Source organism: Sabethes cyaneus, chromosome 3 (assembly GCF_943734655.1).
Source record: "Sabethes cyaneus chromosome 3, idSabCyanKW18_F2, whole genome shotgun sequence".
Classification (NCBI taxonomy): Eukaryota; Metazoa; Arthropoda; class Insecta; order Diptera; family Culicidae; genus Sabethes; species Sabethes cyaneus.
Window position 1 is genome coordinate 81,424,267 of NC_071355.1, and position 66,457 is coordinate 81,490,723.

Here is a 66,457-nt window from a genome sequence, read left to right on the forward strand (position 1 = left end):
CATGGTGTTGGTTGGAATTACTCCTAGGAATCACTCAACGTTTCACTAGTCTGGGTTGCAGTGGGGTGTCAATTGATTCGATGATTGTGATTTGACAAGTTGAATTTTTTACTAGCTGTATAACGTTGATTCGACTATTTTCCAAGAGATTTGTTTTTGTATTTTTTATGCAGGGAGAAAATCTTCATAGATAGCACCTTCACGGTGCCGAACAGGATTCACATGGTGCCAACATGCGCCTACCTACTAAAAACTATCCTGCTGCCCGTTCCTGAACCCCTCCCGGAACTACCGTTTGGTTTTACTTCAGGAGGGAGGACGTGCCTAAGCACTCCAACTTATCCGTTGCGTGTGTGGGTTCACACAACACCCTTGTCACTTTATACTGCCACTACCCTTCACCTAGGGCCTGGGCTGCCCAATCAGCTCCTTACTGACCCTAGCTAAGCTATGTCAGGCCCTGTCGTTGCAAACGTTCTAGCCGTTGGAACTCCGTTATCACCTCCGTTGCCGCCCTATCGACGGCACCCCATGCGCGCTGCTCAGCGCACATTCTCTGCACGACGTTGTCGGCGTTGATGTCTTCCCCAACGACCGCCAGCATCACCCGCCGAGTGGTCGTGAAACGCGGGCAGTGAAACATCACATGCTCCGCCGTTTCCTCGACCAAACGGGGCCAAAGGAAAAAGTTTGCCTCACCATGTCTTCTACCGATCCAGGACGATATGATCTGGATCAGCCTATGGGTCCACCTGCCGTGATAGGTGTGATTCCATTCCGCCTGCCAACGCCTAATAGAGTCCAGCCTAACTCTGTCCCTAGCGCCCCTAACGTTCCTCTGCCTATAGCACTCAATATCCTCACCTATAAGTATGCATATGGTAATCATGGCTGCAATAATCCCAATCGCATCCAACGACATGGTACGGTAGCCGCACGCAACGTGCAATGCTAACAGCCTGAACGCTTACTCTCCAAAGCCGGGGCCCATGCTGGTGCACCGTATCGTAGCACCGACATGGCAGCGCTGGCAATCAGGCGTCTCTTACTACTGCTAGGACCGTAGCCGTCCGGCATGATCTTGGACAGCGCAGTAACCGCCGTTGACGCTTTAACACAAGCATAATCCACGTGGCTGGTGAAGTTCAGCCTGTTGACTGCCATAACACCCAGGTACTTCACACTTCGTTTGGAGACAATCACCTGTCCTCCAACGATTATTTTGGCCTCTAAGGCCGACTTTCGGTTACTGATCATCACAGCTTCCGTCTTGTGGTGGGCCAATCGTAGATTGACGCCCGCCATCCAACCCTCTATTGTGCTTATGGCGTCCGATGCCAGAATTTCCACCTCCTCTAGAAACTCGCCTACCACTGTAAGGACGATATCATCGGCGAAGCCAGTGATCTCGACCCCAGAGGGTAGTTCGAGCCTCAGCACCCCATCGTACATGGCATTCCAGAGCGTGGGGCCGAGAATCGAACCCTGTGGAACACCCGCTGTCACTTTGTACTTCTTCGCCCCATCCGCCGTGTCGTACACTAGCGCCCGGTTCTCGAAGTAACTTTTAAGCAACCTGCATAGATGATCTGGTACCCTCATCCTATGCAGCGCTAACGCGATTGCACCCCAGTTAGCGCTGTTAAAGGCGGTTTTGACATCGATTGTGACTATGGCACAATACCTGTCGCCTCGCCTTTTCCGTTTCATAGGCTTCTTGGCACTCTCCACCACGGACTTTATGGCGTCTACAGTGGACTTCCCCTTACGGAAGCCAAACTGCGTGCTTGCCAGTCCGACATCGCTTTCCACCACAGGCGTCAGCCTGTTTAGGATTACCCGCTCTAGCAATTTAGTCAGGACCGGGCGCTTTTTCGTTTTTTAACCCCTGGCAATCACGATGAGTTCCTCATTCGTGACCGGAATGAGGACATCATTCGATTGACCGTACGGGGTCGGAGGTCACCAAACTGGATCGTGTTGCGGAAAGAGCCCTTCCACGATGACTTTCAGCTTTTGGGGGCAGGTTTCCTGCGGCGCAGATGTACCCTTCATCTTTTTCATCACCACCTGACATGCACCGCCCCAGGGGTTTGAATCCGCATCGCGGCATAGCCCCTGAAAACAGGATTTCTTGCTACGCCTAACCTCCTTCTTGAGCGCCGACCTGGCTGCTCTAAGTTCAACCCCCCCGAGCTTCAGCATCTGCATCGGACCGGGCCCTCTGCGCTAGCCTTCTCACTCTGTGGCACCTGCAGCGGAGCTGGACAATGGTATCACTCCACCAGTATACCGAGCGACGACCCTTCATTGGCTGCCCCGTCCTAGGCATAGTGGTATCACATGCCCGTACTAGGACGTTGGTCAGCTCACGAGCACTCAGGTTCGAGCGGATGCTCTCTGCACTGAGTGCTTCAACGAACAGGTCTTTGTCGAAGGACTTCACTTTCCAACTCCTCACTGTCGACTTCAACCCGCGTGGTCGTAGCGTCCGTCGTTCAATCGTGTACCGTATAGCTTGGTGGTCGCTATGCGTGTACTCATCTGACACCCTCCAGCCCATGTTGCCAAGCAACGTTGGGCTGCAGAAGGTGATGTCGATGATCGATTGTTGTACCCCCCTACAAAAGGTACTGACGGATCCCACGTTAGCCAGACTTACATCCAGCTTGGACAGAGCTTCCAGCAAGCTTTGTCCCCTAGGGGTAGTGCGCATGCTACCCCATTCTACAGCCCAAGCATTGAAGTCTCCTCCAATGACAACGGGCTTACGGCCCGTGAGTTCGTCGGTGAGCACGTCTAGCATTAGGTCGAACTGCTCCGGCGACCACCTAGCTGGAGCGTAGCAGCTACAGATGCAGACGCCATCGACCACAACAATCACCACAACAATTGGACGAGACTACCTCCTGGATCGGGTATCTACCCGGCAATCGCTGCCATCCGGACCCTTGTCGATTGCCCAGTTAGTGCCGCCCCGGGGAACCCGGTAGGGATCCGCGATAACGGCAATATCGCACCCCGTTTCGGCTGCCGTTTGCCAAAGCAACTCCTGTGCTGTTTCATAGTGGTCTAGGTTAATTTGTATAACCTGCACCATTATCGTTGCAAAGCTCTCCTATAAGCCGCACACAGTGGGCCACCTGTGGCATGCTTATTTCCCGCTTCGGCTGTGCAGATCAAGCACCTTGGGGGATTGCTACATCCCCTGGCGAAGCGGTCATCTTCGCCGCACCGCCTGCACAGCTTAGACCGATCGGGGGCCTTACACTTGCCTGCCCGATGGCCAAAGCCCATACACCTGAAACAGCGTTCGATACGCCGTTTCGACGCAAGTGTACAGACTGACCAGCCCACCCTAATTTTGCCAGACGCCAACATTTTGATGGCGATTGCCTCTGGCACGTTTAAGGTTGCGGTTTGCATATCTCCATAGGCCTTCCGCAACCGGATGTCTGCGGGTGCCACATCAACATTAAGCTGATCCCGCAGAGCATCCTTCAGGTCAACTGCCGTCGTAATCTCGTCAAGGTTTTTATACTCGACAAGAACACGCTGCGACAGCGCCTTTACCTGGCCCGCTTCGCCCAAGGACTGCTCAACCAGTTGCCTGTAATTCGAGCTCTGGACCGTTGGGTCCTTTTTGAGCTCGAAGAGCATATCCCCGGCCTGGGTTCGGCGGGTCTTCACTACGTTGACCCCTGCAACTTGGGGTCCACCCGAACCTTACGCAGTAGATCAGCGTACGACAGATTACCTGTCAGCTTCACTACTAAGGCGTTGCCCTTATGGACACGCCTTGGCTTTGGCTCTGCAGCCGCAGCCTCGCTCGGTTTTGGCCTAGGCGGTTTACGCCTAACCACCCGCCAGTCGTCTTCCCCGGTCCCGGCAGCACCGTCCGGGACCGCCTCCGCGCGCTCGCTGGTAGAGGCGCGATCCAAGGTCCGCTGCCTCCGCTGCCGCTGCGCAAGCGGCGTACGCGCCTGACTAGGCATGGCCACAGCCTTGGCGGCTATGACCCGAGCTTCGGCGATTTCGCATCGCTGCAGAAGCTCCTGCCTCTCCACCTCGGCAGCTATGACGGTAGAGAGGAGGCTCACCGCCAGCTTTATAATGTCGAGGTGGACATTTGACCTTGAGTTGATGAACGAGTACAACTCGTCCACCAACCTTTTGGCTTCCTCCAGCTTGCTACTGGCTGGAGGAAGCCCAACTCCCGCCTCAAGAGGATGCACACCGTCCTCCGCTGACATTTTCCTTCCGCTGTCACCCGTCTTCTTGGCTGAGCTAGCAGCGGTAGCCACCGGCGTTCTAACTGGGGTGTTAGACTTTGGTGAAGTCAACTTTCTTTTCGGTATCGCCCCCGTTTTCGGGGGGCTTCCCTGTTTGGGCTGTGCCCCCGATTTCGGCGGGCTTCCCTTCTTGGGTTGCGCCCCCGGTAACGGGGGGCTACTTGTCTTTGCCGGCGGTGATCTCGCCAGCTTACTACTTTTGGCAAAGGTATCATCTTTGCCTCCAGTAGCACCCGCTTTCGTATCCTCAGTACAAATTTTTAAAAATTTATCCATACTTATGGGTCCCAACTCTAGGCCGCTATCTCCACTCGTATTGTGTAGTCGCCTTAACGATCCCATGGTGATCTATGCAAGCAGTGAGGCCATGGTTAGGAACACTCCCCCCTACCCTTCATGGGGGCAGAGATGTCAGCATCCGATCAGCGGTAGTCAGGAATGTATCATCTGAGCCTACACCACCGCACTTTGACGTGAGTGACGAGCTTTGAACGTACTTAGAGACCAGCCACGGTTTTAACGGGACGGAAGACAGCTGTAGCATTTGCCTAATCGCCGTTTCGGGAAGGTACCACTCTTCCTTACCTAAGGTAGTATAATAGCACAGCCACCAGCCCTATAGCGCCGAATCCAAACGTTCCCCCCCCGTCCAGTACACCATAATTAGGATCTTCCTGGAACCGATCCTAATTTGCCCACGGCACTCCTGACCCGGCTTTTTCGTTTAAAGTCCTGAGCTGTAACAGGACACTACGGCGTCCGCAGCTGGCTTATAGGAGTTGAGCCCCGCTCGCCTCTTTACAGCACTGCGCCACGCTACCCGCAAGAACAATTTGCCCCCCTTTCCCTGTTAGCACACAACTGAGGGTGTAACCAAAGACTGGTATTTGGTCGACCCTGGGCCCAATTGCGTCCCGGCCGGCACCGCGCGGAGGTAGGGATAAGAGTTCCTGCTCCCATCTTATTGGCTATACGGAGTCGCGCAAAGTCAAATGCGACTTTGTTCGGCACCTTAACCTCGCTGGGTTAGAGCCTTAACCGGCCGACTCCCGGTGGACTTTTACGGACATGAATGGTGAACGTCAAAGGCAGCTGAAAATTCCGAAATTAATACTTGGTGGCAAAACAGAACCACGAGCGGCTCTAATGCAGTGTTTGCGCATCCCTAGGGAAATCCCAAAAAAAAACTAGAATATAGATATCTAAGTTGATGGTGTTGGTTAAAATTACTCCTAGGAATTACTTAACGTTTCACTAGTCTGGGTTGCAGTGGGGTGTCAATTGATTCGATGATTGTGATTTGACAAGTTGAAATTTTTACTAGCTGTATAACGTTGATTCCACTATTTTCCAAGAGATGGCTACATCGATAAATGCTGGTCTTAACCAGCTGTCGAAATTGGTAGGTAGTTCGAACATGTTACACTGTAAGTTGGGCATTTTCAGCATAGCGAAAACACCACATTAGTGTGTTTGTGTACTTTATTTATTCTTTTTATTATAAAAACAATTCATCAGCCAAATTTTCGCCATTTTCAACAAAATATTGATTTTAGTGGAAGAGAAAATTTGTTCGAAGATTCCGAATTGGAGACAGATATATATATATTTTTGATGTAACCTCGCGCCAAGTGCAAGAATTGGCCGAATCATCGGGAGTGACAAAACAAACCATTTCTAAATAGTTCAACTCTGAAGGAAAAAATCAATAACAATAATAATACAAACGGAGCATCGCACTTACACCTATGTTATGTTGCATGCCACATGGGCCATATGTATTGCAACGTAAAAAAATGTTTCAAAACATAAGTAAAGGGATGTGCAGTTTTTTGCGGTTACGCTGGGTCATTAAGCCATTATGAATATAATAGTTTTTATTTGCTTTTATTGTGTAAATTTTATGGAAGAAGTAAGCCAACTGTTGTATTCATACGGCTTATTGTGTATCTAATTTAGTGACTACCAATATTCTTTCTTTTATTTAAAGCTGCTTTTGTCAGTTTCTGGTAAAACCTAAAAAATATTAATAAAATCCGATTTTGACATAATTTAGAACAATTAAGAACTAATTTATTTTTATCTGTCACAAAACTGTTTTCGTTTACCCGCTTGCCGAAAGTACAGTGTATGCACATGTATGTTGACGGCTCGGTGTGATACGAACCACGTTAAACATGTGCAGGCAACATTTTTTCCGTATCGTTTTCGTTTTGTTACATCAACATGTTACCTGCTGGTTGCTCTTACAACAGTAACTGACAGCAAAGTGTCAGTCCCGTTTAATCATCATCAGTCCGATCCAAGTGCTCTTTGACAGCGGAAGTTGTTTTGCTCGCTCCGCAGGCGATTTTTTTATGTTTTAAGATTATTAGATATGCAATCCAAACAACGACAGCAAGAGGAATTTTAATAGTGCGATTTAGTTGCTGGCAAAAAGCACCGTGCAGATAGTCCCACCAGTCAATTTGCTGTTGAATTTCTTGAAGAGCAGTGCAATGTTTGGTCGCGTTGAATTATTTATTAATAGCTTGATTATGCTTATGCTTCGACGGCCTCATCAGTGTTCTGTCTTGATTCATTAGATGGGCTTCCTTTGACGAAGCTGTTGTAGTGATTATAAGTGAAATGGTTCGGTGAAAAAATGTCGGTGAAACCGAAGAATGGTAAACGATTAGGTTTCGGCTGATAAGAATAGCTTTGGGTGACGAATTTATGGTACCGTATTGATAGAATCGGAAAACGGATAGCTGTCGTTCGGGCTCACCCAGTTTTATCTATATCTATTCGGGTGTTGGTTCTAATGGAAAAGTGTGTCTGAAGGCAGTGATTTTGGCTTCCTATTGGCCGAAGACGGAAACCTGACCCGAGAAGAACAAGTGATAAAGTGATTAATTAGTTGCTTGGAAGAGTGTAAACTATCGGTACCCGCAACGAACGGATACATTTCGGACAAATTGAAACGCAAACAGGATGGATTTGGCAAATCTCTTTCTCTTTTGTCTGATGTCCTGCGTGATTGGCGCCGTGCTGATGCTGCTGATTCAGTACTACGCTTTTGTGCGGTACTTTCACCTGCCGGAGCTGAGCGACGAACAAGAGCAGTTCCGAAAGTCAGCCTTCAGCGAACCCTACGTGCTACCGGATGTAAGTACTGATGGAAAAGAAAAGTTTACTTTAAACTTTTATCCTTTGTTGTAATCACTCGTCTTATTTACTGCTTTTCTTTTATGTGCATATGCTTTCAATGGCAGTAGGTACCTATTCTGTTACCACGAATATAGGCAAATACTGAACGATACTTAAGTAACAATCAATCGATCTGAGTGAAAATTTCTTAGTACATACGCGGCAAGATTCTGGGTGATAAAACATACTCTATCAAGTGTTTCGATGAACGATAATCTTCGCTAAAAATATGTGCGCAAAGTCTCTCCAAATCAGAACATCATAAGACTAGTACATAAGGTACTACATTCCACTTTCGGAACTTATTTACAGCCTTCCGAACCTGCGACGTCTGACTTGTTAGACTAGAACTGTATCACGAAGTCAATTGAGAAACACGTCTTGCGTCAAACAATCCAACCAAATTGCCGGAATCGTTCGCATATTAGTATATCTGCATTTGGTCGACTGGATGCAGACCGTCTTAGGAAAGATCCTAAAAAGAGTATTTGACTGTGTGAGATAATTGGCGAGGCTCGAAATTACTTACTTTCTTACACAGAAGCTGTGTCCATTCAACCTGTTCCACTCTAGCAATACAGATAGAAAGTAGTTACAGTGACTGATATATAACTAATACAAGTCACTGAGCTCGGTTATCGTTTGACCTTCCAAGTTCCAACGACGTGCTTAATCCAACGCAGCCGGCCGGTTTTTGCAGCATGAACGATGCGAGGTTTTCCTAACAACTAGCTCAACTAGCTCGATTCGCATGATTTGTTCTTGACACCAATGTTGCAAATCGAGTGAGAAGCAAACGATGTCCTCCCGTATGCGAGCGAATGTTTGAAGTACAGTATCCAACACTTACTTCACTGACGCAAGCGTACGACACATAACCACTGGTGCTGGGTGCTTACATTCTGCAAACAGAACACTCGCGACCATACAGCCTTGTGGTATCGTTCTGCACAGCCCACTCACGAAACCAACGGCTCGCTTATGGGGACATAATTGATCGTAATTTACTTATATATTATAACAGAACTACATTATTTTAATCACACTGTATCTATTTGAATTAGAATTTATAAACTTTTTAGATCTTATAAATTAATGCTAAAACCAATCGCGCTATAAGCGTGACTAGTTTACATTGTATGCCGCTTATTTGTTCACCTAGTGGGACATAAGTCGAGCAGTTGAGAGCGGTATATCTAGCAACCAACGAGATAGTGATCCAGAGCAGATCGTAACCCAACCCTTATGCCTGGTTGCCAACATCCGCCGTCTCGTAAGGATGAGTAACGGAGTCGTCCTTACCATTTCCATCTACATAATGGAACTTTTTTGGCTTCGCAGTCGTAGTAAGTTTCCATCTACTTCTAAACCGCCAGCTAGGAAACGGGACGTCGATACATACTGTCCGATATCTGGACCACAGCCTGTCGGATTCTTCTATTTTGTCCAGCAATCACCTCAAGGACTTTTCCCCAAATCCATGCATTTCTTTTTAACAAGTCAATTACAACAACCAGATCGTTGGGCGGAGGAGTGGATGGAAGGCGTAGTCTGTCCCATCTACAAAAAGGGCGACCGGCTAGACTGCTGTAACTACCGCCGCATTACGCTGGTCAACGCCGCCTACAAGGTGCTCTCCCAGATTCTGTTGCGTCGTCTATCCCCAATAGCAAGAGAATTCGTAGGGCAGTCTCAGGCGGGCTTTATGGGGGCCCGTGCTACTACGGATCAAATTTTTACTCTCCGACAAATCCTTCAGAAATGTCGAGAGTACAACGTGCCCACGCATCATATTTTCGTGGATTTCAGAGCAGCATACGATACCGATGAACGCGAACAGCTATGGCAGATAATGCACGAGTACGGTTTTCCGGACAAACTGACGCGGCTGATCAAAGCTACTCTGGAACGAGTGATGTGCTACGTGCGCGTTTCGGGGCACTCTCAACACCCTTTCGAATCGCGCAGAGGGTTACGGAAAGGGGATGGACTGTCCTGTATGTTGTTCAATATCGCTATTGAAGGTGTGATCCGGCGAGCGGGCATTGAAACGAGGAGAACGATCTTCAGTAAGAGTAGCCAACTCCTAGCCTTTGCTGACGACCCCGACATCATTACTAGAAACCGTGGGACGGCGGAGGTAATCTACGCCAGACTAAAAACGGAGGCTAGGAGGATAGGATTACAAATTAATGCGTTGAAAACCAAATATATGGTGGAAAGAGGCTCCCGAGATAGTAACGTTTGCCTCCCACGGACAGTGACTATTGACGGCGATGAACTGGAAGTGGTTGATGAGTTCGTATATTTGGGATCTCTGGTCACCGCCGACAATAATACGAGTAAGGAGATCCAACGACGCATTCAAGCTGGAAATCGAGCCTACTTTTTCCTTCGCAAGACGTTTCGATCAAGGAGCATACGCCGCCGCACAAAACTGACGATGTACAAAACGCTAATCAGACCGGTAGTCCTCTACTGACTTGAGACAGTAACTTTACTTACGGAAGACATACGTGCACTTGCCGTTTTTGAACGAAAGGCGTTGCGGACTATTTTTGGCGGAGTACAGACGGAAAGCGGAGAGTGGCGGAGACGTATGAATCACGAGCTACAGGCACTGTTTGGAGAGATTCCCATCGTACAGCTGGCGAAAGTTGGGAGACTACGGTGGGCCGGCCACGTCGCAAGGATGCTGGACGACTATGTAGTGAAATCCGTTCTCTTCAAGAACCCCACCGGCACCAGGAATAGAGGGGCTCAACGTGCTAGATGACTCGACCAGGTTGAAGCCGACTTGCGTGTGTCGAGACGCGCAACGAATTGGCGACGAGTAGCCCAGAACCGAGTACAATGGAGAGGAATTCTTGATACGGCAAGAGTCACCCCGGCTCTCGGCGGAATAAGTAAGTAAGTAAGTAAGATCGTTGGGCATCAACGCTCGTACCTCATCGTGACATTTCTTCGTGCTAATGCTTTGTCAATCAGAACGATCAGCATACCACAAGAAGGCAGCAACACTAAACACCACACTCGCCCTCGCTGTGGTAGGGGAATTGTGTATAACGTGCCTCCCCCCCCCCCTTCGTTTTTCCCTAAATAAGCGAAATTAAAATGCAAAACCGCCCAGAAACCATAGTATTTGGTTGAACCAGCCTACTATGTAAGTATGACAGTTGTCACATGCTGTAAAACCAAAACAAAAATAAATTTGTATTTTAGCAGCTTTCCACAAGCTATTTTCTTGTCGAAATCTGTAAATAACCGGTTGTTGCAATTCGATTGCGTAAAGTGAGCTTCAAAAAGACATCCCTCCCAAAAAAGACGGTATGAAACGCTAGATTCGCTTTAGCATTCAATGTTTTTTCAAATAAGTAAAAGCGGGCCAATATGCCCCACTTGCAGTGGTACAATTTGCTCCCTGGCAAATGTGGCTATAAACATAGGAAAATAGATCTAAGTAGAAGTCAATTGCCATTATTCAACTCAATTAACATTGTAGAGTAACCGTGGTGGAAATTTTTCTACCAACGTCCAAATTTCAGGTAATTCAACTAAGGGGTGCAAAATGCCAGAGCTGCAGTGTAATGTGCTCCATGTATAAAAGAAAAAGTGCACCAGAAGGCCGAAACTAGGTTTATTTTATTAAAAATACGATATTTTGAAAACAACGGAAATAGTTTTACTTTCTACAAAATAGAGTTTGTCTATCTCTGGTAGAAATACTCAAATTACCGCAAATTGGGCATATTATACCGCAGGTGGGGCATTTTACCCCGCGCAGACGAGAAGCACAACATTTAGGTGATTTTATTAAATAATTCCTAGCATATTCATTCCACAATACAGATCAAATAAACAATTTCAATTGGTTAACAGCTCAAATACCAACATATACTCGTAATTGTAACGTTAATTTGGGAAACATTACAGAGATATAACCATTTATACTTAGGGGGGCACATTCTACACATTTCCCCTACAACAGAGCGATCGAATCAAAACAACAATCGTCAACCATGCTCCCAGACCTCTCACGGAAACAAAAATGGTCATGTTACAAATATAATATTTACAAAAATGGTTTTAGGAATCGTGTTTTTATGACAAGGCACAGAAACGATATTAAAATAATGAAATAGTGATGCAAAAATGGCTCCAAAATGACACAAACATGGTGCTACTAAGGCTTGTTCGCGACAAAATCTGGACACCTCAATTTTGCAATAAAACAAATTTGCTAGAAGTTTAATTCATGAAACAATTTTATATCATTTATGTGTGTATCGTTAATAATTATCAAACAAATTAACATTACTAATTTGGTCTGCGTGAAAAAATGGCGAACTTTGGGGTTTACCCTTGCCATGAGGGTCAGTGCAGACTTGTTGGCAACCAATTTAGCTGCGTTTGCCTAAGATTTTCGAAATTTATCTATAGTTGTTGCTTGTTGTTTGTGCTGGGACAGCTCTTTCTTCACCAAAGCCCAATACCGCTCGATGGGGCGTAACTCTGGACAGTTGGATTCGCCTCCTTCGGTAAAATATGGACTCCATTAGCATCATACCATTCCAAAACATCGTTGGCGTAGTGACAGGATCCCAAATCAGGCCAAAACAGCGAGGGTACATCATGACTGTGTAGGAACGGTAACAATCGTTTCTGCAGGCATTCTTCACGGTATATTGCCTAACCGTTGCCGTAGTGATGTAACTTTTGCTTGCTCGACCACAGCTGCATATGGCCTGCCATAGTAAATATTTTTTGGGGAACTTGGCTTTCTTCTTTGTCCTAAAATGCTCTGAAATGCCATTCCGTTTCATGGCAGTGTAAAAAGACATACCTACCAGGAAGCTGTTTAAAGTCTTCTAGGACATATGTTTTATCGTCCATTATAACGCATGGAAACTTCGTTAAATATTCGCGATAGAGCTTACGAGCGCGTGTTTTGGCCGTCGTATTTTGCTTATCATTGCGGTTTGGTACAGTCCTCACCTTGAAAGACTTCATGCCTTGTCGTTGCTTAGAAGTGTGCACGAATGTTGGCGACATTTTTATTTTACGAGCAATGGTACGTACAGAAAGATGTGGTCTCCTCCGTAATATTTGTTTTACCTTCGCATCCTTGTGGTGGTTCCTCAGATATATTTTTTGTTCCACTTTCCTTCTTCCTAGCTGTTGTCAAGCGAGTATCGAACGATTATAAAACACTGTGAACAGTGCTTGGAGGAAATCCAAGCTTTTTGGCAAGTTTTCTTAACGAGAGATCCGGATTTTCATTGCGACCGCACACAATTGCTTTTCGCACCTGCTCTTTTTTCGACGCCATTTTACGCTGAGCGCTTGTAATATAAACAAGTGTTATATTTTCTGAAAGAACAGATATACGTCTACCACTCTATAAATTTTTTAACTCATTGTTAATGTATTTCCGAAGCTGTGTGTGTTTAGGGGTGTCCAAATTTTGTCGCGACCAAGCCTTATAAACGTTCATTTAGCTACTAATAAGTTACCAGCATTGTAACACCGTAAATACAAAAAACAAAGCAAAACTTTATTCAGCAAAATTGTAGATAATAATCCGTCCCATATATAACGTTGTAAAATTTTGCTCGGCTGAGACGGTACTGTCAAATGAATTAAAATTGATTGGTGGACATGTGGTTTTGGGGTGGTATTTGAACTTTATCACAATGAAGTCCCATTCTGATTCAAACTGCTAAAATTTCTCTGTTAGCTTTATCAAAAACCGATATTGTACTGTAGTGGTAAAACTAGATGGATAAAAAATAGTTTTGTAGCACAAATTGACGGTATCAATTTTTAAACTAATACAACGTTTGATATGGTACAAATTAAATAAAAAATACCGAATACTTAAAAAAATGTTTGAAATAATCATGAAAAATTTACGATACTGTGACGGTTTAGAAGACAAAATCCTTGCAAAAATTTTGTGCTCCACCTTCTGTCAACGTCCGGGTACGCCAGCGCGTTGAACTCTACCTCCTTAATCGGCTGCCTGTGTTTGCTTCTGGCGAAAAACATTCCCTTTCCATAGGCCAGAAAACAAATTACAACTGCATTGTATAGTATAGCACCTGCTCATTGTTTAAGCAGTGGCGTACTTTCACAGTTCCGAAAGAACAAAGGTAAATATTACATCAGATCAGCACCCGTACGATTTTCATAAGTTTTGCGAAAGAAAAGAAAGCATTTTATACCAGCTAAGTACGAACTTCGGAGGTAGTTAAAATAAGTACAATACGAAAAGGATAGTTCTTGTTACCTGATGTGTAAGTCGAGTATCCCTTAGATGATGACATTTTTGAATTTTACTTGGAGGTTTTCCCAAATGATATTTTTTAACACTGAAATGAAAGTGTTAGCAAATCCGTCTCCTATCAACACTTCGTGCGTTTAGATTAGAAAGAGATCAAACCACGTTCTTTCTGAGAAACAATAACAACAGAAAACAAACAGGTACCAACATACTTACAAAGATGGGGGATGGAATCTGGGCTTATTCGTAGGCGAAGCATCTCCACGAAGAAAGGCTTACGCCGGTTGGGTTGTTAAGACTAACACATTTTTGTAAAGGTAGGCGTACAGCTTTGTAAGAATCTGTTGGCTAAGACCCCACGGGTAACGGGTATGGTTGTTTCACAAATGATGTAACCGATCAAAAGGTGCAGGCAAGAATTAACTTGCGGTACCCCTGTGCACAGTTGGACAGATCGTCCATATGATTGACCAAACCATCAGGAGTTTTTGGAAGTTGCTTCTGTTTTCAGCATAAAATTTTATGGAAACTTCAGTGTTCAGTGTAAATTTTCTCCTAACTTTCTTTTTGATTAGTAAATTTTACTAATACGTCCGACAATAATTTTTAACTACACTGGAACTGTAAGTAAATCAAAATTAAACGGAGAATATGTCTAGTTTAAGCAACAGAACGTAACATTAAAAATTTTGCGGTAAAATTGAAAGTTTTACTCGAGCTCTTGCACAGCGGTGTCTCACTGTGCGGCATTCTATTCGTTTATTGCCAGCTAATTTCCACTACGTGATACCGCAGTACACATGTTTTTGCTGTATTCCACCCATTGGGCATGTTATTTCGCGTGCGCGTGTCTATCTGTTATTATCCGAAGTAACATCTGATTTGTAAGTCAATTGAATCATTCGGTGTAGATGTAATTGCTTAAATTTTTATCGATCCGCATTTCGCACAGCAGAAACTTATGGAATTAATTATTGTCACTCCTGCGGCGTAGCAAGTGACGATGATAGCTCACTGGCTGGTAGCATCATGACAGAAGAAATCAGCAGCGAGCAGCAATATTTAGGTGGTTGAACTTTCATGCATCGGCGGGCCATCGCTACTGGATAGAACGTGATGTCACGTTGCCACGAGCGATTCTCGCTTCAGCTAACAATGAATTGATTCTATCGGTGATTTTTGTTCATGCACAGATAGCTCACAATGGAAAACTTCTCGATGACTGGCAAACAACGGTGTGATTCTCCTTGATCAGGTAGTCGGTAGAGATGTCGTTTGATAATAATAATATTGAGTTTTTTAAACATCATTCATCATTATACTGAATCGAATTTATGTGAATGTATTCAAATTGATCACGATCGGTGAATTTAATTACAATTCAAAAATTATATTTTTTTAAAGCGTGTAGGGTGCTTATCTCTACATATTAGCGTTGGTAAGAGGAAATGCTTATCAACTTAGGGACTATATTGGCTCGTTTCATTATCCCTGATTTTTATCTTCAGGTATAATATAAGTTCAAGTTGTCATGTAGTTTTCGAGCCGTAAATCTCGCATGTGCATAGCATTTTTCGATATAAATTAAATTATTGTTGTATATGATCACCATTGACATTATATTTAATTTGTTGAAAAGGTATTTTTTATATCTTAATTTTCGTAAATACTGGCTTTACAAGAAAATTTTCGAATATCCAGGCTAGTCTCATATAACTGGTGCTTACATACATACATACATATCTCCAGCCATCATTTTGCAATTTTCATCGGTCCTGGTCAATAACGGAGCAGCAACACACGGGCGGTATCTTATGCTTATGCTTATGCCTAATTACAAAAATTATATTTTTCCTATGCCTCAGCTCAGCCAGTGAAAAGTTTAACTGCCTTTCATGGCAATATGTTTCTCAAACGTAATGAAACAAATTTATTTGTTTATTTGAGCATCTTAGTAGAATACCTAAAACGATAAAAAAGAAGAAAAAGAAAAGTTATTCTACTAGAATTAAAGGATATAACTAACTTTTGTTTTTCTTCTTTTTTATCACTACAATCTTTTACCGACTGGTGATTCTTTTTTATCGTAACGAAACATATATTTACAAAACACATAAACAATATAAACGTAAATCTTATAACCATTTTATTTATATACTAGTTGAGCCCGAATCTTACGATCCGGAAAATATAAATGTCTGTTTAGAATTCCGAAAACTGCGGATACATTCCATTGGTCAGTGTTTGCGAAGATGTTTAATCTTTGTATTAATGCTTTGAGTTCTTATATTGCATAATATAGTTCTAAGATGTCGTACATAAGAGTTACAGCCGGAAACTGAAGAAACAGTTTTTATGGTCCTATTGACTTTTGGACGTATTGGAGCAGTCGAGCAGTCGAATCGAGCAGTTAAGTCGATCTGTCGAATCAAACAGAATTCAAGCAGTTGAGTCTAGCAGTCAAATCGAGCAGTTAAATCAAGCTGTTCAGTCAAGCAGTCCAGCCGAGCAGTTGAGTCGAGCAGTCGAGTTGGTCAGTTGAACCGAGCAGTCGAGGCAAGCAGTTTAATCGAGCAGTTAAGTCGAATAGTCCCGTCGAGCAGTTGAATCGAGTAGTCTAGTCGCACAGTTGAATCGAGTAGTCCAGTCGAGCAGCTGAATCGAGCAGCTAGGTCGAGCTGTCGAATCAACCAGTTAAGACAAGCAGTTGAGTCGAGCAGTCTAGTCGATCTGTTGAATCAAGCTGTTAGTTGAGTCGAGGAATCAAATCGAGTAGTTTAATCGAGCAGTTAAATCGGGTTGAGCCGTTGAGTCGAGCAGCCGATTTGAATAGTCCAATCGAGTAGTCAAGTCAAGCAGTTCATTGAAGCAGTCGAGTTGAGCAGTTGAGTCGAGTTGTCCAGTCGAGTAGTGGAATCAAGCAGTTGAATCGAGCAGTTGAGTCGAGCGTCGAATCGAACAGTTGAGTCCAGCAGTTGAGCAGATAAATCAAGCTGTCCAGTCAAGCAGTCCAGTCGAGCAGTCGAATCGAACAGTCCAGTCGAGCAGTTCAATCGTGCAGTTAAGTCGAGCAGTCGGGTCGAGTAGTAAGTAAAGCAAATGTGTCAAGCAGTCGAATCGAGTAGTAAAGTCGAGTCAGGGACTGTCCTGTCAGGGACCTGTTTTTAGTTACTGATAAGCCTCTTATGACGTCCTGTCAGAGCTGGTTTTCGGTACAGACATAAGCCTCTTATATAAATAGACTAAGACTATTTGTGTTATGCTATACAGTATTGTTGTGATTATATCAGCCCCTCCGTGAATTTTGGGATGATATAATTGGAAAGCAGATAGAGTAATAACCCGATTTTGTCACCCCCTCGATGAATTTAGGGATTACAAAACCGATATAGTGGCAAATTTTTTTTGCAGATAACTTTGAACGAAGTACATATATTCTATTCTGACCGCTTTTAGAATATTTCGCACTCCCTTCTACCTCCCTGTGGACATTTGTTACCTTTTCACAGCAGTGTCGAATAGCCAAAACACGTAAGTTTTAAGGGTGGTATCTTTGGAAAAGTTTATTAATAAAATACAGCGCATATTATCACACTATTTGTGAGTCCGTGAATCCATTTACTAGATGATAGATAGATGGTAGATTTACTAAATGCATGTCGGCTATGTTGCCAAAATCGAAACCGTGCCAAAATCGAGACCCTTTTTCGATATGAAAAAATTTAATGTAAATGCTTTAGAAGTTGACTAAATATCATTATTCAACGATTGCAACCATTTTATGTTTAAAAAGTCCGACAAGAGCTATCCGTCCGGTGCAAATAAGTTATTGATACCCTGCGGTAAGACGTAGTCCTACGGCAATAAAAATATTATTGTTCGAAATCACATAACTTTTTTTCATGAACATACTCAGGGCATCATTTGTTCGTCATTTAAAGCATGTATGCGGAAACTGATTGATATTTAAGCATATTTTTGGTAGTGAAATATCTTGTGTTGCCAAAAACGAATACTTTTGTTGCCCAAATCGAACCATGCCAAATTCAAAATCCAACTGTAATTCTAGAACATACAGCACTGAGCAACTTTGCTGAATATAGTAACTACTTGTCTTTTACTGGTTGCGAAATAGAATGATTTGTTGAAAAACAGTATTTAAACATCAATTATGCTCAATAACTTTACATCTGATTTTTTTTATTGCTATTCTGAAGATAGATAAAGTATTTATTTACAATATTTTGAAAGGTTATTATACGTTGGACGGCTTTTAATTACGAATTTTTTTTTCTAAATTTTGCACTTACCGTGCACCACGAGGTGAGATTGTACCAAACTATAACGATCGGTTCGGCGTGTGATATTTACATACACGACAAAAATGGGTCAGTGCGTCATCAGTCCCTGTGCATTGCTTACTAGGGAATACAATATTTTGACAATTTAGATTGCATTATGTTTTAACGAGCAAACAGTATCGTAGGTGTGCTAAATAACTAAAATCCATTTATTCTTTTTTACTAGAAATTTCAGATCCTTTAAATAAACACTTTAATATGACCTATGGCTTTACCTTATGTATACTGTCGGTTTAAAGGTGAGGCAGATTGCGTGTTCTCTGGCTGCAGTATCTCGAACGAAGTAAATAATTAATTTGTTGAATGATCAAATATATAAGTCTTCTGATATTTTACGGCCCTTTCATTTCCCCTTTCTAAAGCCTGTAGACGCTACTACATATTTAGTAGATGTCTATAAACCACGCACTTATTATTGGTTGTTGTAGACCACCCAAGTAGTTTACGTCCATACGTTTTATTATAATTTGTCAGGTGCGTTGTTTTTGGCGTTGCGCACAACGCCGAAACGATATGCAGAGCAAGTTAGACGACCTCTCCGAGGGCTCCCAGGCAGCAGGTCTCACAGTCAATGTAGCGAAAACTAAGTCTATGGTAGTGAACACTGACAATTCCACCAACTTTACAGTAGCGGGGTAACAAGTTGAGCAGGTAGCCGTCTTTCAATATCTTGGTAGCCAAACAACGCCCGATGGTGGTACCAAGACTGATATAGCCACACGGATCAGGAAGGCCAGGGGTGCCTTTGCAGGTCTGCGAAACATTTGGCGCTCAAACCAGATCACTCTACGTACGAAAACCCGAATCTTTAATTCAAACGTTAAATCCGTACTGCTGTATGCCTGCGAAACGTGGTGCGTCTCAGCGGAGACAACGCAAAAACTGCAGGTATTCATTAACCGGTGCCTGCGATATATTATTCGTGCCTGGTGGCCTGATAATTGGATATCCAATGAGGAACTCCATCGTCGGTGTCATCAACGGCCGATAACCACAGAAATTCGTGAGCGTAGGTGGAAGTGGATCGGACACACCTTGAGGAAAGGAGCGAACGAGGTTTGCAGAGCAGCACTCGACTGGAATCCACAAGGACAGCGTAGAAGAGGCAGACCCAGAGGCTCATGGAGACGGAGCTTAGCCAACGACATCCGGGCTGTAGACGAGAACCTGTCCTGGCGACAGGTAAAAGCCATGGCGGGTAACCGTCAGCAGTGGAGATCTCTAATTTCATCCCTTTGTTCTGCCGGACCGGCGGACATGGACACATAAGTAAGTAAGTAAGTTGTTTTTGGTCGTCACACGACTTCTAATAGCCCACGTGGTTCATGGTCGGTCCCATATGGACTAGTTCATATTGTTCTACATGTGTATTGTTGTACATGTATACTGTTTATTTATTAGATATTTAGCTTAACTTCAAGCCCTTCTAGGGGGTGACATTGTGCCAAAGTTCATGTAATTTCAATATTATCAATATTCATTGCAACTAAACCATCTTTCTGGCAGTTGTTAACTAAACATTGAAATATATGTTGACAGGCTTTGAATCAATTTAATGGCTAAATTGTGTGTATAACAAGCTAAAGAACAAAAATCTATGCTTTTTTTTGGCACAATCTCACCTCAGCAGGCGGTACATTAAAATACATATTTTCTTTAAAGACTATTTACCGCTAGGAACTAGGATGCATGTTTAATGAGTTATGAAATATTTAGCACCCTCAAAAAATTACGCATTTTAGTGTAAAATAAACTTGAGAGTAATCCGTTTTCGTCCGATATTTAACCCTCCGAGTTTTTGTTCGACATATTACGAAGCCAACTGTTAGTACAGAACAATTGCGGGGGGCGGGGGGTACTCCTACTACGATTCTTGTTACTAACCATCTTTTCCAGCCGAGTTTGGAATATGCGACGACTGGCCTGTTAGACCAATGTCGTACGTCGAAGATAGCTATATGGTACATATATTTTTATTATGCATTTTCCAACACACTTCCTTCCGTAGTACTAGTCTCAAGCTGTACAGCCCGTCCCACCTTTTTCTCTCTAAAAGTCCAATGACTGCCACGCTACTGCCCACTATACATCATAAAAGAAATGACATATGGAATCTGAGCAGAATAGCAGTTCATTTTGATAAATCAAAAGCGTGACGAAATAGGGTAAAAAACGTAACATAATCGGGTAAAAACGTGACAAAATCGGGTAATAAACATGACAAAATCAGGGAGTGACAAAATCGGGAAAGACAAAATCGGGTTACCACTGTATAATCGGATTTTTTTTGCTCGAAGTATGCCAAGTTTACTAATGAATTATGTTCTATCTTCTTGCATTATTAGGGTAGTCATGTTTCCACACATTAGGGCGAATCAAAAAAAAGTTTTAAATGCGCACCAAAAATACGATGTCTTTATAAAAGATGTACAACATACTAAAATAAGTAACTTTGTCTCTCGCTTAAACGCTTCATAGCTAATTTCTATAAAGAGATGCAGCTAGAATGTCTTTGACAAAGTTGTTTGTATTATTACTTAATACATCTTTGCTGAACGCAACAAACCTGTATCTCGAATATGTGAGAAAATAAATTTCGTATTTCACTTTTAAGGGGAATAATTACAAAATGGTTGCTGTCAAATGAAGGATTTTTTTATACCAAGAAATATTGCCAAAGACACCATATGGAGAAAATCTCGCGTTTTGGCGTAATCTCATGTTATCACGTATTTCACGTTAAAATGTCTAAAGTACTCATTTCAGTTCAAATAGTTTAAAAAAATCATTGAATAGCTTGAAAATAACAAACACAATATTTATTTTTATAAATATTGATATAATCGATAAAATAGCTGATATAATCGGGGGTAGATATAATCAGGTGCTGATATAAGTGGAATCACACTGTATTAGTTAACGCGAGATTCTTCTTCTGAAATATCAAGGTTCATGGAATTTCCATTGGTTTCTGTTACTGCTTTTTATGTGAAAATATCAAACGAAAAAGTTTTATGCATTTGGCGCTCATAATATTTGTTCGCTAGACGCGTGCCTTATAAATAATTTCGAGTTTATTAAATTACAGCGTGTAATTTTATTACAATATAATAAAAAAAGTTGAAAACATTTTATGTTGTTACCTCGCAGCATTAATTGATAGATTTTATGCCATTCCATTATGCAATAGCATGCACAGTAAGCTACAAAAAATGTTTCTTCGTCTATTAACGTTGATACCCAATCCTTTTAATGGGCGTGCAATTGAAAACCTTTCATTCGATAGAGTCCTTTTAGAGTATTAACCTTGGGCTCTGAACTTTCACTTCCTTGCGAACTCAACGTTTTACGAATAAGTGGTTGTAAACTCACAACCACACCACAACAAATATATCCTAAATAACTTATTTAAAGTTAAACCTAGAGATTTTATAGACAAAAGTTTGAAAATGCTATTGAATTCTTATATGAGCAGAAAACAGAAAATAAAATACCTTCCGACTAGAGATGCCAATACCGAGGGGCTATTTCGAAAACCGATTTTTCGGTATTGATAAATTAAATACCGGTAAAACCGGTAAAAAACCGGTAAAAGCCAATACTAGAAAAATAAATTTAAAAATTGTAAAATTTGTAGAAAATGTTTCCATTAATCAATGGTACTCAATTTTTTTGGAACAGCTAATCTCTTAAAAAGTAATAAGTACGGAAAAGTGTTTATCGTGTCAACTATAAAACGAGACAGTCTTTACTGGGAAACTGCATACAATTTGAGTAATACCAAAATATATGGTCTTGTGGTCCAAATTGACAGCTTATTTTCCTACTAATTTTATTAAAGCCTTGTTCTTGCGGAAACATCTGTGATACCAGGTAATTGAAATATTTACAGGTTTTTCGAATTATTTTGAGTGACATAGAGCATTAGTGAATTTTGAGACACGCATTTTAAGGCGGAGGATAAATAATTGATCAGGAACTGAACATGGTCGGAAAAAACTGCATTACATAGCTCGTTTCACGCGGCTCGCAGTATGAATGGTTCTTACAAGTCAGTCTACGCTCACAGCGATGCAATCTTTGATAGTGGTTTCAGAAAACAGTCATACTGTCTATCCGTTGAGGATTGCCAACAACGAGTCAATAACCGAACTCCTCTTCCGTGATATGCTATAATATTTAAAAAAAAAAAAAATAAATAAATAAATAAATAAATAAAGTACTCCGTAATTTTTCACTGAAGATTTTCTGAAGAGCTAAAATGTGTATTGCACATTTTTACTGTTGCGCAATATTCTTAATTGTATTCTTAATTCAACTATCTTTCGATTTAGATGAATATTTTCCGTTTGTTAAAATTATATAATTGAGCTGTTATTTTCAGAACCTCGAATCTTTGAATTGAATTCGCCCTATACGTTAACAATCTGAACGGCAATGGAAGCTTCTTGAGTTATTTTTTCATTAAATTTACCATGTAAAAAAATACCGAAAATACCGGTTTTTGATCACGTAAAAACCGGTATTTCGGTATTGAAAAATAACACGGTAATACCGGTAAAACCGGTAAAGCATCCCTACTTCCGACTTGATTGTGTAAAAAGCTTTTTGTAACATTTTTGACCAACCTGGATGTGGTAATAAATTGTTTCCATATAAGCTAAGCGAAAAAAGTTTTAATTTAATAACAGCAATATTTCCGTTACTCGTTTAAGAAATAGCTAATTTTCAATGAAACACTGTGAACTTCTCTAATTTGTGAACTATATATTTGCGAATCACAAAATCTTCGACAACAAATAATTTTATTCGTGTTTGCTTATTTTATACAAACTGCATGCGGAATTGGATTTCTAATTTGGAAAGAAAGCAAATATGATGATGACGTCCATATGTTACATCATTTCCTTGAACAAACATATAAAGCAAAGAAGAAATGCACCATTGAGTTCCACTTCTAAACAAACGCGCTAATCCGCATATACCCATTTAGATTACCGCTGACACTCTTCTACAATACTTGTCATACCTACCAGCAATAAGCTGCCGAAAAGATAAGGTTTCAAACAGAATGTGTGAAGCGTGGATCGAAAACATGCCGGTTAAAACCAAAAAAATCCACAGCTGTGAAATCGTTAATTGTCGTGAAACTTTTTGAAAAAAAAAACCTAACCAACTAATTTAGAGACTCTCTCCGGCGCCCTTTTCTTTCTTAACAATGACGCCAGCAGCTGATTCGAACGATCCCTCATAATTTCAGCATGTGCAGTATATTTTTACATTTGCTATGTAAGACCTAAGTAAAGGTATCAAAATCTGAACTGAGATCTGGAACCAAGCCAAGTAAAAACTATGTGATTTAGTTTCACTTAAAAGATTTTTCGGCTTTTTGTAAATTACTATGTGTTGATTGAATGGTTCGTTTGTATTTTGTGAAAATTGGAAAACAATCTCAATTTTCTAATATGAATAAGTACGTATTACCTTTTAATGTTTATTTATAATGAATTCGTTCTTGTATCCAGTTTCATCGGCTTTATTATACCAATAATCCCAATGAATTCACCTAGCTCAATGCTATGCTATGCATTATAAATTTATTAAGACTTAAGCATATTTTAAATACTTAATTTTGTTGCTAAAATCCAAGTTTCCGTCAGCATCTTAGTAGAAAAGTTGAAATGATATGATGGTATGACAAAGATTCCTTTCACCGCTGGGTGAATTTTCTTCATTTTCTTTTGTATGACAAACACGTACAGGAAACTGCAGTGGTTAATGAACCACCTCAAACTCAAACATTTCAGATGGTAGGGTTTTCGTCCGTGACAGTCTCTGTCTCTGCCGGTTTTAGCACCATCATGAAAATTTCCGCAACAGAACTGTTGAATGTAGGTACTAACCTACTAACGAAGCACGTATCCTTCTTCGTTGTGTCATTTATGTGTAACTTAAACAAACGCAAGAACCATCCCGGCATGATGCAGGTTTACATACAGGAAATAGTGTTCTCAAGGTTTTATTACATTCAAGGTTACTAGGCGCTTCTTTAGAACTTCACACATTAACTTCCTTTCAAACGATCTTTTTTCATAATTAGCAAGGTCGCTTTTCCTTATTTAAATTAAACTAGATAGCGTGGGTCATGGAATGGCACAAGATTGAACAGTATATCGTAAAAAAAAGCAAAAACATATTATATTGCGTTTTTCTTTTGTCAAAGCTTTTCGTTAAAATCAATATGGTTGAAATCAGGGCAAACCCATATCCAATCACAATAGCTTGGGGTCATATAATGGTAGCTTCCTATTCTTTGTTGATACCATACAGGTTTAGAACAGATTTTCATATCGATTTAAAATGCTTTATTCATGGAATGCTGTTAAGCATTTGCATTTACCGATTAATGGAAAACTGGTAGCAGCATTACGAAAGCAAACACCTCAGCTGGAAAATGTGCTCCTCGTTGCTTTGCAGTAGTTCTGGTGTGTAGGCGCCGACTAAATTGCATCTGGTACGGTTTAATACCGAAACGAGAAAAAAATCTGTATGGGTGGAAATTTACCGAGCAAAGAACAATTTCGGTAATTTTTATGATGGTATCTTTGATACGGGTTATTGTGGAGGCCCTATTTTCCTTACATTTTTTCACTTATTTTAACACTAAAATATCGTTTGCTTTCAATACGCTTATTGTTGCGTAAGCAAACAAGAATGCGACGATTTTCCGGTTTCGTAACCCGACTTTATTGTTGTACTGTGTGACAGGGTTATAAAATCCCTTTGGTATGAAATCAAATCAATTGTACATTAGTTTTAAGTTTTAACTAGTTTTCGTGTAAATTTTAACAATATGCTTGTGTAGAATATTTTTAACATAATAAATTTGTTTATCGTTACTCACGTTTAGTGCCTTTTTGTTGCAGCAATTATAATTAACCGTATGCGTTGTAGATTAGATCTAGATAGTTTTAATTTAGGTTAGTTTTGTATCGTATGTGCATGATGTAACAATTTTACCTGTATGTCTTTAGATAAGTAGATAATAGTTTAGCGTAAGAAATCTCCTTTAGATTTAATATAAGTTATACTATTTTAGGCACTTTTGAAATTAATAATAAGGAAAAAACTAGGTTTTAAGTAAATTTTTTCACCGCACTTACTCCACATGTACTGCTTGCGATTAGAGAAAGAAAATGACGGTCTCAATCGTCCAGATCAGAGGATGACATGCAGATGACGTTCGGTCGGTCACGGTTGCCAGTCGGCGGAGTATCGGCACTCGCCGCAGGTGTGTGACACTCCCCCCGAGTACGCTGTTGGAGTTGCAACGGCTTATTCTCCATTGGATCGACGTCCAGAATGGCAATCTTGACAGCCGGTCTCTCCAGCAATCCGCTTGCAGTTTGCACTGTAACTCGTCGTACTTGCCCATCGCTAGAGCGGACGACATTCACGATGCGGCCCCGCGGCCAGCAGTTCCTTGGGAGTCCGTTGTCCACAATCAAAGCCAGTTGACCTTCCTCTATCGGTTTTGCAGGTTGAAACCATTTTGTCCTCTTGGTCAGGGTGGGCAAGTATTCAGCCACCCATTTCTTCCAGAATACGTCAGCATACAGCTGGGACATCTTCCACGACTGCTTCAGCACCATGGGTCGGTCGTCGAATGCGATCGGGGGCTTGCTTCCATTCGAACACCCTAACAAGAAGTGGTTAGGTGTTAAGGGGGGCTCAGTTTCGGTGTCTAGTGATACATGTGTTAGCGGTCTAGAGTTAATGATCATCTCGATCTCTATAAGCATTGATCTGAGGATCTCGTCGGATGGTAGACGTGGTGGCTTGAACTCCTTCATAACCTTTTTAAACGACTGCACTAGCCTCTCCCAGCAACCTCCGAAATGGGGAGCGGCTGGCGGGTTGAAGATCCACTTGGTGTTTGCCCCAGTGAAGCTGGTCATCAATTTCTCCTCGTCCACGGTTTTCAGAGCTTCTCGTAACTCTCGTGAAGCCCCAACAAAATTGGTGCCTCGGTCGCTAATGATCTCGAGAGGTGTTCCTCTTCTCGCAATAAAATTGCGCAAAGCAAGGATACAGGAATCCGTCGAAAGCGAGTGGGCGAGTTCAATGTGGACTCCTCTAGTCGTCAGGCAGGTGAGTAAGACACCCCATCGTTTTTCAACTCGTTTGCCGACTAATACCAACATGGGGCCGAAATAATCTATCCCGGAATATGAAAACGGTCTCTGATAAGCCGCCAGGCGTGCAGGAGGCAGATTTCCCATGGCAGGGGGCTCCGGGTCCGCTCGGTGTATCTTGCAATACTGGCAGTTTCTGCGTACACGATTGTACTCTGACCGGAACCGAGGAACACAGTACTTGAGCCTAAATTCGTTCAACACTGTCTGATGGTTTCGGTGACGGTACGTTTCGTGGTAGCTGGCGATTATCAAATCGGTCACAAAGTGTTGTTTCGGGAGCAGGATGGGGTGCTTAACACTCTCGTCCACCCACTCACATGCATCGATTCTTCCCCGCATTCGTAGAACGCCGTGCTCGTCGACGGCCGGGCTAAACTCGTGTAGCGGACTGGTCTTTGGAACATTGTATTGCCAGGATGGTTTGTCCGAAGGTACGTTGCTTAGAAGCCGAACTTCGTCAGGGTACACTTGTCGCTGGACTTCTCGGTAGATGATTTGCTCTGCACGATTAAGCTCGTCCTTCTCGAGCGGTCCTAGTTTAGTAGGTATTCGGTTACGACGATTAAGAAGGTTCGCGGCAAATCGAACGACGTATGCTACCGCCCTCAGTAAGCGCTTCCATTTGGAGAAACGTACGAAATCTATTAACGGTTTTGCCACCATGTGATGAAGAACGCTTGAACGCATCTCTTCTACAGTCGTCCCTGGGTCACAACCTTCTCCTGGCCATTCGTTTTCTGGTTTTCGTAGAAAGTCTGGCCCGCAAAACCAGCGACTTGTGGGTCGTAAGTCCGGCAACCTCTGCCACTTCGTTCCGTCGTCAGCTACATTTAATCTGGTGGGTACCCATCGCCAGTCGTTTACTCTGGTAGTTTCCAGCAGCTCACTCACCCTAAATGCCACGAACGGACTAAAGCGACGGTGGTCGGAGCGTATCCAGCATACCACATCCCGGGAGTCTGTCCAGAATATCTGTTGTGAGATTTTAATTCGGTGCGAGCCAGCAATGCTACCGGCCAGCCGGGCTCCAATTACAGCAGCCTGTAGCTCTAACCGCGGAATCGACAGGAATTTCAGCGGCGCAACTCTCGTCTTCGATCCTATCATCGCACATTCTATCACACCATTCTCCTCGAATCTAAAGTATGCAACGGCGGCGATTCCGTTTTCGCTTGCGTCGCAAAAGATATGCAGCTGAACGTTCGTGGTATTAGCGGACGTGATGACTCGGTAGCATCGGGGAACACGCACGTTCCGTACATCAGGTAGCACTGCGATCCAGGTCAACCATTTCTCAGCTAAACTCCCTGCAATCTCATCGTCCCAGGCGCATCCAGAGCGCCAAATTTCCTGCAGAAGAATTTTCAAATACATTAGGAAATTTCCGATTAGTCCTATCGGATCGTATATCGCCATTAGCGTTCTGAGTACCTCCCGTTTCGTGGGCATCCTGGCCCCGGATAACAGTTTCGCATCGTGCTTGGGGGATAATCTGAACGTAAACGTGTCGCTGGCAGTATCCCACCACATTCCAAGCACTTTCTCCGTTGCCATCTCTGTACACGGGTTGATATTTTTCTCCGTCGTGGTATCTTCCTGTAGCGATGCCGTAACCTTGCTGGAATTTGACAACCAGTTCCGGATTTCGAAACCCGCTTGCGAATGAACAAAACGTACGTCCCTGGCCAGCTGTACGGCTTCCTCCTCGGTTTCCACACTGCACAGCATATCGTCTACATAATGCTCGTATTTGATGCTCTCAACCGCTCGGGGAAACCGTTCCACGAATCTGTCTGCATTCAGGTTCTTCACATAGTGTGCGCAGCTTGGGGAGCATGCCGCCCCAAACGTCATGACGCTGACTACATATGTCACAGGGTCTTCATTGGGGTTCCCACTGTTCCACAAAATCATCTGGCTGCGCTGGTCTTGCACCCTCATCCGCACTTGAAAAAACATTTCGCGTATGTCCCCAACTACAGCAAAACGAAATTCACGGAATTTAAACAAAACCGTAAGTAGCGATACCAGTTGATCCGGTCCCGTAAGAAGTACTGAGTTGAGGGACACGCCGTTCACTTTCGCGGCTGCGTCAAACACCATCCGTATCTTCCCGGGCTTGTTCGGGTTGATAACCGGGAATACCGGTAAGTACCAATCGTTGGGACGCCTGTCCGCTTGCTCGACCGCTGAAAGTCTTCGAATATACCCTTTTTCTTCATACTCCTTCAGCCTGGTGTTCATCGCTACAGCTAGCTCGGGGTCCCGTTTCATCCTTTTTTCCAAGCACGCTAGACGCTTCAATGCCATTGCTCGGCTATCAGGCAACCGCACATTGTCGTAGCGCCACAACAGTGCAGTCTCATAGCGGTTTTCATTCAGATGCGTTTCTGCGGATAAGATTTTCATCGCTCGCTCTTCGTCCTTCGAGAGCAGCGGCTTAAACGATCCGGATATTCCCAAAGACTCAATTGAGAAATATTCCTTCAAAGCACCGTCCAAGCTTCTATCTATTTCAGTATTGCACGGACAAATGTGAAAACTATGGCAGCCGCTATAGGTCGTGTTTGTTGACATCGTCGTACAAGGTCCGTACACAAGCCATCCAAGACGGGTTCTGGATGCTACAGGTTCGTTTTCAGCTCCTTCGGAACTCCGCAGTACGTTACCAAGGCGGCAATTGTCCATTCCTATCAGGATCCTGGGAGATACGTCAGTGTACGAGTCTAGTGGCAGTCCTCGCAGATATTTGTATTTGGATGCCAATTGTTCCACTGAGACCGACTGCTTCGGTAGAGAAAGGTTGCGTACCGTGTGAACCTTCGAGAGTTCGTAGACCTTGCTTGAATCGAATGTTCCCGATATCTTCAGCGCTAATCTGACCGATTCATTCTCTTCCCTTTGCTGTCCACCCGTCCAATTGAGGCATAATGGATGTGGTATCCCTTCGAGGCCCAATTCTTCCACTAGACTGTGCTCCACGAAGGTGGCCGACGATCCATCGTCGAGGAAGGCAAAAGTATTCACTGTCTTTCCCTTTCCGAAAATGGTCACGGGCACGTAGCGAAAAAGTATCTTACCGGCCGTATTCGAATGAGTATTGCAACTCTGCGTTGTCAAACCTTCACTCGACGAAGCTGGCATCTCGGACACTGCGGGTTTGTACCGTTTGTCGTCATGTAGCAACTTGCTATGCATGAACGAACAACCATCCTTTCCACACGGCGTTTTAACATGGCAGGCGCCGAAATGCTTTTGTAGACATTTTCGGCACAGCTTCTTCGCCTTGACTACTGTCCATCGATCTCCGATATTCATGTTCAGGAATTTACGACACGATTCAGGGCCGCTGCATTCTCCTAAGCACACTGTACAACTTTTCGAAGCAGCCACAGAGCGATTCTTCGGGATGAGTTCTTCACTGGTACTGTCCGAATGAACGTTGAGGTAATTATTTTCCCTGCGACCGTGTTTCTCCGGTTTCGAGACGCCAATGGATGGAATGGTAACAACACTGGCGGCTTCCACCAACTTTCCTAGCCAATCACCAAAGTCCGACAAGGTAACGCTGGCCAGCGTTTGACGATGATATGCCCAATTGAGCCTGACGGTAGGTGGCAATTTCTCCGTTAGCTCCTGTAGAAGCGCTACATTACAAAGGTATTCATCAAGACCCGACGCCGTAATAGTGGCACAGACATTTTGAACAGCGACTCCAAAATCAATCAACGTGCTCAGCTTTTCTGCTTTCGGTGCAGGCATATCACGGATTTTGGCAACTAGCGAGTGGACAATGATTTCCGGTCTTCCAAATAGTGTCCTCAATGTAGCGATCACGCCTGCTAGGTTTGACGGATGCAGCAGTCGACAGCGCACCGCATCCAATGCTCTCCCTTTCAGGCTTCGCTGGAGGCGTAGAAGGTTCTCCTCGTCACTGTAACCGCAGATTCGGGTTGAGTTCTCGTAACTTGCGAAGAAGAGTGGCCATTCTTCAGGACTCCCCGAGAAGTTTGGAAGCTCCTTACTGACAACTTGGCGCGCTGACACTTGGCTCTGGTTTAACTGAGAAACTCCGAACGAACTACTATTAGGTGGTTGAACTGCACTCGCCTGAGGGTTGAGTCCGGAAGCACCTTCGGCTGCACCTCCGTCGAACGCTCCAAATCGCTTCAATAGTCGACCCTTCTCTTCCAAATGTCTTCGTTCTAGCGCTTGCTTCTCCTCTAGTAACTGCAGCTCTTGAACCAGAACATCTGCTTGGCTGATACCGCTGACATGAACTGACGGGAGGGGATTACTCGTTGAATTCGCAGTTGGTACACCACCAAGTGCTGCTGTCACAGGCTGTTGACGTACTCGTCGATCAGAAACCTGTAGCTCTCGTTCGTATTTATCTCGTTGTTCCCTGAGAGCGTCTCGACGTTGATCATCTTTTTCCTTTATAACCCGTTCGAATTCCTTTTGCTGCCTTTCCATTTTCTTCAGCATCTCTGCTAGCTGCCGTTGAAGACTGTCAACCGGAACAACATCGTGTGTCTTCGTGCTTCCGGATTTTGGTTTACCTCCCGTGGCGGCTGGTGTTGAAGTTCCGGCTGGGACTTGAGCTGCCGCTCCGATTCCGGTGCAATTCTCGCAGCTCCAATCACGGTCCTGAACACTTGAGTCCACACCGACACACACAAAATGGTACCACTTTCCGCACAGATCACACGCTACCATCCGACTATCGTCTGGCATTCTGAATATATCGCAGTTTATTTCCGTGAGTTGATTTGCTGGAGAAACTCCCCGCTTTTGACTATCACTCTTTTTAGACATACCGAACTAGCCACCCGATCGCGTAAACGGATTTTATAAAATTGTTGCGTAAGCAAACAAGAATGCGACGATTTTCCGGTTTCGTAACCCGACTTTATTGTTGTACTGTGTGACAGGGTTATAAAATCCCTTTGGTATGAAATCAAATCAATTGTACATTAGTTTTAAGTTTTAACTAGTTTTCGTGTAAATTTTAACAATATGCTTGTGTAGAATATTTTTAACATAATAAATTTGTTTATCGTTACTCACGTTTAGTGCCTTTTTGTTGCAGCAATTATAATTAACCGTATGCGTTGTAGATTAGATCTAGATAGTTTTAATTTAGGTTAGTTTTGTATCGTATGTGCATGATGTAACAATTTTACCTGTATGTCTTTAGATAAGTAGATAATAGTTTAGCGTAAGAAATCTCCTTTAGATGTAATATAAGTTATACTATTTTAGGCACTTTTGAAATTAATAATAAGGAAAAAACTAGGTTTTAAGTAAATTTTTTCACCGCACTTACTCCACATGTACTGCTTGCGATTAGAGAAAGAAAATGACGGTCTCAATCGTCCAGATCAGAGGATGACATGCAGATGACGTTCGGTCGGTCACGGTTGCCAGTCGGCGGAGTATCGGCACTCGCCGCAGGTGTGTGACACTTATGATTTATCTATAGAAGTAAATTATTAAAGCCACTGAAACCATTTTTCTCGTGTATCAGTCAGGAATCACAACTTCCTACTAAATATTCCGTTCCTATTTTTATTTTTTGCGTGGGGGTAACTGGAACTAAAACCATCAGACTGCGATGAAATTTTCCAAGAAACATAGCAAAGACGTAGCTTTCAATGGAATAGCAACCTACGAAAGCGAAAAATTAATTTATATTCAAACTTTTTCAGCCCGAAAGCAAAATAAAGAGGGATGAGATTATGGAGTTGTTTACCATATAGTTCTACTTATAACCACACGCGACAGAGTGTCATCTGCGTTGGTGTATTTCGTGTCTTTTGCTTTGTGCAGTACATATTCATATTTTATATTAAAGATATTAGAGAGGAGTAGGTGATCCCCCCCCCCTTCCCTTAACAGTAAAATTGTGGTTTCCCGCTGATCCAAAATATTACGAACCACAGTATTTAGAAAGCAACCAGTTATAGCCGGTTATAGTAAACCTTCCGTAGTTACATTAATAACCAGTTTCTGATATAGGTAGTCTCCAATAGCCGCAACCCAGCGGCAAATAGACAAGCCCGAACAAGGAAATAAATTTAATTGCGAAAATACAGAAACGACCGGACAACAGTTTTCTATTCTTTTCACAATCGAGGCTGCTAACAACTCGAGCATAAATAAATCCACTGATTGCGCGTTGGCACATATAAATCGTGCTTCAGTGGTTAAAATCACTAGCACTGTCAGTGACACGTTAGTAAAGTATAATTAAGGAAATTGAATTTCGAATAGAAGCTTTTTTTTTCAGAAGCTTCCAGCTCACGGTTAGTTCACTTCTAGGAGTTTAATTTATAAAACAGTGGATAATGAAAAAATTAACTCATGCATACTCAGATTAGATAAATATACCTGCCATAAAGTACGGACAACAACCGACGCCTAATCACGTTGCTTTCAAGACTACTTGAAAACTTTCCATGAATTTAATATTTTTTTATCATCTATTTAATATGTTTCTTAGGTAGATCAAGTTGGTTAATTGGCACCAAAATATTTCATGATATATTCCTCTACCTTTGAAAAACATATGTATGTAGCTAAAATTCATGAAAAAGTCGGCATTTTTTCTCTACTAGTGTTATTCTATTTTTCTGTTGGGGAAGAATAAATGCTTAATGCGAGAAATGTACATTCAAGCAAACTGAAAATTCAAGAATTTTCTACATTGAATCTACATTTCTCGTATCAATCATTTATTTTTCCCCAACAGAAAAGTTAAGCCGACTGCTATACGTCGTTAGAAAAAAGAAAGAAAAAAATTCTATTTTTCCGCCAAAACGCCTTTCATGAAATTGTTTCTTGAAATGCAACGTCGCTACAGGTAGCAGATTGAAAAAAATGTTTTAAGAAACTCGTTTGCCATTCTAACTGCCACAAGTTAACCTTGAGATTGGTGAATACAGTTACTAAGCATCAATAGACTTCCCTATTATGAACCCGAAACCGATTGTTTAGTATGAATCCGAATATTTAGTAAAATTGGATAATGAGTCATAATCCATAACTAAACCACTAGACCATGAAAAACGCCAGACGTTCGCTAATTGACTAACGGAAAGGACGCCCGAGTATCTCTTTACCGCAAAATTGTGCTAAATGACGACGCGCGTTACTAACTTAATGGTAATAAATAAATTTTCCGTTCGACGAGCGACACCATATTTTTTTTCTCAGTTGATTCTTTCAACTTTATCGTACAGATTTAGGTCGAAGGTTTCGTTTACTATCATACCTAGTTATACTTATAAACCAAATGTGTTTAAAAATTTCTTATTTTCCAAAAAATTACCTAGGATTTACATGACCTAATTTCAAAAATTCATAACTATTTAATCCAATCCGTAGAACAATAATACTCTCATAATAAAAATGTTTAGCCCAGAAAATTACTTTTGGTAGAATTCCCGAATCAGTGAGAAGCTAAGGAAAGTGCCCCACCAAAGTGCAATACACCAAACACCACGCCGCCCTCCACAGATACGCATAGCATAACTAACCATTTTTAATCTTCCTCGGTGTGGACGGTTGTGGACTACAATCCACACCGTGGAAGGTCACAAGCGGCAACCGAAATAGGCCCAACTGTAAACAGCAACACAACACCGCACAGTGGTCCCATTGGTATCAGAACACGCGTTTTTTTAATTGCGCCGAAATGGTTGATTATACTGGTTAAGTATGTTCAGAGAAATTTCTCAGCGTTAAAAGCTCTTTCATATGGCATGAACGATTATTGGATTAATCCCCCTAAAAGTTAGATAAAAAATTTATTTTTTGAACAGTAAGAGATACAGCAAAACAATGTTCTACAAAATTTTTGAAAAGATTATTATAAAGAACTTTGCCATAGAAAGTAACCTTCTAGCTATTATAGTTTTAGAGATAAAGAACAATTTTTATGGAGACTTTACGAAAATCAATTTTTTGACCACAGTGCTTTCTACAGTATTTATACGCATTAGATATGTTCGGCAAAGATTTTCTAACAGTCAAATTACATACTTTTGTAGAATATAGTAACTTGCTATCGTCAATATTTGCGGAGAAAATTAAGGTTTTCGTTTAAAAATTAACCAATTTTCAACAGCAATAACTCCCAAACATGCAAATATATTCAAGCCATTTATTACCCATGTGAAAGTACAAGAAAAATACTATAAAATGCAAAACAAATTAGCTTGACCCTGGCTATCCCTCTACCAAAACACTCGCATTGAAAATTGTTACTCGGTTGAAGTTAATATGGCGTAGTGTAAAAACCGTGTTATCCCGATCAAGTAAAGTGTGCAAAATAAATTATGAAAATGTGTAATCCAAGCAGCATGGATTATTAAGATTTTCAAAATTCGTTTTTGGATGAAATTTAATTACTGCAGTTCGAGGTGTACAAATTTCGAAGTGTATTTGAAGATACTTCATCCTCACTATCGCTGTTACTGTGCATATCAGACCTCGTCAAGTATTATCAACTGGAAAGCTGCATCACTAAACACGTTATCTGATGAAGAACTGAAGACAGCAACTTTTTTCTTAAAGTACGGTTGCGATGGAAGATGGAACCGCAGATCTTAGCGAGTATTAGCAAACATTCATTGATGATGATGGCACGAAGTCCAACTCAAGCCTTTGTGTCACATCAATTGTTCCCATGAAAGCAGTAACAAATGGAAAGAATATATTCCTAAATCTACATTTATCTTCGACCAGATATGTTTCTTTGAATTAGCCTAATTAGATCGTCTTCGACCAGGTATTGCCGGCCGTTGCATCTCCAGTTTGCAAAGGAAACGACTGCACTAACGCTGCAAGAAAAAATTAACATATACTAGCAAATCGCAAAAATTCATCCTACATCCATTGAATGTGAAGGTAGAACGGTAGTGGTTACGAGCTGATGATGACAATGGTGGACAAGGACATACAACAGTTCCGAACTCATCACACAAAGAAGATCTCCAGAATGGCTACAAATACGGATCTTCTGCCGTCTATTAGAATCTTCTGATCCGGTAATTTCTAGCATGAGGGAACTACCAAATAACAAAAACGCCATGTCTTCTGAAGATGTACCTACTGCAACTGTTGGTCAGTACATATGATATGCACAATAATAGCGATAGTGAGGATGAAGAATCTTCAAATACATTTCGAAATTCGTACACCTCGAACTGCAGTAATCAAATTTCATCCGAAAACGAATTTTGAAAATCTTAATAATCCATGCTGCTTGGATTACACATTTTCATTATTTAATTTGCACACTTACTTGTTCGGGATAACACGGTTTTTACATTACGCCATATTAAATTCAACCGAGTAACAATTTACAATGCGAGTGTTTTGGTAGAGGGATAGCCAGGGTCAAGCTAATTTGTTTTGCATTTTGTAGTATTTTTCTTGTACTTTCACATGGGTAATAAATGGCTTGAATATATTTGCATGTTTGGGAGTTATTGCTGTTGAAAATTGGTTAATTTTTAAACGAAAACCTTAATTTTCTCCGCAAATATTGACGATAGCAAGTTACTATATTCTACAAAAGTATGTAATTTGACTGTTAGAAAATCTTTGCCGAACATGTCTAATGCGTATAAAAACTGTAGAAAGCACTGTGGTCAAAAAATTGATTTTCGTAAAGTCTCCATAAAAATTGTTCTTTATCTCTAAAACTATAATAGCTAGAAGGTTACTTTCTATGGCAAAGTTCTTTATAATAATCTTTTCAAAAATTTTGTAGAACATTGTTTTGCTGTATCTCTTACTGTTCAAAAAATAAATTTTTTATCTAACTTTTAGGGGGATTAATCCAATAATCGTTCATGCCATATGAAAGAGCTTTTAACGCTGAGAAATTTCTCTGAACATACTTAACCAGTATAATCAACCATTTCGGCGCAATTAAAAAAACGCGTGTTCTGATACCAATGGGACCACCGGTGCACCGGTGCACAAGCACAATCGAACAAAGCAATCTCACGTTCCATCATCTACCAAAAAAGATTCCTAATTTCATTCAACGCCTTGAAATAGAGAGGAAAGAAGAAAGCATGGACATCCCGTACCAGTCGCTTTCCATATAAATATATTCCTAGTCGTTGAACACTTCCCTGTTCTCGGGTTAAAAAGCTGGCCAAAATGATTAATATCAGAACTCCTTCAAGCTTTTCCAATTGTACTCCGCTGCCTTCCTGTATACCGATCACGAAATGTAACATTTATTTTGAGTCGATCATTGTTTATATTCTGCACGAGCTGTCAGACTGTGGATATAAAAATATACACTGAAGTCGCTTTTCAAGCAAATTTTGGAATTATTGCGGTATTTTACGCGAGTTCCGGAATTTACGCGATATTGATTTGACGTATCCTTCGCGTAAAAAGCAACTTGAGTGTATTGTCTTTTGTTTAGATGTTTACTTTCACATTTCACAATGCTTCGTGCTTCCTGTCAACTAACTGTAAAATGAAGAGCCTTGAAACTCAGGTGCGTACTCACCGATATTGACTATTTTGGGATTTTAATAAATACTAGCTAATTGCCCGATCTTACTCGGGGTCCTTTGTCTTTCAACCACTTTTACATCTGTTAATTGAAAATTAAATGTGTTTACGCTTTGTCAACTCCCTTTTCCTGTTGTTCCAAGTCACTTGTAAACCTGTATTCTTTTCGGTAATCTATATAGGGTACGGAAGGGTATTCCCAGCACGCTGCTAATTTCGGCATACATTACCCTATTTGGTTACACTTTCCCAAATGAAAACTTTCCCGCTATATAACAATACTGAAACGAATGTAGCACTCATGAGCTTTAATGTGTTATAACTATTTTCATAAAAAAATAAGTAATTTGCAAAATTTTGTTCAATAAACATCAAAACCACTGTTTTTCTACTGGCACGTAATTAGGCTGAAAAAACCAGCAGCAATCGCTTACGCGTATCCGCTCTTGATGATGTTTTGGAAAACACACAATTATGATCACGTTTACTTATTCTAGAAACTAAACAGCTGTGAATATGATATCACAGAACAATTCTACTTCTTTTTATCACGGAAGAACACAAAAATTCCCTTCTGATATGAAAATATAAATATAAATCAATTTTCATTCACTAGCACTTGCAGCATTTTGTTTTTAATTTCAGCATATGGTGCTCTAGTTACACTACTACCAATGTGTGAGGCAATTGCTCCTGAAACTCTTCTATCTGGTTAACATACCTAGTAACACCACTGACAACCACTTGCTTCTGGTGCTAGTGTATATGTACGATTCAATGATACACTAGCGCCAGCAGCAAGCTGTTGTAACTGCAAAACTAGTTACAGTACCGCCCCGCTAATCCGACAAATTTATAGCCGAATTAGCGAATTTTGACTCGATAATCCGACAGTCAAACTGACGTCAGCGTGAGTTTGAAATGTGGTTTTGTTTACATCCATACGTAAACAACTCCGGAAATTTTTGAAAATAGTTGTCGTAAGTACGCAATAACTATGTTTTATACTCAGTAATGCTCAATTTCGTCAACAAAATACTTTGAAATTCTTAGTTAGTGTCGAAAGAAGTGCAAGCACATCAATCTATTGAGAATAGCAATGAAAATATTATAGCCATAGCAAACGTGAACGTAGTTAGATGCAGCAAAATGTACCATTTCCATTTAGTTAGAAAGAGTGCCATTCTGACGCCAAACGAAGGTAGTGTTCGATTGAAAGAAGTCAAGTTCAATACTTTTTAATTCGGAATTTTCTGGATTAGCGAGATCCGGACTATTGTGTCGTCGGATTATTGGGTGTCGGATTAGCGGGGGGATATCTTCAATGAGCCAGTATCTTTGCAATACCGACATGTTATCTATCGATCTCTCTTTTGATCTGGTGTTGAAAAGCATTTAATCCCTGTGCTGGCTAGTTCGGCCTGTCGGATTAAAAAAACACGGACACCACTATAGAAAATGGATCAAATTTAGTCGCAGAGACTTCATTATTTCTCGCGACTATAACTCAAATTCAGTAGCGTTTCATTAAGATCAAAATGCACGCCGATATTCAGTAAATAATATTCTATCAACTGGTATAAAAATCTTGTCTCGAATAAATATAGTTTCGACGTAGTTCCTGAATATTGTTCAGGCTACCGCTTAATGGGCTGGAAATACCCTCCCGTACCCTAAATCAGCACAAAGCCTTTTTCACGTTTTTGAACCTTCTCCTTGTCGAAGGCCACCTTATTCCCATCTTTCGGATATCTACACTTGTCGTCCAGCCACTTGTACAACTGCATCGTACCAAATGCGAGAAAACACCCCTTTACCCATTTGAACCTTCCTCACTACTTGTAAGAGACCGCCTCCTTCTTTTGTCAACCCTCTTGCGCTGATTCTTTGATGTCAGAAAACATGTGTGTCAAGTCTGATGAAGAACCATCCAGGCGTTTCGGATTTATAGCGGAACATTCTCGACCCCCCGGAAAGGAACCTCCAGTCAGCTGTCCCCAGGGATGGTCCGATCACTTTGACTCAATTTTGATCCATTTGACAGTACCGTCTCAGACGAGCAAAATTTGACAAAATTATGCATGAGATGTTTGTGGAACTAGATATAATCTACAATTTAGCTGATCTTTTGTAGTTACAGAGCTGCAATGCTAGTACCTCATTAGTAACTAAATGAACGTTCACTTAGTTACTTATGAGGTACTAGCGTTGTAGCACCGTAACAACAAAGGATACAGTAAAACTCAAATAGCCAATTATGCATCTATTTGCTCTCTGAAAATCCCTATATCCAAAAAGAACAAGGCTTTTTTCATATATTCCTCCTAGGAGCCCTCCACTTGGCTCCACCTCCCATAATTCGCCCCTGTTATTGTGTCTCTCAACCTCTTGCGGAACTGCAATTGGTCTAAATAAAAGAAAAACGCAACCCTTTTACTCACTTGGACCTCCCCTTGATGCATGCAAACGTTCATTTTAATACAGGTTTTTTTACGAAAGTGGAGGAGCCTCCCAGTTGGCTTCGTGGTATGACGGTTGTCTAATAAGCCAGTCATCATGTATTCGAATCTCAACTGGGAGAGGCTGTTGGAGTCAATAGGATCGTAGTAACTGGCCCTGCAATTATTCTGCACTCTAACAGCTGGCTGCGAAGTCTGTCGAATAAAAACAGAAGGTCAAGTTTCGATAACGGAATGTAGCACCTAGGCTTTGCTTTGCTTTGCTTGTAGGAACGTTTGGTGAGAAGAATGGTAGACTGGAATTGTGAAAGTTCGATATGAGGCCAAAAATATATTGCGTAGTTCAATTGGTAAGTGAGACTCTAACCCACACTCTCCCGGTTGGCACCCGAGTGTTTTGACAATTAAACTATCACCACAAGACACCCTACATTTGATAGCCTCACATCTAGTTTCCGCCCTTCAAGTCTAACCATTCGTACGCACACACATACGCTCCACTCACCGACGGTAATTATTTTTTGTATGATCTTGTATGATGCTCTTTTTGCTTCTATTACCGAGAAGATAAACGATTATCGACTGCATTGTGGTAGGAACTTAGCAGTCTGATGCCGACCGTCGATCAGCACGCTGGTGTTTTTACCACACCGTGTGTGTTTTATGACGTAGAACTACGTCTTACCGCAGGGTGTCAATCCAAAATTTGGATTCAAACCAGCGTCACGAAAGGATGAATGATTTTGAACACTAATAGCTCTTCCAATTTAGAACGGATCTTAATGATTCGTATACCATTCGATTCATAAAAGATGCAGCAATTATATGGTTTTCTTGAAAAGATTGGTTTCTAATCGCTAAACAGAGAAAACCAATATATCGTCATTTGGTAATTTAATGTACAAGCTTCACTTTCGATCGTATGCAAAGCAAACCTTAGATACTATATTCCGATTGGGAAACTTGATCTTCTGTTTTTGTACGACAGACTTCGCAGCCAGCTGTAAGAGTAGAGGACAGTTGCAGAGCTGCTACGATTCTATTGATTCTAATACTCTCTCTTTCTTAGTCGAGATTTGAACATGCAACGTCTTGCTTGCTAGACCAGGGTCGTACCTCGAGGCTAAATAAGAAGCTCAGGCCTTTTGCTTGCTTACTTAGGTGGCTTGCCATCCTAAGACAAAGCCTGTTAAATAAAGTTTCTCCATGTAAGTCGGTTGAGGACTACCGCTCGCAAATTCCTCGAACACCCAGTACTCTCCGCCAGATCTCACTCCACCTGGTCTAACCATTTTGCTCGCTGCGCTCCTGGTCGTCGTTGTGTCTGCAATACAATCTTTCTGATTTTTTTGTTTTACTTATCTCTGACCCTGTCACGGTCCAACGTAAACTATTTTATTAAAATGGAGGAGCGTTTGGTGAGAAAAATGGTAGACTGGACGAAACTGCGAAACTTCGAGATGAGGCCGAAATTAACAATTGAACTACGCAATATATTTTTGGCCTTTCCTGCACTCCAATAAAATAGGTAAGGGGCCTAAAAAGGTAAGGGGTCTCAATTCATCATAGAAAAAATTTATGCCTCTAAAAACACCCACATGCCAAATATGGTTCCATTTGATTAATTAGTTCTCGAGTTACGAGAAAATTTGTATTTCATTTGTATAGGAGCCCCCCCCTCCTAAAATGGGGAGGGGTCTCAATTCACCATAGAAAAAATTCTTGTCTCCAAAAACACCCACATGTAAAATTTTGTTCCATTTGCTTGATTAGTTCTTGAGTTATGCAGAAATTTGTGTTTCATTTGTATGGGAGCCCCCCCTCTTAGTGTGAGGAGAGGTCTCTAACCATCATAAGAACCTTCCCTGGCCCCAAAAACCCCTATATGCAAATTTTCACGCCGATCGGTTCAGTAGTTTGCGATTCTATAAAGAACATTCGGACATACAGACAGAAATCCATTTTTATAGGTATAGATTTGTATGGGAGCCCCCCTCTTAGTGGGGGGAGGGGTCTTTTGCCATCGAGAGAACCTTCCGTAGCCCCAAAAACCCCTACATGCAAATTTTCACGCCGTTCGGTTCAGTGGTTTTCGATTCTAAAAGGAACATAGGGACAGACAGACAGAAATCCTTTTTTATAGGTATAGATAATCTACATCCAGAGTATCTCTTAACTTATAATTTACTCTTGCTGAATTTTGAATGATCTTGATATATTGAACTTCCCATGGATCCTATTAAGTAGTCTTGCCAAAAATTTATGTAAAAATCAGAGGGGTTGTATACAAGACACGACCGCATATATAGGTGACGCAGGACTACGTAAGTCTCTTTGTAGTGATAGTAGCATGTATTCTTGCTTGTAATCATTCGATTCTCCATGTATACATGCTATATGCAACATATATACATGCTACATGCGTTGTATGTAACATTTATCCAAGTAGTAACATTGCATACGTTCAATTCTCAAAAGATTCTGCATTTGAAAACAATTTAACGAAATCAAGAACACAAACTATTGCTTTCCTGCTACCTTACTGAAATTAAAGACTGTTTTTATTACCCACCGTTGAAGAGATTCTACCAGTTCAATCCTATTTTATCAACAGCATATCTTTTCACTACACTTCTAATGAAACGACAAGCATGCGTATTCATACAGAGTCGTATTATAACCGAACACTACAGCTGTAGCACATTTTTCCAACACAGATATCAAATTCGCCGAGGTTTAATCGTCTCGCAGTAAAGATTTTGCGATCTGTTGGGAGAACGAACTTGTGTTATTTTTTCTGGCACACTTCCCTAACACAGACATCAAATTGGACTAGGTTTAATCGCGTTCGTCAGAAATCTGTTGGCACGAGGGGGCTTTCTTACTCTTTCTGGCGTAGTTCCCAAGCAAGGACATCAAAATGGTCTAGGTTTAACCGCGGTGTTAAGAAATCTTGTTGAAATGAGAAAACTTGTTGAAATCTTGTTGAAATGAGATTTTCCGATTGATTGGTGTAAGAATGTTGAAAATCGCTGAGCTATTAGCGCTCAAAACCTTTCATTTTTCGTGACGCTCGCATTTTTTGATTTTTTGGAATGACACCCTATCTCAAAACTTGCCGTAAGACGTAGTCCTACGTCAAAAATTACCATTCAGGAAATAATCCAAATAAGTTAGCAACGCAACAGTGAGTGCAGCGAATAGAAGTCTGAAGTGCCATCAATTCGAATTTTCGCCATTTATATGTGCCATAAAACATGCGACATGTGAATATTGGTGCCAATTTTGGTCTGTGCCACGATGACCGAAAAGAGGCGACCCAGCCTCAGCTGGAAATCCATTGAAATTAAGAATCTAATTTAACAATGACCGAAAGCAGCCGATACATGTGTTTGGATTTATGCCCCCAAGAGCTACAAAAGGCTGTGTTGCTACTTTCCTCGAAATTAACCACGAAAACTAAACTTTTCACACGAGAAGCTGAAATCCTAATTCCCCTCGTCTCAATAATGTCGACATCCGAATTGAATAAAAGTCCATTACATAAATAAAAGAGAGGTGAGAAAACACTCTTTCTTTGAGGACATTCGTCAACAGTTTAACTTGCAAATAAATGAAAATTTTTGGCGTAGCGCCAGGCAAGGCAAGCGATTCTTAGCATTTATTATATGCTACGGTTTTCAATGTCAAGCAAAGTTCCAAAACAAACAGCTTTTCATGAAGAAAAAAAATCATTCATAATTTGTTTCCAACTTTAACATGTGCTGACTTTAAAAATTGATATTTATGTATGTTTCGGTTTAATTTTTTTCACCTTCACATAATAGCAATAATTGATGGCACACATCATAAAAACGTAATCGCAGTAATTTATCACAGAATCTCAAAAGGTATTTCGCAGTGCCTATTGTTTTTGCTCAACTAGTTCGATAGCTAATTCATTGCTAAAGTGATTCTGTTGAGTGCCTGCAGCATGCAAGGCTGCAATTTCTTTGTGAACTACACATTTCATGCCTCAACAGGGATAAATGTGAAAACTTTGCACATCCACCGCACCACAACCAGTGCAAGACTGCTGATAGACATCAGTCGCATAATGTACAGAAACTACTAGTTACGTAACGCGTAATAATGTAAATTGTATGGAGTAAGTTTGTCTTGCAAACTATACTGGAGTTGATTAATAATACTCGGCGGTATCAGAAGGAGACACTGTGGAAAAATTGATGGACTGGTTCAATAAAATCAAGTCTTGATTTTTATTTTTTATATATAGAAAAGCGTAGGTGTTCTATATGCTTTCGAAATTGGATCTCCTGATTTTTATTTGACAGACTTTACAGCCAGCTGTTAGGATAAAAGACAATTGCGGGACTAGTGCTCGATCCTATTGACTCTAACAGCTTCTACCAACCTAGAACCGAACATCAAATATACTATATTAACAATATAGTTCACTCCTCTATAATCCTGAAGACACGACTACTAACGCCATTGCGGCATAAAAGGTTACCAAAGTACACCGTAAATTGAACACGTCTATCGGAAACAACTCAACTTTCAGTATAGAGTTTAACCATTTCTAGATAGAATTAACAAAAGGGCGAATGTCACAAATGTAACCCAAACGAATGAGCTATTTTCTGCTGGACCAGTATAAGAAAATCAGCTCTCGCTCGGCTTGTTCACGTTTGCCACATTCTCTGGTTTGCTGGTTCTATTTTCAATTCAATTCAATTCAATTCTCCATCATCCCTTTTACACTCATGGAATTGCGCATATGAAGATAGAATCAACAAAAGGGCGAATGCCGCAAGCGTAAAAAGCCATTTGAGAGTTGATTTTGCTAGGCTCGTCCAGCAAAAAATAACTCACGCGTTTTGTTTACACCTGGGGCATTCGCCCTTTTGTTAACTCTATTGAGATATGTGAGTGTAAATGAAGAATTATTGTCAAAAATCTTTCTGTTCCTCACACTCTTTAATGATTTCCTGACCTTGCTTGTTTTGAAGACTAAACATTTACTGGTGGCAGCACCTTATTTTCGTAGCCGCGTATTAAGTGAAAATTTACTAAACGGTTTAAAATAAAAACGTTGCTACAATTTAAACATTTGGTTGGATCGCTCAAACCAAGACTTTTGTCAATTTTTCGTATAACAAACTAATCCTGTTAGTTTTATTATTGTTCAAGTGCTAAATTTGTGAAATGAGTCGCATATACTGTGCAGTTTTCGGATGTTCCAGTTTAAAAGAAACACCCTCCAGTGATTTCTTTTTCCAAATTAATTCTATCAAAAGGTAAACTATTTCGATTTCCAGTTATGTTCCTATTTTATTATATCTCTAGGCAAACGGATACGTGGGCAAAGTTTTGTCGCAAACCGTCAATCAGCAAAAGTAGTCTGATTTGTTCCCTACATTTTCATAAATCCGATTTTTTCAATCCTGATAACAAACGTCAAGGGTTAATACAATAGAGCATGAATGAAAAGTTATGATAATTATAAATTAATTGTTTTTAGTTTATTCCTGCATGATACTGAAATGTCAAAAATGTTGTACAACTATTACGTACACGTCCGACATTATGGTTCGTAAAAAGCCGGATAGTTTCTAGTATTCACAATTAATTTTTATATCTAATGTTACAATTTAGAAGAATGACGTCATAGGGCTAGAGATAGCATATTCAATCTACCGCACCTTTTACTTATGCATTGGTTGCACGCTTAAAAATGTTTGTTACAAAAAGCTTTTAGTCGCCTTTTTGTCCGCAAGAGGGTGTTACTTTTGCGTCTTTTCGGATATATATGAGATTTTGCGAAGTGAACTATATTGTTAATATAGTATATTTGCGAACATACAATGACTAACTTGTTAGGACAGCGTTGTACCACGAAGCCAACTGGAAGGTTTTTGTACGTAACAAAATTTATTATGAGCGGTAAGGGTCCGGTGGTATTACGAACCGGAGAAAAAAAAGCAAGATACCGCGAACAATGAATATAGCAACCTTCAACCAGTATTGTGACCGTTATTTCAATGCACTAAGATGATAGTCGAGTCATTTAATATGCAGCTTCTGGGAGATTGCTTTTGTTAAACCGTGCAAAGCCATGCTTTCACATTGAGTGCCGGAAAATTTTATTTGAAATCATACTGTTAAATAGGACCTGATTCTATTGAAAATGAAATGGAAGAGATATTTACAATTCCGTTGGAAGAATTGAATCCATAATTACTAGCTACAGCACTGGGATGAATCACCTAAGAAAATCAGCGACAAATACTTACTCGACTTGGGCTGAAGAACAAAAATGTGCAGTACACATAGTTTAAACAATTTTCAATACTGGACTTATGCCAGTTTTAGATAAATTTAGAAAGACAAACACTTGTTTTCAATTCTGCTATACATAGCTACATTATTTTGATAGACATCGATGGGGTCAAGGGGCCAAATACAATTTTCCTGAGTATCATTTCACGTTGATAATAAAACATCACATGGGAATGTTTTCCATGTTTTTACTTTTTAATTCTCTTTCTCACAACTTTTTATGTGACCATAATCCACGTAACCTTAATGTTGGCTTGATTTAGCGAAAAATAGTCCCCTGCAAGGGACGAATAAACACGAACAAATATGTTTACGTTGTTAAGTGTAGCCCATTTCATTATCCTGTATATTTTCTCACGCTATCTATTTGCAGACACTGCTGGCCAGCATTAAAGCACCGGACGCCGAAAGCAAATCGACCATAATGGCCATTAACTTAATACTGCAATTTCTCTACTTTGAACTGCGCCATTCGAACCGCGTACGGAAATGGTTCCACCGGAAACTGTCGCTCGAGCTGGATGAATTAATCAGTAAAACCACAACAGGGAAGCTGTTCGACAAGTTGTCGGTAAGTGTTTTCAGCCACGTGTAACCGCGAACTCATTTTGACACCTGCGGTGTACTTTTCACCTCAAGGGACATTGTTAGTCACGATAGAAAACAGTACGAGTGTATGCCGACAAATTTCGGCAGTGAAGCGAAAACAATGAATGAACAATGAAGTTATTTGAATTCATCGTCAACATTTTCTATTTTTAGATTCGAGATCTCGATTTGGGTAATCAGTTTCCGGAAATAAAAAACTTTCGATTGCACCAAGTGGAGTTACACCCCGACGAAGGGCACATCGAAAGTTTAGATGCTCTGCTAGATTTGCATTACGAGGGTCATTTTCGGTTGTCCATTGACGCCGATATGGTACTCGGCAAAAAAGGATCACTCGCTTTGAAAGGTTGTCAAAAATTATAGCGTTTTCAAAGAATTACACACAAATTAAGACAAATATTTCTTTTACCTAAATAGTCAAACAGGTGTCCGGTATCGCTAGGCTGCAGTTCACCCGTAAGCCGTACACGCATTGGTCGTTGAGCTTCGTAGGAGATCCAAAGGTGGACCTAGAAGTGCAATCACAATTTCAGGGACGTCAAATGCAGTCCAACGTATCGAGCCTAATATCGAATCAAATCCGCAAGGCCATTCGACGGAAACACACTCTGCCAAACTATAAGCTGAGGTGAGTAATCTTTTTGTTTTGTGTTTTTGAGCCGTGATTTAAGAGGATTTGTTTAACTGTAAGGTAATCTATTACCGATCATAAACGTATCGTATCTTATGTTGAATATATTTCGGTTGAGATATTGCCAAGAAACTCCAGATCCACGAATTCACTTAAGTAAAGGAACAATCATACACTTTTATCATGGAATTACTGAGTGAATACGTTTATACGGGAGGGGGGCTATTGAATTGCTACATAACTATCACTTCCAAGTAGCCCACTTATGGTAGTTCTACTTGTAGCGACTACTAACATCACTTTAATGGCGACGGTGCATTATCGATCCTGCGCCGAAAGACTTATGGTCCTCCAGTACTGTCGGTCTTGGGCTGCCGTTCTCCAATCCTCTCGAACACCAGCTGAACGTGCATCATCCTGAACAGCTCACATACATTGAGTGCGAGATCTGTCCTAAAATCCACGGCTTCTTCCTGGTCTCTACCAAAAAAATTGTTTACTCTTTCTACGGGCATTCTGACCTCGTGCCCAGCCCACTGCAGTCTGCCACATTTTCCCACCTTCACCATATTTATATACTTGATGCCAATCATAGTACATTCGTCTGCGCCACACTCCATTTTACATTTTTCCACTAAGAATTGATTACAAGAGAATTTTACGCTTGAAATCAGCTTCCTTTAGCGTACATGAATCATGTCCGTAAAGGGTCCCAGGCAGTGTTAGTTTTCTGTAGAACGCCAGTTTTGTGGGAAGTTTCAAACTACGGGACTAAAGGACGCGGCTAAAATCGTTGGCACAGGTCACGAGCGTACCAAGGTATATGAACTCCTCCACTACTTCACATTGTTCCCCATCCGGCACCACATCAGCACCAACACCATTGGGACTCCCACGTTCCCTGACAGCAACTGTGTAATTTATTTTGGTGGCGTTGATGGTAAGTCCCAATATCGCTGTATACCATACAAAAGACCTAAAGGTCATATACACCCAGCTAGCATTTTCATATGTATAAAAAAGGTAAAAATCAGCATTACGTATAAATATACATGCTAAATCAATCGTATTTCATGCGCAAAATTGGCATATCCGTACTATTTTGGAGGCGATATACGTGATTACGAATAATTTTGAGCGTTACGACTATATAAGTATTTACATACGATAATATCCGATTAAGCGCGAGTTGCTCCGTACTACTCTACGATTTTGTGCTGAAAATCGTATGTATGTCAGTCATTATCATTATATACGACAAAAAATCAACTTGATCCCACTTTATCCAGCTTTAGTTACGATTTCGAGCTTGTTAGGAGATATTTACGATAGTTTTCGTACATTGTTATACGAGTTGGTGCTAGCTGGGCACTGCTCCCCGGTTGATTCCGATCGACGTTATCCGCAAAACCAAGAAGCATGTGAATGATGATGATGATGATGATGATGTGATGATAGCCACTTTTATTTCCCGCTTTTGCTCTTTGTATTGCACCTTCCAAGACAGTGTTAAATAGCAGGTTAGAGAATGCATCCTCTCGCTTCAGGCCATCCTGCGTCACGTAAGCGGCTGAGGTCTGCACGAATCATCTTAACTACGTTACGTTTGACCGTGAAAAAGTCAGTAACAGTAAAACGAAAAATACACCCGGTGTGTGGCACTATTAGCTCCTACAACAATACAGTCGATAATCGTCTATCTTCTAGGTGGTAGAAGCAAAGGGCAGTCATATTACAAATTAAAACCATCCCCGGGGGAGCGTATGTGTGCGAAAGATGGAATGCTTGGACTGGTAGGGACAAAACTAGATCTGAGACTAATTAATACATGGGTGTGGTAAAGTTTAAACGCGTAAAGCACTCGAGTACTAATGGAGAAATTGTGGGTTGGAGTCCCACTGCCACAAACTACCCAACATTTTTAGCCGCAGATCGAAATTTTCCCAGTATTCAGTCTAACCGATACCGTCCATCCCAGCAGCCTTGCCGTCTTTCAGCTCACTGATTCTCGCTATGTCCGAAGGCACTTATTATTTAACCTTCATGTACCTCAGGTTCGTCTTCACAGGATGTTAGTATTGATCAAAACGATTAATTTAAAAAAGGTCTTAAAATATTCTGTCTGGGTTTTTTTGAAAAATTCAATCTTTAAATTTACATAGCAGGTATTTCCTCTCAAGCCATCTTACCCGTTGTAATCGACCACCTCCGATTTCAACCAAATTTGGTATAATTGCTCATTTCGACCCCACATTCAATTTCTCAAAGTTTTGTACAGATTGATCAATCTCCCTTGCGCATATCCCAACTAACTTACCACTGCCGTCCGTGGAGGGAGTCTTAGACATTTGATGAGAAATAGCTTTGTCAGCCCTAAACAGCTGTTTCCATACCAGGGGCGGCTTAGCGTTTCTCTAACCTAGCGAGCACTTCATACCAGGTTAGAAGCGTCTGATCTGGAGCGGGCAGCTGAATTTAGAAACGTGTTTTCTTGACACTATATGGCAGCACCATCTAAGACCTAAACAAATTTATTTATTGAGTTTTGTGGGTAGCACCACGGCGCTGCTCGAACAGCTAGAACCCCAGAAGCTCGGCAACGTAAGATTATGGAGAGTCCAACGGACTTAGTAATAGTGATGGGCTAAATGCAGGATCGCATAATAGACTGGAAGGCAACCCAAGAGGGTATATGTATGCTGATGAAAAACTGGTGGTTTTTCAACTATACTATCTTAAATGTAGATCGATGATGAGAAAGAAGTGTTCCACGTACAGCAGAAGATGACATATGACTGCTGTTCGCCACGAAACGTCAAAGTCGTAATCGGTGATATGAACACTGGACGGTATTAACCCTCTAGTTCCCAACCCTGCCAATTGGCGGGCTTCAGGAAAATCGTTGTAAATCAACTATGCTTATTCGTTTTATGTTGGTATCCACTGATACCTTCTCATTATAGTCTAATCTAACTATTCGAGTGGTTTGTTTGTTTCATTACGTTAATTTGAAACAAATATTTCGTGCGAAACTTGAAAAATGCCAGAAAACTGAGAAAAAAATTATTTTGCTCTGCAGAGTGAAATCCAAATTGATGTAAATTGTTTATTTCTTGGAATAAATGAACAAAAAAATTATTGGTGAGTAGCTGATAAGTTGTACTTCATGGTAAAAAAGGAAATTTGCGATAAAAAGTTTAGGAACTGGTCGATTTTTATCAAGGAACTGACTCCGCCAATTGGCGGGGTTGGGCATTAACGACAACTTTTTTTTGGTAATTTGACAACGTGTTGTTTCCGTTGTATTTATTGATTTTTTAGAGTTTAAGGTAGAAATTATTGTTATAGGACTTGTTAGCTTCTTTTATATGCCTTGAAAAATACACAAACATGCAGTGGCATTAAAACGGAAGGGGAATTTATAGGACGTATCACATAATTTTCAGTGCGCCTTTCTGACGATCTGCAATATAGCGCTTTATAGCTATATCACAAAACATTATTGCATTTTATGGTAATTGCAAACCATAACCCTATAACCAAAAACAGATTCAATGACACCCGGCGAATTTTGCTGCTTAACGGCAAAATCTTGATAAGCAAGACAATTATTCAAAATGGGATCTATCATAGACCAAATTTTAATCTATTCCGCTTAATAAGTTTGTGTTAATGAACAAATTGAGTGAATTACCAGTCGATAAAAGATTGTAGTGAACAAATGTGTACAACAAAAATGAAAAACCCAATCTATCAAACAAATCACATAAATAAGGATTTAAGTTTCATGTTCTATCAGACTCTAATAGTTTTTCAATGGTTACAGTTTCAAAGCATATTATGGTGTAGGTAATCCTGACTTGGGAGCAGCTACTAATGTTGTTGTTCGTCTTTCTAAAATTTTACCGGATCTTTACACGGACAATGACTATAGACAACGATGAACTGGAAGTGGTTGATAAGTTTATATTTGGGATCTCTGGTCATCGCTGACAATATTACTGGTAAGGAGATTCAATGATGCATTCAAGCTGGAAGTCAAGTCTAGTTTTCCTCCGCAAGACGCTTCGATTAACCCCTCTAAGGTCTACTTCATTTTAGCACCGCAAAATTCACTAAAATGGCCGTAACTTTTTTATATTTGAATATTTTTTCACCAAATTAGGGTGTTTTTCCGAAAATATTCTCTATTTTCATAATATCTATAGATAATAGCCATATGTCATATGGTCCCGGAGTCATTCCGGAGTTCCTTGGGGTACCGTGACATGGCTTTTTTAGATGAAGTTGCCAAATATTTAAAATTTGTTTGAAATCTGTCGATTTTCGTAAACATATCATCGACTGTGGACATATCAGTTACTTTGCCGCAGTTATGAGCCATGGTGCGCGCCATCCAAAGCCTGGGGGACACTATAAATCCGGAACTGGTTCCCATAAAGGGACATTTCACCATCAGTAAAGTATGTCGTGTCGCATGTCAAAAAACATCAGCACTCGACAAAATAGCGATTGGCGATCATCTCATGTCTCTCAGAGGCCGTATGACCGGCTCCGGGCCCGGGGAGGGTTTCTTTTCTGATTGAAGCACGGAACGGATTTCGAAGGAACTTGTCCGGGACCTGGAATCGGCCATATGGCCAAAAATTTCAGTTGAAGCTCATTATAACTAGTTTCATAAATACTAGCACTGTTATAGATGTTCTGAAATGGATGTCCCGAATTAAATCGAAAAATTTGATTTCGCAACTTTTTTGCGCCCAGGTGCCCAACCCCGCCAATTGGCGGGTTACGAATTTTTATAAATAATCAAACTATTTCTAAACTTAGTAATTAGAAAATATTTTTTTCATTGTTCTGGCCATGAAATGAGCATTTTAAAATTTTTTCAAGCAAATCAAAAATTTGGGCACTAGAGGGTTAAAGCCGACACGAACGATAACGGCCTGTGATGCAACATCTTTGCAGATTCCTAGGGATTGACGATTAGGAACGCTTTCTTCCCCGCAAAGGAGATCAGATGACCAACATCCATTCCAATCCAGTTTTTCTCGAAAAACACCATCCTGGTCGATGGAATATATATCCGGCAAATACATAACCCGCCAGCTGCCAAGCACTACAAGTGTCAACCGGATGAGGTTTTATCTCCCTCTGTATAGTGAAGTTTTTGGAGCCTCTTAGTTATCTTGTTACATTGTCTATCCCCAATAGCAAGAGATTTCGTACGATAAACACAAGTTGGCTTTAGGGATCAACTGTTCACACTCCGACAAATCCTCCAGAAATTTCTGGAGTCAATATGCCCTCGCATCATTTCTTCGTGGATTTCAGGGCAGTATACGATACAGTGAACTGCGAAAAGCTGTTGCAGATAAGAACGGTTTTTGGATGAACTGGCGTGGCTGATCAAAACTGCCCTTTTTTTAACGAGTAGGGAAATCTGCTATCAGACACCTGAGAAGACAACTCAGGGAGTGGGGTTTGGTATCTCTTAGATAACTACTGGACTATGGTAGTTAGGCTGTTTATTCGCCGTTGATCGGCTTTCCAGCGGTTTTGTAGCTCAAGTACGATCTGGGTAGCAGCCGCGTTGACCTCACCCCAGACGTCCGAGCTAGAACACATCCTTTGGACTAAGTTACCCGGAGTAGTGTTCTGTCCGCTTATTGCCATCATGTTGCTTCTCACGCCTGCGAAACGAGGGCATATGAAGAAAGCATGTTCTGCAGTTTCCTCAACGTCCACGCATTCGGGACACGCGGGGACTCCGCATGCCCAAACTTGTGCAGATACTGTCTAAAACAACTATGCCCTGACAGGATTTGTGTCAGGTGGAAGTTGACTTCGCCGAGGCGCCTGGTGACCCACCCGGATAGTTCCGGGATAAGTCGATGTGTCCACCGACCTTTTGTGGAATTAGGCCATGCCCGCTGCCATGTGGTCATCGAGGCCGATCTTGTGGTATTCCGTATACCTCTAGTTCCACGTTGGTTGAAGCACTCTACGTCCTCGCTAATGATGATACCAATAGGCATCATACCCGCTAAGACGTAGATTGCGTCATGTGAAACTGTGCGATACGCACTCGCCACTCTTAAGCACATGAGACGATAGATACTTTCCAGCTTGGCTAGATAGCTTTTGGTACCTAACGCCGATGATCACACCGTCCCGCCATACCTGAGTATGAACTGGACCACGTTGGCTAATAGCCTTCGCTTGCTGCCATATACCGCAGAGCTATTAGACATCATACGAGACAATGCCGAAATAGCTGTGGAAGCCTTCTTGCAGGCATAGTCAACGTGGCTCCCAAACTTGAGCTTGTCGTCGACCATGACTCCCAGGAGTTTTAAGGACCGCGTTGACGAAATAGTGCAATCCCCGACGCTGATATTTGCTTGTTGCACCGACTTGCGGTTGTTCACCATGATAACCTCCGTTTTATGATACGCTAGGTCCAATTTCCTGGATCGCATCCAATCTTCAACAATGCTTATAGAGTGGGTGGCCGTCAACTCGACCGCTCTGATAGATTCACCGTAGACTTCCAAGGTGATGTCATCCGCAAAACCGACAATCACCACCCCTACCGGGAACTTTAGCTTCAACACCTCATCATACATGACGTTCCACAACACCGGGCCCAGTATGGAACCTTGCGGAACCCCTGCGGTGATTGGAACGCACTTCCGACCCTCCTCCTTGTTGTAGCATAGCACACGATTCTGAAAATAATTTTCCAGGATCCTGTACAGCGACACCGGCACTTGGACGTTCCGAAGCGAGTTGGCTATGGAGTCCCAGCTAGCGCTATTAAACGTATTTCTCACGTCGAGCGTGACAACTGCGCAATAGCGAATACCTATCCTCTTGTGCTGGATCGCCACCTCGGCTGGCTTAGTGACAGACTAGATGGCATCCACCGTAGATTTGCCTTTTCGGAAGCCGAATTCGTTCCTTGAAAGACCGTTTGTACTTTCCGTGTACTGTACGAGTCTGTTAAGGATAACCCTTTCCAGTACCTTGCCGGCAGTATCGAGCAGACAGATTGGCCTGTATGACGATGAAACACCCGGAGGTTTTCCCGGCGTTGGCAATAGGACCAGGTTCTGTCGCTTCCATCTGTCCGGGAAGTGGCCAGCTTTCGGGCATTTACTCATTACTGCCCCGAATAATTCGGGAGCCTCCAGAATAGCCGCTTTAATGACTATATTCGGGATTCCGTCTGGCCCCGGTGCCGTGCTCACCTTTAGGGACTTAGCGATCTCAATGAGTTCTGACTACTTTCGGTAGAGTTCAATTCTCCTCTTTCTTCCTGGCCTTCTTCTTTTTCACTGTTTCCCACTGATTGTCGGGCGCTAACTGCGTCTTATTACCCTCAGTGGGTTCCTCAGTTTACTTACGACCCTCAGCGATCAACCGCTTCTTCGGGCCCGTGCGGGTTTCTTCCCCTGGGGACTGCCTTGCACGTTTAGTGGATACCTTGTTGTCACTGGACTGCTCTGTAGTCGCAAGGGCCACGATGTGGTCAGTCGTTGACAGGCAGGCATCCGTTTGTACAGACCTCGATACAAACGCCTTCTCTGCCACTTTTACTCGCGCTTCGAGTTCACTGTGTTCCTTCGTCGCAGCACGCATGGTGCCCCGAAGCATGAGCAGACTTTGTTTCAGGTCCTTCGCTAGGGTGCTGCGGCCTGCCATGAACTCGAAAATGGCATCGAGCTGATGAGACGCCGCTACCACTCTTGGTAGCATGTCTCTCTTTCCTTCCACTGCTTTTATAAGCGACGGGCCATTCATCGCTGCGTCCGGCGTAGATGCAGTTGAAGCAACAGGTGTACCGCTTCCCTTTCCACTTACGCTAGCGCTTCTACTCGTATCCATCGGCGGAGATCGCTGGGTACCACCTCTTGCGAACGGATTATTTAATCCGTCCGCGCTCACTGAAGTGAAGTTTTTTTGATTTTGATTGTTCATATAGAATCCCACGAGTTGAGGGGAAAGAAGAGTCCGCCGCATCAGAGCCTCTCATGATGCGGTAAGGGCTGATTACTGTGGAGAGTGCTCTGGTACTCCACAGGCTCCGTTTGAGGCTGAGTATTCATAGAAACCAAGCCAACCCCCCCCCCCCCCCCCCCCCGCCCCACGATTCATCCCTCGGCACGGGTCACATTACACCTTGGATTAGAGGTTTATCCATTCACGTTTTTACTTTTAGCCATGGATAACAGCTATTCAACCATCCTCCTTTAGCGGCTTTGGACCCTCTGCTCAGGTTCTCAGTATTTTTAGGTTCATCGTCCATGCTTCTACCGAGATCCGTTATTTGCAGGCGGAGAGTTTACACTCAGCCTTCGCATGAGTACCCCCTTCTCTGTCTGCATACGACCCTAGATTCCGCCGGTTGTCCGGTTTCCATGTATCCCGGAGGGTACCACGAGGAGGTAGAGACAGGGGTTGCTAAATAAGAGGCTGTGGAACTTCGCAGTAGTTCTGGAGCGCATTATTCAACCATTTACCATCCATCAAAAACTGCCCTGGAGTGATGATGTGCTACTTAAGTATTTCGCAAACTCTCTCTAATCTCTTCGAATCGCGTCAAGGATTGCGGCGAGGAAATGAACTTTTCTGTGTGTTATTTGTTATTGCTACTGAAGGCGTAAACCGGCGAGCGGACATCGAAACGCGAGAAACGATTTTCGAAAGTAGCCAACTCCTACACTTCGTAGGCGGTATTAACAACTTTATATGAGGCTTTAGGACGGCAGAGGCTACTTACGCCTGAGTGGGCCTCTTCAGAAGGTTTTTATAACTTCTTGAATGAAGTTTTATAGCGGTCATCAGAAGGTTCTAGTGGAGCTCATTATTTTATTAGTGATTTCATGAAATTGGTCATGAAAACCACTAGAGGAATTTGAATGCTCTGGACAGTTTACTTAATGCTCTGGATAGTATACTTTACTTATTAACTCCTGAACGATTCGTTGTCAAAGGGGAGGGTAACAGCCCAAGCAACAATGTAAGTTTTATTGTACTCTTATGGCCGTCTTCATGACTAATTTTGGTCTTAAATGCCATCATAAGAGTGTAATAAAACCCAAAATGTTACTTGGGAGTCCTTGAAAACAAGGGGAAGGAGGTTCAAATAAAGAAAATGGAAATTGTTTCTCTTGCATTGTGCGAATTTCCGATCCAACAACAGTTGTACAAGGTTGGGAGACAAGAGTAGGGGAACGCTAAGAGAAGATATTCAAGCAAGGAAAATGCAATTTTGCACATACGCTTTTGATCGGGCCTTCGGGCTATTTAGTCAATATTTTCATCATCACTTTTCTCACTGCATAGTCTAGTTACTAACGGTCAGCATTAAATTATTTCTTCACAGGTACAAACCATTCTTCCACCGCGTTGAGGAAGACTACGATATGAACGAAATCGTACCGAACGGAACGCTGGAGGTCACCGTAGAGGAAATAAGTCGCTTGAACACCGGATCCCGATTATCGCACGTATACTGCACTATGACACTCGCCCACATGCCCTGGGTTATCGCTAGACAGCAGGATAGCAGTAACTTGGTTGTTTCCCTGGATGTTGAAATTCACAAAGCAAAAAATCAACAGATCGGAATCGTTTTCAAGCAGCAAGAACAGTTTGTCACCATCGAAGCAGTTATACCGAATACACCGGCATCGAAAGCTGAATTGAAGCGTGGAGATCTGCTACTCTCCATTCAAGGAAAGCGAGTAACGACTATTAACCAAGTGGCCAAGGTTATAAAATCTCTTAACAGACCGATGTTTGTGCTGCGCATCGAGCGCATAGTTTCCGGTACAATCAAGAACGATGGTTTACTGGATGATCTGGAAGACTACGAAGAAATTGACCCCAACTTGAATATATGTTTCACCAAAAATTTGGACAACGTACAGATCGGTGGATCCGGTATCGGTAAAGATAAGACACGAGTTTCTCGGCGAAGTTCTAAGGGAAGCGGTGGAGAGTCCAGCCATTCGAATACCCCTGGGAACAATACGCCAGTGAAGCGATCGGAACCTAAAAAAGAAGATCAAGCAGCTGGAAAATCTCAAGAAAACGATCCGTTATCGGCCAGCAGAAAATCACTAGGGGATGGTTTTCCGCAGCATTCGTCAATTGATTGCGAGTTCAATTCCTTTATCCGAATGGCAGATTTGTGTAGCTTCCAACTGATGGAACAGTTTTCGTACTTAAATGTTAACGTTTTTGGCAAGAGTAGTGACGAACACCAGCTACTCGGTTATTTGAATATACCTGTAAACAGTATTCTTGTGGAATGTAACGAATCTCTACTTGGGCATCATCTAAAGAAGTATCCCTTGCTACCGCCAGAAGCGATTGATGTGTAAGTTTTTTAAAATAGATTATTGAATTCAATTCATGACCATTTCGCAAATTTTAGATCAAACCATCCGCTCTCTATGCAGTCAGGATTTGACCAGAACTACTGCTACGGAGATATTTTGATGTCGTTTGTTTGGAGTGGCACGGCCATTTCTGCGTGCAGCAGCTCCACTTCCATCAAAAGCAGCACAGAAAACATTAAAAAGCTCAAGCTGATCAGTATTAGCAAGGGTTCGGCCGACAAGGAAGACGACAAAACTGATTCTCCAGTCGACTCGAAAGCCCCCTCACAACAGACCTCACAAACATCGCAACAGCATGACTTCATTCGGACACATTTTCATCGAACCACACAATGCGATTACTGTGGCAAGAAAATCTGGCTCAAGGACGCTGTCCAGTGCCGTGACTGTGCCATGTGCTGCCATAAGAAGTGTATCAATAAGTGTCAAAGTTCCACGGTTTGCAATGTCGGTGACACAGTACCGACAATTCCTCTAACGAGTTCCCAGCCAGAGTTTCGCGTAACTGAAGCAGACTCTCCAACTATAGAAGTTGAAGACTTCGTTGATATAGTCGAAGAAGAACAGCAGGCAGCAAAGTCTCGATTGGAGTCCCATCGTCAGAGTTTCAGCGATCTGCTGACTCAAGGACTGAAGCGAGTTAATTCAGTCAACAATCTGGCAATCCCTATGGTTTCGTCTATGAATCAAAGTAGTAAGAGTTTGCCTCCGACGCCACAGCATACACCGCGGAAACAATCATTAGCCAGTGTGTCGCCTAATCCCTTCACCGTAGTCACGCAGAGGTTGGAGAGCTTATCGGAAGATGTGAAGGAGCTGCAGATGGAGCAAATAGTGGATTTGACAGCTCCGATCATCGAATATGGTTCTTCCGACACGCTGATGTCGTTGGCCAAAAGCTCCAGTAGATCAATCTATGCCGAGTATGAACCGGATGTACGAACCGAAAAGATCAACAAACTGGTGAGAAAGACGCCGTGCCCAGAAAAGGCTCCGTTTCACGTATCTCCTTTCGGTACTCTCTTTCCAGCTTTCCAAGCTGCATATTGCGCTGGATTGCGAAACCCTTAATCAATCGGCACTAAGTGGCACCAAGGGTGATGCCACCAAAGGTAAGATTTATCGGACTGGTATAGACAGGGTGAAATAGGATGGATTTTGTCGTGTCCTGTACAGGATAGTTAATATAGGAACACAATCAAATTAATCTGTATAATACAGTGTCCAAATATGAACAATCCCTGTGGTGCAGTTTGGCAAGAAACCCACGTGGAAATTTGCTGACATTTTTTTTATAAAACCCGAAAAGTCTACATCGCTTTAAACGTTTTTTATCATTTCAGCGGAGGAGAGCAAATCAAAAACCTCCATTCAATCAGCGGACAGCACCCGGTCCGCCTTCCTGGCGGGTCAGTCAGAGGAACGAGTCCAGGCGCTGAGCATTATCATGCTTCACTTGTGTTCCGGCCTGCAGCACGCTCAGGGTAATCTGAACCAATGAGAATATCGATTGCTTCGGCAGCTCTCGCTAGGGTCTCTGCTAGAACCATCCGCTTTGGTTGACCTTCTACCAGAGGTTGCATCTTTACAGAGGGAGAACGCAGAAGCAGACGAACGATTCGACCCATCCTCCTTTGCTGGCATCTCCGACGGCCGGAAAAGTCCCTTTCGCTCTCGCCGGCTGACGTCGTGTCGCAAACGAGCAATGGGCCTTTTCCAACGTTCCGCTAGTGTTAGTAGCGCTAGAAGTGGTAATTGTAAGAGCAACTCCAATAGGTGGCTCACCCCTACATACCACAATACCTGAATACGCATTCCGCATACATGACTCACACACCCAGCTTGACAAGGATATACGCTATTTTAATCAATAGACGCATTGCATTTGTAATAGCAACTTAGCAAAGCACGTAGTTTGAAGCATCACCCCAAAGGCACATCACAATTTCCGTTGGATGCCGAAATAACACCAAATCAAAGGTTCAAAACCATCCTCATTAGATAACGTTTGCTGGCAACATCTATCAGGGAGACCGGAATACGGTGAATACACTAATCACTTTGAAAAGAAATAATTCTACAGTATTGATCGTCTACAAATGACAGGGTTCGTTTGATTCAATTAGATTCAAACGTAAAGCCAATTTTTGTAATGTTGCAGAACAATAATTATGTACCAATTATGTATTTTCTGTTATTCGGTCACCCATGGATGAACAATTGAGCACGCCCAAACCGAACGTAAGCATGTTTCTAGTAAAAAATGGAGCATCGATTAATTTTAGAATAGGTGATAATTGTTGCAATCCCGCTTCCATAGTATTAATGAGACCAATGTCGTAACTAAAAGTGTGATGTCCATAAATTCCCATAAATCGCTCTGATCGTAAATTCTGCTTTCGAAACTAACACTGTTCTTTCAATAGGATCCATCTCATCCCCTTGGGAGAAGGAACTGTTCTGGCGGATGAGCGCAGGGTTACCGCAAGAATCGTTCTTCTGAATCGACTAATATAATTAACTACAGACTTGTAAACAAACTGTACCCTCGTATTTTCGAGTTCAATCTTCAAGAAGGGCTACCATAGAGAGCAGCAACCAAATGCACTACACTACAAACGGCAGTACTAACACATCCCAAGCAACAATGTGAGTTTTATTGTACTCTTATGGCGGTTTTCATGACCAATTTTGGTCTTAAATGCCATCATAAGAGTGTAATAAAATCCAAATTACAAGTTACATGGGATCTCTAAGGTATATCATTCAACTGAAGTTAGCGATTTTATCAATCTTCGGCAAACCATTAATGTAGAAAGAACCAAAATCCACTTGTGCAGATAAAAAAATCGCTTAACACACAATACACAAAATTAACTTCACTTACGCAGTTGTTTTACAAAGCTAGTCAATATACATGACTTTATTGATTGAATTGATAGGGTTAGGATTATACAATTATACATTCGACATTTCGATTCGTCGTCGCAGCCCCAACCCGGCTGTGCGTGCAAAGTGTTTTAAGCAAGGTTAGACTATTGATGGCAAGCAAAGTATTTCAAAATAAACATACGAGTTTTATGAAAATAAATGAAAATTGTGACATAATAATCGATGATTCGTGAACCAGAGTGAATAATATCATATCTGCAATTACAGTTATTTGTATAGGTAATACTTATGTGCCACAATTAATGTTTATTTCAGTTTTTAGTTACCTTAATTTTTGCCTAAATAAGGTAATTTTGATCACAACAAGCTTCACTCTGTAGATTTCTTTACTTCTGCTCTTCTAGCAGCATAGAACTAGGGTGGCTCGTGCTGCACCACTAATTTTTCCCCACTGCACTCGTTGCCAATTCATTGAGCGTCTCGTTACATACAAGTGGGAGGCAACCTGCTCGAGCCATCTGGTACGTTGAGAATAGGTTTAACCGTCGTCCGGCATCCGTCTGACATGTCCGGCCTACCACAGTCTCCCGGATTTTCTCAGGTGTACAATGGGAATCTCTCCAAGTAGTGCCAGCAGCTTCTGGTTCATACGTCTGTTTGAACTCCGCTAAAAATATTCCGCAATACCTTTCGATTTCGGCCAGTGCACGGATATCTTCATTAAGCAAAGTTACGGTCTCGAGTCTCTTTCATCGAAGCGTCTCGTGAAGCGAACAGTTAGCTTAACTTCCAGTTTGAATGCGTCATAGAAAATCCTTACTCGAATAATTGTTGGTGATGACCAGAGATTCCAAATGTATGAACTCATCAACCACTACTCTGAAGCCTTTGTCTAACATATTTTTGTTTTTTGACGCATTGTTTGGTATCCAAACTCCCTTAACCTTCGTTTTTAGTCTGGCGTAGAATGCTGCTGCCGTCCCAAGGATTCTAGTAATTGCGTCAAGTTCACTTACGAAAGCTAGTAGTTGATCACTTTCGAAAAGACCGTTCCTCTCGTTTGCTTCTCGATGCCTACTCGCCAGATGACACCTTCAATAGCGATGTTTTTATTAAAAGTAGAGGAGCGTTTGGTGGAAAAAAATGGTAGACTGGATGAAACTTACAGAGACTGTAGATTACAGAGGCGAGTAGGCACTTTAAAACCGCTAAATTTTTAATCAAAACGGAGAATACCATCACAAATAAAGATTACCTGGTAAGAGATGAAGGTCGAAGTTGCAGCCATTCGGGAAGGGCGATAGCTATGAGCAGAAGAACGTGAATTCCGTGCAATCAAGTCAAGACAGCAGTCAAGTATTACATCTACTACAGTAGTGGTATTAAGCAGAGTGTGCAGTTCGGATTCGTATTACATGGAAAACAAATAAAGTGTGGCATTAGATGGAGGCCCATTCATAACCGTCTACGCGTGTACAGGATTAAGTAAAGAATCTGATTAAAGAAAAGACACTGGAGCTCAGTCACTCGCGGCCTCCTGTCATCATTAAACCTGATTTGCTCAACGATGATTGTTGTGCGTGACTCTGTTCAAAGTTCGAACAATATTTTTTCGAGTTCAACATTTAGGCACGACTTAAATGTATATTTTAGTCGTGCATTTAGAAGATTTTATGAACTGTACGATACAAATTTGACTGCCTGGTGTTTTCGTTAGGCAGCACGGATCGATTTCGTGATGATACGATGATATTTGTTGCCATTTGCTTGCAGTCATTATTTTCAGTCGCGCTCATCGACTGATACTTCGCAAGTTTTCGAGCAAAAGATTCAGAAGGTTTAATCGACATTCATGCGCACTTGGTTTCGACGAACCGAAAATGAGTTACCTGTCACTTCTTTAGTCATATTCTTTAGAATTAAGTGCACATCTTTTACCTACAGCCTGATAAATGTGTACGCACCGCAAACGAACCCGATGGACGAGGAAGGACGAGTTCTATGATTTTCTCGAAAGGACACTGGGGGATCCCAGGAAATGACATACAGGTTGTCGTCAGGGATATTAGTGCACAGGTCATACGCGAAGGGTTCTTTCGCCCCGTTACTGGTAGAGAAAGCCTCCATCCTACCAAAAAAGGCAATGGTCTCAGGCTAATCAACTTCGCCACAGCCAGAGGAATGGCAATCTGTAGTACGACGGAATATTCGGAAGCATTCCTGGAAACATCCTAATCTGGGAATCAAGCGTCGACTTGGACATTCGGCAGTTATTAACCGTTATGTGTGCGACAAAAAAAACACCTTTAGGAGGGCGACAAGGGTACCCGGGTACCCAAAATTGATATTGTCATAACATCAACAATTTTAAACCGATTTTGTTGAAATAAGTGTCATTTGATTCGTTAATTTATCTAGTTTTGAATTATTTGGCCATTTGGCCATTAAAAGCCATACGGGGCTCAAAATTCCGGAATTCCAACAGAGTGTCCGCTGTGAGGTAGAGAATTGATTGTATTGCAGGAAAATCAGTCATGCGGATATAAAAACTCTAAAAATTCATACAATGAATTATTTCATTTAACGAGATGAATCAGGTTGGCCATTCCGGAGTAGGTTCCTGTGGGGTCATGGGTGGCCAGTTTAGGATTGGAGGTAAAACCTAGCAATATGGGTATCAAAGTTCTTGGAATTAGTTCAGTAGGTGATATTTTTTACATTTCGATGTATTTTGATTGGTTATTTCGAAAATGGTTTCTACGGGATCCCAGATGATACCGCAGAATTCAAGATAATGCTTAGCATTATCAGAACAGTTCAAAACGTAGAACCATCCGTTATACATTTGGAACCAGTTTTAAAATTATTAATCAGTACTAAACTGGCCATATCAGTTCAAAACATCTAAGAGATCCGCAAAACCAATCCTAATATTGGATTAGGCACCCAACTGGCCATCTGTAACCCTACAGGAACCCAATTCTGGAATGGCCAATGCGATTTAAAGCCACCAATATATATAATAAGATGAAAACAGGGTCCACAATGTCAAGTTCAAAGCTAATAGCTTTGCTGAAAGCTGATATTCTTTCAAAACAAGCGGCTTCCCACGTTTTACCGGACATTGCTCCGGAATTACCGATTCCCGGGAACTACATGTCATTTTATGGCCAAATGCTTTGTCTAATCAAAACTAGATAAATGTACGAATCAAATGCCACTGGTTTCATCCAAATCGGTTCAAATTAGCCAAAGTTATGAACATAGCAAATCATGGGTACCCGGGTACCCTTGTCGCCCTCCTACGTAATAAAAAAATTCAAGTGCCTCTCATTGCTAATCCCCTTTATGGATATGCACCAAAAACCCTCAATTACTTAAGATCAACGAGTTTTACGATGTCGCAAAATTTCAATGACGTATGTTTTAAATTGAATGAGTTATAACAATTTTAAAACTGAAAAGGTACCCGGGTACCCTGTTGCACACATAACGGTTAACTTGGAGAGAACCTGAACGTGCAGTGAAAGTATAACCAAGATGCGATCAGTGTTATAGCACGAGAAGTGGTGAGGACTACTGCTGCAATCACTTCTGCTTCGAAGCAGAGTGCCCACGAGCGACTGACGAGAAGAATCGAGCAAGAACTCACATGTGCTGCAACTTTGATACGCCAGAACAGAGAGAAATACCGAGATGCTAGAGCTGCCGAAAAGAGAGTTCACCATCGTAAGAAACGCCTGCAGTGGAATTGCGTTCAGGTGGAGGCGAAGAATAGCTAAGAGAAGAACGATAAGAGAAGCTTATTTATAACGACCAACGGAATCAGAATCCTGATTACCGAAAGATCGGAGGTAGAAAACAACACGAACGGTTGTATTGTTCAATTTTTAGATTATAATAAAGGTATGGGGTAAAGAGCCCCATATACCCTATTTATGAAAAGGGCCATCATCTCAAGTACAGCAATTATTGGGGCATTACTCACCTCAATTCTGCCTACAAAATTCTCTCCCGCTCTTCATAGACTGAGGCCATTCCAGGAAACCTTTGTTGACAAATACCAGTGGTTTTCGATACGCTTACTCCTCGACGGATAAAATCTGCACAAATTCTCAATAAATTTCACCATTTGTTTATAGACTTCAAGGCGACGTAGGATTCAGTTGAACGAATGAATTCTAGCTTCATCATGGTTGTCCAAGAAAACTGATTAGGCTGCCCAGTTAGCATTTTCATGTGTATATTAAGGATACAAATGAGAATTACGTATCGATATGTATCCAACAAAATCGTATTCGATGCGCAAAACCAGCTTGTACGCACCATTCTGGAGGCGATATACGTACTGAGGAATAAGATCCGATTAAGCGCGATCAGCTCCATACAGCTATACCACTTTCTGCTGAATATTGTATGTTAGTCAGCTACTATTATTATAAACGATGGAATGTCAATTTGTGCGCTCTTCTTTAGACTTTATTTACGTTTCAGAATTTGTTAAGAGATATATACGATAATTTTCGTACATTGATATACGAGTTGGTGCTGGCTGGGTGATCGTTTGTGACGTTAGATGATGTAAAGCAGGTTGACGGGTTATTGAATTTGCTGTTCAACTTTGCATTGTAAAGTAGTATTCGAAGGGCAAGCGTGCAGAGAAGCGGTACCATTATCACGAAATCTCACCTGGAAGCTCTGTAGCCACAAAGTTACCGAGTCTATCTTGACAAGCGAGTGGTCGTTGGTTCGAATCTTAGTAGAATCAGGCCATGGGGATGTCCAGATTCATCTTTCCTGCATTTACCAACAAGGGAACCTCTTACCATCCCTGAAGTAATACCGATAAGGTGGTGCCAGGGGGGATTGAGGCTGGAGACTCGAGTAGGGTTTTAGTGGGTCTGGATCCTCACGCCCCAGTAGGGGGGTCGGGATACCAAACCCCACTCCTTGAGTTGCCTTCTCAGGTGTCTGATAGCAGATTTCCCTACTCATTAAAAAAAAAACCTCTTACCAGGGCAAGTTATAAGAGTGGTACTTGCTTGCAGTGCGAGCAAAGTCTATTGTCCAAGGACAAGTTATAACTACCCAAGTAGCAATTCCAAGTTTTATTACGTTCGTATAATAGATTTCATGACCAATTTCCTAAAACCGCTAATGACACTATGAGCTCCACCAGAACTTTCTGATGACCGTTATAAAACTGCTTTCTGACCAAGTAGCCCACTCCTCAGAATGTTTCCATAACCTGTATAAGAATCAGGTTATAAGTAGTCGTATCACGCTCTGCTGATAACAGCAATAACACCGATTAAGCTTTTGCTGTTTGACTGCCACCGCCATAAAGTAATAAAGCTTTTCGCTTTTCGCTCTGGTAAAAGCTGAATCAGTTCGCTAGCTTTGTCAGCTGAAAAATACATCCGTGAGCGACTGAAGTCTTGGAATGGCTACAAGTGTTACCGAAAAAGTGGGGAGCCTATCAGAAGCCTCAAACAATAAATAAAGGCTAGAATTCGGTTTCCTGGGCTGTGTGGGGTGGTAACGAAACGCGATGCATGTGTGTGACTCGATGATGGATAAGCTTCAGAGAAGGCCGATTTCAGCCAAACCCAGAGGTTAAATTTTTCATGCTCAGGCTCGCGGTGGGGTTTGTAGCACAGTCGAGATTGATCTGTTTCATTGGAATCCGTGTGAAAACCAGTGTTTTGTGGCGGATAAGAATTTGGAGATACACTACGGTAGGTGCGGATGCGGATGCACAAAATTGTCCCCAGATTCGTCCAGTATTGAAATGCTGGGGGATAATTAAACGAAAGCTTAAGATGAAGAGAACAGTCACCAGCGACATAGATCAGATGAGGAGTTCGTGGTGCCGGCTGGCCGGGGCCGTGACTGGGGAGGGTGTGCACCGGCTGACGAGTGGCGTCAGCGGTCGGTTTTTTCATGCAATGTAACATAATTTTCTAAGTTTCATCCTTAGAAACTGTTTCGATTAAAAAATTAATAAATGCGGGGCACTTTACGGGACGCTTAGTAATCCGGGACAAGCCATCCAAATCCGGGACGTATGGTCAGCCTATCGTAGTGATAATGTCCACACATACAAAAAATCTCACATCTCTTTTGAGGAGTATGCTGCGATGATAGTTCTTCTTCTTCTTCAGTAGCATAGAGCCGGGGTGGCTCGTGCTGTTTCAAGCACTCGTCTCCATTCAACTCGGTCTTGGGCCACTCGTCGCCAATT

At 41.8% G+C, this 66,457-nt stretch overlaps 1 protein-coding gene across 1 annotated transcript; it reads left to right on the forward strand.

Annotated features, from left to right (window-relative positions):
* Window positions 1-6,616: 6,616 nt before the first annotated feature.
* On the forward strand, window positions 6,617-60,407 carry LOC128739600 (PDZ domain-containing protein 8). The gene is made up of 8 exons (XM_053835096.1): window positions 6,617-7,439; window positions 46,043-46,240; window positions 46,432-46,624; window positions 46,696-46,906; window positions 56,301-57,299; window positions 57,357-58,284; window positions 58,352-58,433; window positions 58,665-60,407. The coding sequence occupies exons 1-8, from the start codon at window positions 7,266-7,268 to the stop codon at window positions 58,820-58,822; spliced, it is 2,943 nt and encodes a 980-aa protein (XP_053691071.1). The 5' UTR covers window positions 6,617-7,265; the 3' UTR covers window positions 58,823-60,407.
* The last annotated feature ends 6,050 nt before the right edge of the window (window positions 60,408-66,457 follow it).

What these genes read in the sequence shown, in the direction of transcription:
- LOC128739600 (XM_053835096.1), top strand. Translation starts at nt 7,266, where the DNA reads ATGGATTTGGCAAATCTCTTTCTCTTTTGTCTGATGTCCTGCGTGATT. An exon ending in CTGCCAAACTATAAGCTGAG is followed by an intron (nt 46,907 to 56,300) that starts GTGAGTAATCTT and finishes ATTTCTTCACAG; the next exon opens with GTACAAACCATTCTTCCACC. An exon ending in CCGAAAAGATCAACAAACTG is followed by an intron (nt 58,285 to 58,351) that starts GTGAGAAAGACG and finishes CTCTCTTTCCAG; the next exon opens with CTTTCCAAGCTGCATATTGC.